Source organism: Punica granatum, chromosome 3, assembly GCF_007655135.1.
Source record: "Punica granatum isolate Tunisia-2019 chromosome 3, ASM765513v2, whole genome shotgun sequence".
In the NCBI taxonomy this organism is placed as follows: Eukaryota; Viridiplantae; Streptophyta; class Magnoliopsida; order Myrtales; family Lythraceae; genus Punica; species Punica granatum.
Window position 1 is genome coordinate 35896125 of NC_045129.1, and position 64077 is coordinate 35960201.

General features: G+C 37.9%; 5 protein-coding genes and 1 pseudogene across 5 annotated transcripts in view; 4 read left to right on the top strand and 2 right to left on the bottom strand.

Moving 5' to 3' along the window:
• The first annotated feature begins 9264 nt into the window (after positions 1-9264).
• LOC116199845 (polygalacturonase At1g48100) lies at positions 9265-13356 on the top strand. The gene is made up of 7 exons (XM_031530397.1): positions 9265-9780; positions 10787-10918; positions 11020-11247; positions 11363-11407; positions 11516-11723; positions 12379-12569; positions 12667-13356. Exons 1-7 carry the CDS (start codon positions 9394-9396, stop codon positions 13057-13059), a joined length of 1584 nt encoding a protein of 527 aa, XP_031386257.1. The 5' UTR covers positions 9265-9393; the 3' UTR covers positions 13060-13356.
• A 599-nt stretch (positions 13357-13955) lies between these two features.
• LOC116199936 (ADP-ribosylation factor 2) lies at positions 13956-16702 on the top strand. The gene is made up of 7 exons (XM_031530525.1): positions 13956-14115; positions 14449-14618; positions 14918-14988; positions 15089-15208; positions 15356-15474; positions 15567-15648; positions 16394-16702. The coding sequence occupies exons 2-7, from the start codon at positions 14471-14473 to the stop codon at positions 16397-16399; spliced, it is 546 nt and encodes a 181-aa protein (XP_031386385.1). The 5' UTR covers positions 13956-14115; positions 14449-14470; the 3' UTR covers positions 16400-16702.
• Positions 16703-27251: 10549 nt separating this feature from the next.
• On the top strand, positions 27252-30014 carry LOC116199890 (galactinol synthase 1-like). The gene is made up of 4 exons (XM_031530471.1): positions 27252-27734; positions 28683-29003; positions 29265-29399; positions 29496-30014. The coding sequence occupies exons 1-4, from the start codon at positions 27393-27395 to the stop codon at positions 29712-29714; spliced, it is 1017 nt and encodes a 338-aa protein (XP_031386331.1). The 5' UTR covers positions 27252-27392; the 3' UTR covers positions 29715-30014.
• An 8285-nt stretch (positions 30015-38299) lies between these two features.
• On the top strand, positions 38300-41732 carry LOC116199869 (pantothenate kinase 1). The gene is made up of 10 exons (XM_031530437.1): positions 38300-38705; positions 39246-39455; positions 39773-39819; positions 40045-40161; positions 40308-40427; positions 40517-40611; positions 40694-40787; positions 40871-41002; positions 41090-41202; positions 41280-41732. The coding sequence occupies exons 1-10, from the start codon at positions 38615-38617 to the stop codon at positions 41494-41496; spliced, it is 1236 nt and encodes a 411-aa protein (XP_031386297.1). The 5' UTR covers positions 38300-38614; the 3' UTR covers positions 41497-41732.
• Positions 41733-41893: 161 nt separating this feature from the next.
• On the bottom strand, positions 41894-44602 carry LOC116199836 (annotated as a pseudogene).
• A 16472-nt stretch (positions 44603-61074) lies between these two features.
• LOC116200589 (glucan endo-1,3-beta-glucosidase, acidic-like) overlaps positions 61075-64077 on the bottom strand; it is a 4808-nt gene continuing 1805 nt past the window's right edge. Inside the window, exon 2 of the mRNA XM_031531424.1 lies at positions 61075-62220. Coding sequence (XP_031387284.1) covers positions 61204-62220 — 1017 coding nt within the window. The 3' untranslated portion in view covers positions 61075-61203. The remainder of the gene's footprint in view (positions 62221-64077) is intronic.

Here is a 64077-nt window from a genome sequence, read left to right on the forward strand (position 1 = left end):
ATAAAATAAATAAATTGTAAGAAAAATGAACATTATAAGAATCAAAACTTTCAGAGTCAATCGTTCATGAGTAATTAAATTTCCATATTAGTGATTTAATATCAATTTGGAAATTTAAGGAAATTAATATTGATTTATGAGGCTGTTATGTTTCTTCTTTTGGTTAAATTGCCGATGGTTACATAGTATTTTTTTTGGCAATAATATCCCATAAATCTACTGCTTAATTCCTTTTTCGTTCATCTCATTTATTGATATAACAATGGTTTAGGAATGTCTTATAAATTAATTACTTTTTAAAATTAAAATTGTGGTCTCTAAAGTTATTTAAAAAATTGAGTTCAATTTCACCCGCCAAAAAAATGCTTTCAATTTCTTAAAGTTACGTATTAATAAGAAAATAGATATGTAATTTTTGATTAAAAAACTTTGATGAAGTGGAATAAACATGTTCAAGTATTAACTATTGTCAAAGGAGGAAAAGAAAATTTTTTGTAAATTTTTTGTAAATTATTTATCTATTTTAATATTTAATAAGATTAAAAAATTTATGTGCATTATAGATAGTATGAATATATGGTAGTTATTCCGAAATTTCAAGTACTTATTATTTAAATTTAAAAATGTCATAGTGTGAAATGCTTTGTTATTACCAATGATTATTTTCTCCATTCGTATATGAAATTATATCTCACCTTGAATTGTCCTTAACTGGTTACTAGAGCACCCGTAGCATGCGAAGCAAGCATATATAGAATCGGATTATAATATTACATGCTTTATTTGGAAATACTAGATACACTATTTGTAATTTTTCACAAATTTATTTCTAATAACTATCCACGTGTTTGACTAATTTTGTAATTTTTTTGGGTAAATGACTAACTTTGTATATTATTTTCATTTTATTATAATTATTTAGCGGTAAAACTTGAAAAGGTGGAAAAATTTGGGCAAAAAATTTGAGAAAACTATAGGACCAAATAATACGGTTATCTTTGTGATTGGAATATGCTGAGGGAGATATGAGTAGTTCATCATTTTACTTGTCATTTTTATGTAGATATATATATATATATATATACATATTTAGCGGTTTATGTAGCAATATATTAGTCAATATTTGATTGAGGATATATAGGAAAATCCACCAAAACAACTGCCAAATGAAATAACAAATTCCCACTTTAGAGAGGAGTATAAATATGGATTTTATCCAACAACATTTGAACCATTTCAATTATAGAAGTTATATAATAATTTAATGAACATTTCCATGATAATCTCATTTTTTTTAAAACATATCAATAAATAAAAAGAATTATATCCAATGCGCGGAAAAATGCTATAAGTTTTGATCCACCCAATGAAATGGGGGTTGAATTGTAAACATCTCTATTAAATAAGGGTAAAATAGTAAATGTATCAATAAATGGATATGTTGCATAGAAAATAAAATTGAATAATATTTCTTATTATTGTAATTATAATTCGTAAATAAATATACTTAATTATAAAGAAATTAAGAATTATTAACTTTACTGAATTAATTTTGATAATCATTATTGGCTTCATGAAAGTTCAATTAAGTTAATCGCTCATTGAAATGATTAGTCATTTTATCCAAAATTATTCAGATTTATAAAAATTAATACATGAAATATGAGTGACAAAAGGACAATTGCGAATACTTAATATAAAACTTTTATAGACTACGATTATTAAAGTTTCTTTCAAAAGTTAGGAATTTTGTATTTTTTGGATTTTATGGTTTTTTTTTATAAATTGAATTGACAATTGAAATCATGTACATGAAATTTTTTACATGGACAATTTGCTTATGAGCTCTTAAACTAATTTTTATCTTGCATGGTATGAAATTTATTATATTAAAGTTTAAATAGTATAAAACAATTTTTTTCTATATATTATTATAAACTATAAATCGATATTAATAATTTTTAATATTTAAAATTTCATAATAAATTTTCTTTATAAAACATGTGTTATGCACGGGTTCAATAGCCTAGTTATAAGTTAAAACATAGCGTGCAAGTGGTAGATTGGCCCTCTTGATAATTAAGACCTACACAAGAAATCTTTTATGGCATTTAATCATATGGGGTATTGACTACATGGAGCATACATTTTCGAGTTATTCCAGCAAACAACGTACTGACATTTGCTCATCATGCATGACAGTCGTCCTAATAATTATATAATTCAACTAAAATACCTAAGCAAGATGCTATTATTTTAATTAGTTGCTGTTGGTTGATCCAAAATAAAAGAAAGTATATATTTGTAAAGTTTTTCGTTTGATGGTTTTATGTCAATGAGCCCTTCTCTTTTTTTTCTTGGGATGAAATTGGCTCTTCTTATCCCTCCATGAAGATTTACGCACAAAAAAGAAAGCCATGAAGAGAGGAAGTGTTCCTAGTGATGGAACTAAGATGTCGTCAATTTAATTCTCACGAATAGGATTTATGTATATTTCTTTAGTTGATTTTTTTTTATATTAGATTCATGAGTCTCCTTTACGATAAAAAAAAAACCATGAAGATTTTGTCATAGTAATCAACCTACAAACACTTGTGAGTTGTGACAACATATTTATGTCGAGAAATCATATAGCTTAATTACTTAAATAAGAAAGGCAAACGAACATAAATTTCTTGAATTGGAAAGTGAAAGCCGGCTGCTGGCGATTTGTTATTGGCTGATAGTAAGTGCCTAAAATCCATGCAATCGATCCTTCAAACGACATAGTAATTTAATTTTTGACACTTTCTTATTGTTCCTAATGGGACTTCGAATGTTCAATTATTATTATGTTTCTTTTTTTTTTCCTCTCTCTTTCATATTAATTGTGCAAGTTTATTTACTGCCATGTTATATAAGAAGTTAAAATTTTGGTTGGAAGCATGCATGTGTAATTATAAAACGCACATTGACTACCAATTATGACAATGTGCAAGACAAGGCATCTGAGCATTGGAAAAACAGAACCGTCTAATAATTGAATGCTGAACACTGCCAAAGAAGAGAATAGTCGGTACGTAAATGCACGCCCATGGAAGCCTGGAGAATCGTAGAATATTGACGCCGGGCTATAATGAAATAGAATCGAACGACATTATTTTAACCACATGCGGGAAACCTATTAATTATGGGCCAATTGAGATCATGAATATATAATTCACACACAAGCATATTGGCTTTTCGAGATTGGCTGAAAATTGGGAGAAAATTACGAACCCTAATCTAATCAGAGGGGAATGGTATAGGGAGTTCACGAGGATAACACCAAAAAAGAGTTCACGAGAAAAGAAATCACTAAACGACGGCTCAGAAGGTCGTACTCATTGTTCCTTCTAAGCATGCATATGTATGTGTATGTATATATATATATGTGTGTCCCCATAAACATATATTTAGATATTTAATGCTCATTTTTATATGTTTAAATATATAGTTGCCACAAATTATTTAAGCAACCCCAATTTTTCAATTATTAAACTATATTGGGTTCTGAAAGATAACACTAAATAATAATGTGCTTGGCTTGGGGTGTCCTCAGGTTTAGGAGCAATATAATTATAAGCATCGACTCTCCAAATTATTTCCTGAGATAAATTCCATTCTAAATGATTGAGTAATTAACTTTTTGGGTGACGATGCCGGTGATATCATCACTAGTCATCTACCTAAATTTTTTTGTATTTTCTCCTCGTAACCAAAAAAAAAACTTCTTATTTTTCAATAACAAGACAAATCTTTGTATTTTTCAATAAGATTATGAGATTTCGAAGATTATTTCTCATTCATGCACCAGTTTGCTCTATTCATGAAATATTTTCATTAGGTTAATTTCGACCCATCACATTAGAGGTAAAGTTTGCCAACCGATAATGCAATTTTGCTGCACCATGCCTTGGAGTTTGCAACCTAAAATGTTAATATTTATCATCTATCGCTAACTCTAATAATTCACATTAAATTGAAATGCAAAGTTATTATAGATTTATGCAAGATCTGATTTGTTTGTTTTTTTTATTAAAAAGAGAGTCCCATAAAAATGTTAATATAGCTAATAAAATCAATGAGTATCTAATCTGGAATATCTTAATTATCAAGAGAAAATGTGCACTACACCTTTTTAATTATAAATCATCAATTTCCTCTATATAAAAAGTGCATCTTCCTGCTTTCTTATTTTGCCATTTTATTGAAAGTTGAGATCAACCAAAGTAGATTGGTTCAAGCAATTAGGCGTTTATTCTGTTTAAGAAGAATCTCGGGTTTAAGTCCTTATGAATGTAGAAAATTCACGCTGGGAGAGTTTTACCCCTTAATAGGTCATCTTGGCTCAATTGGATTAGTCGATGCCCAATTGGATTTCTGAATACCAGGATTTACACTTAAAAAAAAAGCCGATCTCAAAATTAAAAGCAATAAATAAAACAAAAGGTAACAAGGTGTTATTCCATATCTTATCTTTGTTCTTGTGGAAGATTTTATAAGAGAATGATGGCCACTGTATTATTATTATTGTTGTTGTTGTTTATATATTATACGTACACATATGAATTCGAGAAAAAACATGTACATTTGGGTTAAGTATGTTGTCAAAATGAATTAGTATATAAGAGAATGAAACGTATCTATTCTACTTTGAAACAATTTCTATCGTACAACATGCAATATGATATTCGAATGTCATAGTATTTCCAAAACCAACATTTGCATGTACAAAGTAACAGATCTTACAGGTTGAAATTTTGTGATAATAACAATACTATACAACTACTAATATATTATTATGTGGATCTAATGACAGTCAAAATCGTCTTCAATTAATTACAGCTTTTAAGGCATTAAAATTATTCTCTGTACATAATAGAATTCCTACAGCCGTATCTCCATCACTTTCTTGGAATTCTGAGGTCTCGTTCATGGGTACAGTTGTCAATATAAAATAAAATAAAATTGGACTAACTTTTTAGCCCTTTGATTGATGACGAGTTCATCGGTTAGATCTTTGGTCTTCCTCTGATTTCTCTCTATTTGATCTTAAACTTTTTTATTTTCTGGAATTTATTGAAATGAAAATTGTTTGTTCTTTCCCCTTTTGGTTTTTTAGGCTACCAATTAGAATCAAACAATATTTCTGCCGAGATTATGATTTTAACCTTTAATCGGTCTTTATTAAATTGACCAACGTAAGATGATTCAAGTGATTCAACACTTGTTCCCTTAATCAAGATCTCGAGTTCGACTATTGTGAATGGAGAAAATCTATATTAGGAGAGATGTACCTTTTAATGGACCGACTTAGTTCGAATTAAATTAGTCAAGATCAAATGCTCGAACTTTCACAATATATATATATATATATATATATATATGCGATGCTTGAGTTCGCGGTTTGTGTAGGGAGACAGCAACAAATGACGAATACTCGTACTTTCACAATAATAACTTATACGCCCCCGTCGTCTGTCAGTACGTAGAAAACAACTTATAACAAATGCCCATTTTTTTAAAATCTTCCTGGAATTTCTATATATATATATATATATATATTGTTTTTATTAGTTAGACCCACATATATAGTAATATATAGAACAACGATAACAATAAGCTGTAATTTGTCCTCTTGGGATCATATATACTTAAATTTTGATAAATTACAAGTTAATAAACTTTGGGTTAAAATAGGAACAAAGTACGCATATGATGTTCTTGCATGTCAGGAAAAGTTTTTAAATGTCATATCTGATGAACTGTGTAAAATTGTTTGGTTCTGAACTGGGATATATATATATATAACATGTGACCTTGAAAAAAGCAATTCTCTGATCATCAGTCATGGGGCCTTTGAAAATCGACTAAGCTTTTTGGTTATTAGTTGAGTACTTTGCACCGCTTGTCCCCTTCGTTTAAAGTGATACATCGACATCCACTAGCCCAAAATCGCAAAACCATGGGCGCTGCTAATTCTTCCGGCGGGGACTTCCTCACATTTTCGATCCCACGCAAGTCGCATTCGCACGAGCAAGACAACTCAAGTAAATCGTATAAGTTATGATCCCCGTCTCATGTTCGCAATAGTCCCTATGCCACATCAGTCATTTGATCAATTATTCATATGGATCTCTCTATATGCCACATAGTTCTTTTATTGCTCGCAACCTAAATGCAAAAATTTCAAGTCGTGATATACTTTTAAAGTTCTCTTATACGGTTATATATAATGTCCCTAAATTTTCAATTATTCAAAAGTTGCTAAAAAAATTAAATAATAATGCCCAAAAATCCCAAATGCAGCAATTCTTTCGACCAACTCGACAAATCCTTTCAATGAGTAAATCACATATAAAACATCTCAATAATAGCATCCAATCTCCAAAAATATCCAGTGAAAAATTCCTCACACTAATACAAGAATAGCTAAACAAAAATTTTCAAATTGCAACACATCCACTAAACAGTATGTACAAAATTCTAATGGCTACGAGGTATAAAAGTCTCGCTAGGAGTCCTCCAAGTTGATCCTCGCCGTCATAAATGATTTTCGACCAAGTGCGTCAGCCACAATATTTGCCTTCCCCGAATGATAGTTGACATATCATCATAATCTTTAATTATCAATTTCTCTGCCTCAAGTTTATCTCCTTTTGAGTAAACAAGTAGTGCAAACTCTTATGGTCGGAATATGCCAAGGTAAAAGGTATATCTTCAAGGGACGATGAATGAAGTCTGCAAAATAAACATGATCTTATGTACCGTGAGATTAAAGTGTCGCAACCGTCGAACATTTAGAAGTGTTAGGACCAGAAAATCAGCCTTATTTACCGGATCGGGTCCACCTCAATATTCTCTATTTTGGTAATATCTTTCCATTCAAAAAATCCATATATAAATATATCATATGTTATCTAACAACATTCTATTGATATCTCCGTGGGATATTATATCATCTCTAATGATATATTTGGTATATAAATCTATATGTTATTGGTAATCAAATATATTGTGTAGATTTTAATATCCTAATACCGATATCTCGAGACTTCTATAAATGACCTTTCAGTTATGTCTAATGTCTAAATTCAATTATCTTTACTTCTTGCACACACTCTTATTTAAACATCAGAGAAGGAAATTAAGATTTCCTCTCAATTCGCCCTGTTTGCAGGTTGTTTCATGCAATGTTCGTTGATTCTCCTTGTTTGCTAGTTGTTCGTGCATTGTTTGTGGAAGATCGAGGCTCAAGACTTGCATGTGATCAAGACCTGATTTTTTACGATCCAACAAGAAGGTTAATTTTATTTGATACGTTGTGGTTTATATGTTTATTTTTTACATGTACGCTCCTGCTAACACATTATATAGGTACGTAAAAACAAAAGTAAACATGACACTGCAGGTATGCTGAAACCTAAATTCTGTATCGGATGACAGTTTATGAAACGGCTATTGTGTTCGATACTACTGTTGCGAGGTTTGGATCAGCTCAATATTACTTCATATTCAGGGATGAATTTAGAAATTTAGTAGAGGGAGAAGGGGGAAACTCAAGAGAAGGTAAAGGAACTCTAAAATTATAGAATCGAGGAAAATAGAGTATAGTAATTTCGTAACAAATGATAAATTCGATCGAATATATTATAAATTTTATAGTTTTTTTTTTCCGAATCAAAGGCGGCGTCCCCACACCCCTCCCAAATCCCATTCTGTTCATAGTCCGCCTCTCATGCAGGTTGATCACTCTGTCTTAAAGGAGGACGAGGAATGGGGGAACTTGTGGTGGTCAAGGGGGGAGTCAGGGAAATGCGTGTAATTAATATATGCTGCTGTTGTCAATAGAATTTCCAGAATTCATTCAGCCATGATTGCTGGGGTTAGGGTTGGATTGGAGGGAAGAGACAAAAGCAAGCAACCCCAAATGCCAAGCAAAGCAAAAGAAATTAAAAAATTCAATATAAATTGATTCAAGTGATTTGCCTTCGTTTTTCTTAAATAAAGTTTTAAATTTGAGTTTGTGAATTGAGAAAATTTACATTGAGATGGCTTTTTTCCTTTGGTAGATCGACTCAGCTCAAATTAGATTAGCTGAAGTTTATTGAGCTTTCGAATATGTGAGTACACACGGAAAATAAAATAAAAATTGAAAATTCCATCTCTCTATCTCTCTAATGCTGCCCGTGAACGTTGCATGTGACCATAAAAGAGCTGTTATAATCACTGCCCCCTTAGACCCACTCACATGTCCCTCTTTGGCCCTCTTTCTATTTTATCTCTTTATTTATTTATTTCACGCATTACCATTATCATTGTTAGTACTGCTTCCCCCCTCGTTTTATCTCAATCTCTTGGTTCTTGATTAATTATGTGATGGAAATACATGCAAGGGATTGGTTAGTTAATTAATTAAGGACTTGTAGACGAACTAGACATGGATTTTTTTTGATGAATTAATTAGACATGGATTAATTTGCGTGCGAGATTGTCCGCAAGTTCGGGTCGTACAATGATTAAATCATTGCTAGGATTCGATCTGAAAAATGCGTACGTATCTATGTACTCTCGAAGTGAAATGCAAATGCAATGCATGCAAGTTGAAAGATGGTAACAGAATTTAATCATATCATGATGCTCCACACTTAATAATAATATACAAAAATAAACATATGCCCATAAAGTGGAGATGATCAATTGGGCATGGAATTTGTTTCGATTAATTAATGAGCCGTCATTTGAGTTGTGAAATGTCGATTTTTGGCGAGAAAGGATTGGATGGGTCACATGCAAAGATACACGAGGACAAGTGTTCACAGGACAGACTTAACCCAATTCTTCAGCAAAATAATCCAACCAAATTAAAAGGTGCAATGCAGTCGTTTAACTACACTTCATGTGGACGGAATATAAATGCAGCGTAGGGATTTAAAATTCATTTAAATCATTTTTTTGCGAAAGATGCCGGAAGGAGAATTACCTAATGTCAGTTAATAGGCTCTGATCACACGTAGTGGTCTCAAAAATAAAATTTATAAACCCAACCAAAATTCACAAAAAGGAAGACCATGCAATCAATGATTAAGAAAAATAAAAATAAAGGCAAGCGGGGAATGAAGCATAAATGCCTTATAGCATTATTATTACCAAAAAGCAACTAGAATATGTATATATATATATCACACGACACATTCACTTATATCACCCACAATGCCATAATATATTCATGAGCTGTCAAGTGCTTCTCTTCAATTTCCACGTCATTCCTCCATATATAAAAAGACCTTAACCCGCCTGTGCTTTGTACATCTATATCAAACCTCTTCCTCTCCCTCTCTCTCTCCCTGCGACATAAACACTCAGACGACAATGGAGAAACTTATAAGGCTTAGAAGCCTCACATTGGCGCTCCTCGTCGCGTTCCTCTTGTGGTCATCGAGTCTGGAGACGTGCATTGCGAGACGAGGGAGGCACTGGAGGCACAGGAGGCCGGTTTCAGCCTCATTGATGAAGAAGAAAGCAAAAGGTCATGTAAGCCATCACGGAAGCACTAGTCATAGCCATCATAGCAGTTCGAAGCAGCCCAAGGCTCCGAGCTCCCACAAGGCTCCGTTGGCACCCCCGACCCCTACGCCGGGCAAGAACACACCGACTAAGTCTCCACCGGAGAAGGGATATGGTGGTGGGAAATCTGCGGCGACCTTCAATGTGATGGATTTCGGGGCTGGGGGTGGTGGCACGACCGATGATACGAAGGTACAAGTCCTTATAAAGTCTCGACCCACATTGTTAATTAAGTTTTAGTGGCATTCATCGAAATGAGTTTCATAAAGCAGGCTGTGGCACTTATAAATGTATACCAAACATGATTTAACATCTGATATTCATCTACCATTGTTAGAAAGAACATTCTTCAAACGCATTTGATTTCTCGTGTCAAATCGAATACATTCGAACATGTTATAATCATGAACTTTATAAGGATTGAAATGCCATCTAACTAAATCCGATTTTCGAAGACGAAAACTTTCGAAAAGGTCACAAATTTCGACATTGCAAGTTGAAATTTTTTTCACAACATGATCCAAAATGTTAGTTGCCAGATAATCCATATATGCATTATTAAATTCTCCATCATATAAAAAGAGAAAATGGATATAATTATATCACGGATCTTTCACTTAAAATTAAGAGAAGAGATTTCAAATTTAATCTTTATTATAAAAATCTTATACCCTTTATTTTTCTATCTAATCATTTATTAGATAGACAAACTTTTCTTAAAATCAAATAAGAATTGTAAAATGTAATGATACGCGACTCCATCCATTTGAGACTTCATATATCTATTTATTTAGTTTTTCGATATTTCCCTTTACTAGATGTATAAACTTATACTCGGAAATATAAGCGGTCCATCACAAATGCCCGACTCTATTATAATACTGCCACATAATAAAAATAAGAGTTTATTTTTTTTTTCTCTGCTAGAAAGAAATTCTAATTCCAATTCCAAGTAAATAAAAGTTAACCCACAAACAAACAACGTACGAAAATTCGGATACAACAATGGACAACATAACTACCGAGGATGGGGTCCACCAGAGTACGGGTCCCTTTGCTACGACGTGGGCCCTGATACCGAACAATTATTGCAGCACAGTTCTGAACAGACAAACTAACACCAACCGCATAACCAAAGATCGTATCTACAGTTTTAGTTGTTACTAAGGAGGAAGTTTTATCTTTGGTTGCATTGCAGGCATTCGAGGCTGCGTGGGCCGCGGCATGCAAGGTCGAAGCTTCGACGGTGCTAGTACCCGAAGGGCATGAATTCCTCGTGGGCCCCATCTCATTCTCGGGTCCGTATTGTCAGGCAGACATCACATTTCAGGTGATCAGTCGTCCCGTTAGCGTGTACCTTAACTAATGAGTGCGGCCGAATCATTTCTGATGAGTTTTTTTTTTTTTTTTTCCTTTTCCCCTTTTCTTCAGCTTGATGGTACGATATATGCGCCAACCGAATCAAATGTATGGGGTAGGGGACTGCTGTGGTGGATTGAGTTCACAAAGCTGAAGGGGATCACGATCCAGGGTAAAGGAACCATCGATGGTCGGGGCTCAGTTTGGTGGGAGAGCGCACCCTATGATGAACCCATAGATGATGAGACAAATCTCATCATCCCATTAAATGCCACGGTCGAGGAAACCCCGCCAATGCCGGTAACTTATATACCTCCTTGAACTTTCAATATAATTCACTGGACAACCGATGTTCGCCTTTCCTATTGTATGTAATACCGAAACTAATTTTCGACCCGGGAAATCTCTATGGTAGGTGAGGAGTGAACTGAGTGCCAAAATGCCAAGCATCAAGCCCACGGTGAGGACCACTTGCACATGCAACATATATATATATATATATTTTTTTTAATGTTCAGATGATTTCACAGTTTACTAAACATGAACTTTTCACTGTTGGGAATTACAGGCCCTGAGGTTTTATGGGAGTTTTAATGTGACAGTCACGGGCATCACAATTCAAAACAGTCCCCAGTGCCACCTCAAATTCGACAATTGCATGGGTGTCTTGGTCCACGACATGGCCGTCTCGTCCCCCGGTGACAGCCCCAACACCGACGGCATCCACCTCCAGAACTCCAAGGACGTGCTCATCTATGGCACCGACCTTGCTTGCGGTAAATCCCCACCCCTCTATTCTTGGATATTATACGGATTACAGATCAGATGAATCACAAACAGCCAATCGATCCCGTAGTGCCGGTCCATGCTCACTAGAAGGGCAGAAAGGAACTACTCAAGTGGCTAAAACAGAAGTCACAATCTTATCCAACCATCTCCCCATGTCCTTCCCTTCGCTTCATTGAATTCTGCCCATTAGTCGACTGACACGTGGCGAACATTGATACCCCGCTATTTATTCGACATGTGTCATCCGTAACTCGCCCGTGACTACCATAAGTAAGCCATTGAAAAGAAAAAGAGCTGAGGCTTGGGGGCCCACAGCAGACAGACAAACTGTCAACTCTTCCGTTGTTGCATCACCAAAGCTCAAAGCTTTTGTCTGCATCAGCACAACCGGACCAACTGCCTTCCCAACCTCGTTCCTGTTATCGGTATTCTGTTTAAGGTGAAAGGCTTTTGTGCGCCACATGCAAATCCCTGGTGACTAGATGCCAAATTGAAATCGATGGCATGGAATTGAATCCTGAAAAGTGAAAATCGTGACCAGGGCCAAGTCAATGTCCGAACAAGAATGAGTAACATCTCGTGGTTTCACTTAAGAAAATGCAGTAAAGATCTGATGAACTTACCTAACGTTTCATGGTGCAGGAGATGACTGCATCTCAATACAGACCGGGTGCTCGAATGTGTATGTACATAACGTGAACTGTGGACCTGGGCATGGGATCAGCATCGGGAGTCTGGGCAAGGACAACACGAAAGCCTGCGTCTCGAACATCACAGTCCGCAATGTCAATATGCACAACACGATGAATGGTGTCAGGATAAAGACGTGGCAGGTAAAATTACCGCAGCTAAAAACACTACCTTGTTTATTTCGACGATAGTGTTCGATTTGAAGTTCTCTGACATTTGTGAACTCCGCCTTGAATGCAGGGCGGGTCAGGCTCTGTCCAGGGAGTGATGTTCTCGAACATTCAGGTCTCCGAAGTGCAGCTCCCAATCATCATCGATCAGTTTTACTGCGACAAGAGCACATGCCACAACCAATCATCGGCCGTGGCATTATCAGGAATCACCTACGAAAGGATCAGAGGGACGTACACTGTGAAGCCAGTGCATTTTGCTTGCAGCGACAACCTGCCCTGCATAGACGTGACTCTAACTGCCATAGAACTAAAGCCGTTGCAAGAGCGGTACCACCTCTACAATCCCTTCTGCTGGCAAGCCTTCGGGTTGCTGAGCACTCCTACTGTCCCACCGATCGATTGCTTGCAGATCGGAAAGCCATCCAAGAACCGAGTTCAGTCTGATCACGACTCCTGCTGAGCTAAAACCAACACCAGGGTATTTCAATGGTTTATTCATTTGCGTGGTCGGCGTGATTTCCCGACCCCTGCCATACCATTAGTTAGTTAGACACAGAATGTATATTATCCGGGAGGTTGTATTTTACAAATTTTACTTCTTTAGGGTGATTATTTCGATGACCCTTTGGTGTGGGAGATACTGGTGTTGCTATTAGCTAGAGCTCTCGATACTAAAGTATTGGACAGTCATGTGCTTGTCTATACATAATGTTTGATCCTTAGATATATCTAATAAATGCTCTTCGTCAGCTTGAAATTTTGCTCAAATCAAGTAGCCGAGAACTATCACCTATATGAAGAACGGACAAATCTTGCATCTGGAATCATCTCAAAAGTGCGAGCAGGGGAATTTTTTTCTTCTTCAGATCCTGAGAAAACAGTCTTTTCCTCACTAATCCCTCGTGTTTTGTACCACTGCTGCGTTACCTGAATTAACACGGGGAACCGGCAGTGGAGGCTCGAGGTGGATCCCGAGAAAACCCACCGAGTTTCTTAGCTCAGTGGCTTCATCTCGAGGCCACACAGTTTCTCGAATGGGTCCGGGCCCGTACAGCCAAGCTTGCCCATCCATGGGCAGGGATTATCTTCAGTCCAACTCAACTCGTACTGGCCCCATCAATCACAGTGACCGTCTGACTGAATTCACTGCCTCATGGTATCAATAAGTCATAAGTATATGATTGTTCGGTTCCGACGACGAAGACAAAAGCAACATTTGCAAGTGAAATGACAGTCCCGCAAGGGTCGGTATCAGACTTTCAGTTATCTCAGGGAGGGAAAGATGCACATTTGGATGCCGGGTGGGCCGATGCCAATGGGCCTGGTCCCATGCAATTGGGTCTTCACTGGGCCGAGCCCGCCCAGTGGCATGGAACCATTCGCATATGAACGCGTTGAAGCAAAGCATTCTTCCTCTCTCCCTCTCCCCTCTGGTTTTCTCTCCCCTCTCGCTGTCTGCCCAATTTAGCGTCGCCCCTCCCTGAGACAGTAGATCCCACTGCGAAATTCGTCAAAGGTGAGATTTTGCCTCGAAATTATGGTTATTTCGTAGGTTTCTGCCCATTTGTTGAGTAGATTTGCCCGAATTTCAGCTCCTTGGTCGGTTTTGGAAGGTCGTTCCGTTCTGTATTGAGCTTGTGGTTCAACTTCATGTCGTATCTTGTTTGAAATGGGGACTGTAGCTGCTGGTCATGGCTGATTCTGTCTAGATCGCTGTTTCGTAATGCTTTTGATCCGGTTATTTCGCATTTTCACTGATCCCGTATCGTGATGATGTTTTCATTGGTCAATTCATCCTTGTTATTTTATGTCTCTAACATGATTTGATTGAATGCCTTTTGTTGAGAAGGGATCTACGAGCAGACGAGGAGATGGGGTTGACGTTCACGAAGCTCTTCAGCCGGCTGTTTGCCAAGAAGGAGATGCGGATCTTGATGGTGGGTCTTGACGCTGCTGGTAAGACCACCATCTTGTACAAGCTCAAGCTTGGAGAAATCGTCACTACCATCCCGACTATCGGTACGGCCTCTCTGGATGAAAGCTTTTTTAAGTCGTGCTATGAATGTCGTGCGATGTCAAATTATCCAGTTCTTGTTGTCATACATATAATTGCCTCTAGGCTTATAGTTACTGATCTGCATAATTAAGATGAAATTTTTCATTCCTTGAATTGTTTAGAGGTGATATATCAAGGAATGCAAATTATATGAACTTTGTGCCAGGAGATTAAGGATTTTCCATCAGTTTTCAGCTAATTGCCTATTTTATGGCATTTGGTCATGTTGTTCACATTATTGATTTGTCCATTTAATACACAGGTTTTAATGTGGAAACCGTGGAGTACAAAAATATCAGCTTTACTGTGTGGGATGTCGGTGGTCAAGACAAGGTCCGATATTTGATCTTTTCCCCTTCTCTCTTCTGCCAATCTTTTTGTGCTTTCCCCCCCAATTCTTTTCCTCTGTTATTGTGTGTATTACCATTCGTAGATCCGTCCATTGTGGAGGCACTACTTCCAGAATACCCAAGGTCTGATATTTGTGGTCGACAGCAATGACAGAGACCGAGTTGTGGAGGCAAGGGATGAACTACACCGCATGTTGAATGAGGTGATCTATTTATCTCACTATTTCTGTAAAATCTTCAAACTTTCTTATGGGTGTCTCACCTCCTTTTGGCTTTCTGTTTAGAAGTTTTCATTCTGATCCCTATGTGGAGGGAGTAGGTCTTGATGTGGTTCTCACTGATGTTCATAGGATGAGCTTCGAGATGCTGTTCTGCTTGTATTTGCTAACAAGCAGGATCTTCCCAATGCAATGAATGCTGCCGAGATTACTGACAAACTCGGTCTCCACTCATTGAGGCAGCGGCATTGGTAAACTTCTTCTTCCCCAAAATAATGTTTTTGACTGATCTGGTATTTTGCTCTGGTGTGTTAATTTTGGTATTACTTTTGTGAATTCCCAGGTACATACAGAGCACCTGTGCCACCTCGGGAGAGGGACTTTACGAGGGTCTGGATTGGCTCTCCAATAACATAGCAAACAAGGTAAACGCTGAGATCTGCATTCTTCATGTTTACTTATATATATATATTTGAAATGAATGCAGACAAGTGTATCTATCAATAGGATGTATGCAGTAATAAGCACTCAATTGTCCATGTTGAAATTATTGTATATAGTGGCTTGAACAGCATCGAACTCAATCCAGGGCTCCTGTTGCATGGGTCTGTATGTTTGTAAAACTGAGTTCGTTTGAGGTCCTTGGAACTGATTGGTAGATATGAGAGTAGAACAATACACATGGTCTGTCTCGTTGGTGTAAATCGTTTTCCAAGTAAAAGTCTTCAAATTTCTTTTGTTTCTTCCAATGAAAATCTCATGATTGAAAATGATTTTGGTGAATTGATCAAGGGAAAAAAGCCCTCATGATTTCCTGAGACTGAATTATGGTTTTCAATTTGTGAGTCCTTTTTCTGGCTGGAGATTATCACTCTTGACCCTTCTGGATTATTCCACAGTGAGCAGCCACCACTGGAGGCTAGGGACAGTGACCTCATTTGAATTGAGTGACCGTGGCTTGTGGCGGTGACAGCCATTGCCACAAATTGTAGGTTAATGTGCAAAAATTTGGTCTTGGTACGAGGAAATGATCTCCTCCAAGAAGCGAATTCACTAACAAGCTTTCCAGAAAATTAATTACGTGGAAACAATTGAGCCTCATTGAGAAGCATCAAACAATGAATAATGAACACCTGCCTTCGGGTTGTGATTTTGTTCTTTTAACTGCAGGCTTGAGCAAAGATTACTGAAGGGTTACCGTTGCGGATTGCCAATTCTGGATGCAGGGGTGAATGTTATCTAGCTATCTTTGGTTTGCTTTGTTTTTGAGACAAGTTGACTGGGGCTATGTTTTTGTTCTTTTGTCACTTTTTCTTTTGGTAATGATAAATTTGGGTAACATTTCTATGGCTGCAGTTTGTAATACAAAGAAAAGAAGGATCATAACTTCCTATTATTCTCCCAAAGAAGACACCCTTATAGCTTTCATGCTTTAGCTTCCCTCCTGATTGAAAAAGAATGGAATGAATTGGAATATTATGTCGAGTGTTTTATGGGTCGGTCTTCCATGGTTTTTTTTCTAAATGGTTTGCCGTTATTGACCCGAGTGCAGTCGGTAAATAAACTGACACTAATTGCTCAGTGATTGAGGGATGCTCATGATATGGAATAGAACTTTGATGTGCAACCACTTGGTCATTGTATGGTGAGCACACGGCGGCTTTTCCTTTCTTGGTTGGTTTCGTGAAGGAGGAGGGAATGAACTTTCAAGCGCATATGAAAGATCCAGTCTCTCGTTTGTCTTTTAGGTCCTGAAAGTGAAGTGCGCGTCAGGGAATATGCCAAGTTGAGCTCAGATTCCCGGGTTTGTACTGCTCAGTGACACGTTAGTGATGCGCAACGAAAGGTCGGGGACGCGCAATGCAAGAGGCCGAAAATTTTTAGTCTCTACCTGTCGATATTCGAGAATGATAAGCTCGGGAGATGGTGGGATAATCTGCAATAACTCGACCGAGTCTTTTAGCATAATGCCAGAAAATGGCGAGCAAACCGTAAGTCAAGGCAACACTTCATAAAGAGTTCACCACCAATCAAGGATGAGAGGCTAAGCAACACTTCATAAAGAGTTCACCACCAATTAAGGTTTCGTGCACAAATCTTGAATTTTTTCCCCCCCTCCTCTTGCACACCCGTAATTGTTTCATTAACCCCCGACCACAACTGAGATTCAAACGGGACCCATCTCCTCGGAGGCATGGACGGACCCAGGATTTGCAACGGGAAAATGTACTCATAGGGAGAATCAAATACCCGACTTGATCATATGGACAATTGTGAAAAAATCAGGACATTTCATGAAGATCTCATTAGATTCACATAGATCTGAGGAATTTTGGACGTTCGATTTCGTATGCGACTTCTGTCCAAAAAAAAAAAAATACATATACACTACTCTGCATGCCTCCTCTCGGTTCAGCCCTAGTACCGCGCCAAAGGGTCACCATCCCATCTCCATGGGAACTATAAGGAGCTTTATGGAGCGGTGATACGATACGTTGAGATAATGTGGTGTGGTTGGTCAGTTGAAGGCCATTGGTATGGGAGAGCCCAATCTATTGCAGATTTGAGACCCATTGTCACGACTTGTGTGTTGTGGTCCGTCTAGTTCGGCCCTTTACATCGTATATCGGGGATGATGTGTTCGCGCTTGTTTTATATAATATTCCCGGTACTGCCAATATTCTACCATGGAAGGTTCAGGTCCCTCGGGCGAAAGTTGGCAGCCCTCTCATAAAAGGAGCTTCTCAACATTAACATTGGTCCCCCCTTGAAACATGTCCAAAAAAATATCCGCACCCACAAACAAACTTATTCTATGCTCTTTCTTTTTTTCTTTTTCTTTTATTTTTTTTATTCTTCTGCTCTTGGCCTAATTCGATTGATGGAGAGATCATGTAAAGCTACAACACATGGAATTGGATTGGGACAAAGCCATATATGACATCTCAGTTGCTAACTCCAATAGGTTCCCCTAGGACAAATGTGGAGCCTAGACGTTCCTTGCTCCGGATTTCTTGCGGTTCTATTCTTCAGATTCCGTATGTATTGCCATCCAATTCAGCTACCATCTAAAATTCCACTAGGCCTATATGCGATTGAGCTCATCTCTAATCTAAAAACTCAAATTTATAAGTTGTGGTACCCAATCACTTGTAAACTCGTTGATTTCTATTTAATTTTTTCATATGGGACAATGTCTCAATGTCTGCCCTCACATGACAATGTATGGCTTTGATGGTTCACATACACGTGCTATGTGGATTTGAACACCTGCCCTCAAGAACTTATTACGAGTCGAGACTAGACTTCCGTGCTCGGGACTTAACCACGAGGTGGACTTCTTGCATCTCGAGCGAGAGGAGGGGCACAATAATTGATAATGTGATCACACTTAGGCCGGACTAAGATGAGGCACAATTTGACTGCCTCGAAACTAAACTTGGCGTGGTGTGAGCGCATAGAGGCTTGTGAAAGTATACCCGCTTTGATACCATGTAAAATACCATTGACCCTATAAGCGATTGAGCTTATTTACAACTAAAAAACTCAACATGAACTCATGATAGTATTCCTATTTGAAACTCGCGAGGTTTTGGCTTGATTTTTACATTAACTTTCACCTTCATCCCGCCCCATATCTTGCTGGGCATAATCTATGTTTATAGTACCCATCGAATTAAAATTTTATTTCGCATTACATCTAGTACAAAACATACCGTAAGATCGAGTATCCTGTACAAATGTAAATTCTTGCACAAAAGTTTTACTTCTAATTTGATTCTTTATCCTAGCTTCAATTGTTCGGTGTATGTATAGATATATATTTGGTGAGACCAACTATTTAATGAACATTCATCTCCCTGACCGGTTGCAAATTTGAATATTCGTCATAAAACGTTCTCATGTGAAGGAGGAGGCACGACTCCTTATAAATTAGAGTAAACAAACAATTTGGTCCTTGATGTTTGGACCGGCCATCAATTTCGTCCCCAGTGTTTCGTGGCCATCATTTTTACCCCGACATTTGTACTCCGTCCATCATTTTGTTCCAACCATTTTCCTGCTATTACAGAATACTTAACACCGTCCATTAAATCGCTGAAAATAAAGAAATTATGTCACTGAAAATAAAGAAAAAAAAGGGGAAAATTGACTTAAAATGACATCACTTCATACATCGTTCAAATCCCAGCCCAACATTAGTAGAAGCCCACTACCAATAGAAACCCACCGCCGCTCTCAACTCTCACGCATCAAGGCTCCGGTGGGGAGCAAGTGAAGAAGGTGAAAAGTGCACGAACAAGAAGGGGAAAAGCGGGAAGTTGTTTGTGGTTTGGTCGCCGAAATTTAGAGATTTCGACAAGGCTCCATGAGTTCTTAGGGTTGCAACTAAAATCAAATTGCAAATCCCAATTGCTTCTCTCTCATTTATTCTTTCTTCAATCCCCATATACCTTAGTTTGATTCCAATTTGCCGACCACCAACCCCAAGTCCTTAATGGAATTGCAGTTTCTCGAGCTCAATTTAGTTTTTGGCACTCAGTTTGAACTTCCTTCTACCCATTGAAGCAGAGCTTCAGAAGAACGGTGACTCTCTGCAAGGCCATTGATGGGGCATTGAGGGTGACAAAGAGAGACCTTTCCTTCTATCTGGTTACAAGCTTTGTGTTTGCTATAGGGGGAAGGGAGTAGCCAAGCAGCAGGGTTGCAAATGTTGCTATTCTCAAGGCAAACGATGATGTCGAACTGTAGAAGAAGAGGACTCCATTAGAATGGTGTGGTGGTGCATTTGTTTGTTGTAGTAGAAAGCGAATAAGTTGTTGATTTTGTACTTTGTCGTTGTATATACCCATCTCATGTAATCAAGAAGCAATTATAAATATTATAATACCTCCTCTTTGATCTACTTGGAATTTTTCGATTGATTGACTCTTCTCTTTTAACTTTTTCCTCTGTACGAGAACTTGCAAAATTCACACTAGAACTAAATGAATGAGTTGCTGATTTTTTTTTTAAGTTCTGCTATTGCCGTTGCAATGAGCTTTATATTGTTGCTGTTGTGGTTTTGTTATTGCTGCATATTCCTCTCCTTGTCCATAGAAAGTTATATTGAACAAAGTCTTGTCACTTATCGAAAAAAAGGCCAAGCCTAATCTTATGCATTGTTTCAATTGTCAAACTAAAAGAACTCATAAAGAAAAGAGTATATAACAGTTTACAACCCAAAAGTTACAGCCAAATCTTATGCATATTTACTCAAAATGTAGCATATTCAGTCAACTTGAAATAATCTTACATATTCACCCAAAAATATCATACTCGGATGACCATGGATAGTTTTACATAAATCAATCAAAAAGAGCATATTCAAATCATTTTTCCATAATATAAGTTACATACTGAAGGTTTGCTTATTCTAACTTATAAGCAACAACCAAAACTGAGAATGTATATCAAGTTCTACATATCAGAAGACTCCAGAGATTCTTCACTTGTGTTTGATCTGCTTAATTTGATGACCGAAGGTTATGAAGTTCATGCAATGCATTTGCACAAGAATAAACAGTCATCGCATCACACAACAGCAAACAAAAGAATTTTCCTTTTGGTTAAAAGCAAACAAAGAAAGAACTGAACAAAACTTAGGTGTTCTCATATACTAGAAGTTTACCATTTCTGATAAAACATCTAGCTAAGTAGTCCTACCTAATTGTATTTGTTCTCTTCTTATGCCCACATAAAGGCCCTAAACAGGAGCAGCTTAACGTAATTCCAAATATTTAGCCTCGTATCCAAAATCTAAACTAGCCACTGCTCCGGGTGCTAGTATCAATCAATGATAAAAAAAAAGGGGGCTACCGAACTGACCTTTACAGATTTTCGCCTAATAATTCCTCTTCCTTACCTCGTTAAGAAATTGGAACAGGGTTGCTCGATTCAATCATGGCAGAAGCAGGAATCAAACATAGCGGCACTCTTCCTTGTCTTTAGAATAAAAAATGGCAGATTGGTACAAGGATTATTTAGGGATTTGGGTGTCGAAGAGTAAAGAAGGGTAAAAGGAGGGAATGTTGATTTGGGAATTGATTTCAATAAAGTAGGGTTTTAGTCAGTGGTGTCTTAGGTGAGTCATCGTTTTGTGTCTTTCTTTAAAAAAAAATAATTTCAGTTTTTTGATGGAAGACGTCATAACTGCAGTAACGGGGGTTGGATGAAAGTGATGGACGGAATGCAAACATTCGAGATGTGTTTGATGGCCAGCAAACACGGAGGACGAAATTGATGGCCAGTCCAAACATCAAGGACCAAATTGTTAGTTTACTCTATAAATTATAATGCTTGCCAAAAGGTCCGGACAATTTTTCCAATGGACCTAATTTGTCCTAGAATACATAATAAGTCAATCATATCCAAAACACAACAAAACTCCTCTCATGTATACATACACCACAGGATAAGTGAAAACCAATCAAAGGATCCTCCCTTCTTGTTGCCTCAAATGTCAATGGTAGGATTTTGTGAAATCTCATCACATGATGACATGATGTCCTTTGAAGTACAGTAAATTGTCGGATGAAACACCCACAAAGGAGGGAAAGAAAAATTCCGTGTTAAACAATTTACACATGTGAAAAATAATAGAAAAATTACATTAGAGGTCCTAAAAGTTTATTATTTTTGTCGATTGAATTTTATAAAAATCATTTTGACTCAATTGATTCTAAAAGGCCTAGTCCATTAAAAACTCTTCGTTGAAATCGTGACTGAATTGTAAGTTGTGATGATGTTGATCATAGCAGCTGTGAATTACTGAGGTGTCATATCTCATGTGTTATTTTCTTCTAATGTGGCATACCGAAAATAAGAAAAATGAAAAAAAAAAGAAAAAGATGGAGAACCTAACGAGTTACTCCACTTGGAAGCAGGCTAGAGGTCTCCCTCGCAGGCACTAGCTCCCTTGGTGAGGTTGCCGGAGGCCTCAATGGCCACCTAGAGTATAGCGCTAGCCCCCATACCATTCTCTCCCCCCTTCTTTGTACTCTTTATTTTATTTTATTTTTAATTTCTTGGATTTTGGACGTGGTAAGGCCTCTTAAGCGGTCACCACCCTATCCGAGGTTGCCTACCACCACTAAAGGTGACGACGGCATTGAATTCTGTGGTTCTCGATTTCAGAGGGGAGTTTGGGCTTTGCTCATGGCCATCACCTTCTCATCTGAGGTCGCCAACACACTTAGCGGTGAGCGCTGGTGAATCGTAAAGGCACTAACGACCTCATCTTGGGATGGGGGTTGCCGGCGAGGCCCACCCTCAGCAACCACTCAACCTGACAATGGTTTTCTGTTTTTTGTTTTTCTTAATCTTTCTAGAAAACTCTTCTTAATTTTTTTATAAATTCCACGTATATATTTTTACGACATATGGAAAATATTTGACGATGTTAATGTCCAATCGCCCATCAATGCTCGGTCATAGTTTGTACTGAAAGTGTATATGAAAAATTTTATTATTTTTCTTATCGCTGGTAGAAAGTGTATATGTAATTAGACATTATAGAATAATGTAATCAAAATAAAACATATATAAAAATTGATGGGAAAAAGCAAATTTTTAGGACCTCGAAAAATAATAATATTTTTAGGAAAAAATTATGCCCATGTTATAATATGATAGTCCATGTGTGAGAGATGTTATTAATTAATCATTATTAGGTTTTTTCTCTTTCCCTATTTTCCTGGAATCGTCATGTTAGGCGCAGTAGGACTCTCAGCCAAAATGAATTAATGGTAGACCCATCATTTGACTCGTTGTCAGACCCTACATGGTGCGTCAGGCGTAGTTTTATATATGCGCACGTTTTTATAATGATTAATTTTTATATTACATGATGTGAAATAAGATGACGTCTTCGAATAAGTCTAAATCGCATGCGTAGTACTATTCCGTTATGCAACTATTAGAGTAGTGTGCTAAAGTAATATACATAGTTCTTATCATGAATTTTACTCATAATTATACTTTGGATTATAATAAACCATCTATGCTTTGAAGTTTATGAGAAAATAAACATTGAAGGATAACACAAGAGGATCGCACTTGCATCTACTAGCATCCCGATATGATGTGTGTGAGATCATGTGCCTAACGAACATATCACTTCATGTCATTATATCCTAGTAACTAATTATTAGTGCAAGCTATATATAGATTTCCAATTGATTGTTTGAGACATTTGTTACCACGCCTATTAAGCCAAAATTTAGCAACAGATATTAATCTCAAAAGATACATTCGTCAAGGTGATTTATATATCTTCCCTTTTGATTATAAGAAAGCTTATGACTCAAATAATTAAACAAAAGAGGGAGAATAAAAAGAAGTGGGCGGACTAGTAAAAATCGAATGAATAATCGTTTTGTCTTAAGACAAGTACGAATAACATTGTATTTGTTTTAGAGGTGGTTTTAATTGTTGGCAAAATTTAACATGACTTCGATCATGGTGACACAGTTAATACATCAATTTAAGTGTTTAGTATTTTTACTATTTGTGATTAATTATACTAAATACTAAACATTTGAATTAAAATACTAAATAATTATATTAATCATAAATACTAAAAGTACTAAACGCTTGAACTAAAAGTACTAGCTAATATCTATTACCGTGACTTCGAGTCATGCTAAAAAGAATTTTATTTGTTTCGTTGTTTTTCGTTTTCTTCCTCTTTATTATATTGACGAGCTATACAAATGATATCAAAGGAATATTTATCGCTTATTTGAGGAAAAGCAAGCTTGTCGGATAATTATCATGCGATCTAGAAAGGAAGAAGATATATGACGCATTGGTGGGAATTACTTTGCAAGCAAGAAAAAAAAATGGTGGGGAGAAAGTGGGAACTCATGACCTTTATTTTTCTATTATATATGTTAGTTTATAATTAATTTCCTGGGATAATGTTGTGTTTGTGTCACTTCATGTTTTTCTATCCTTTTGCGATCATCTTGGGATGCAACAACATCAGTTGATCTGACAGGAATATATATACGTATATAGGACGTAATTAAGCAATAACTGATGTTTAATCCTCTTCTTATATTAAGATACAGTTAATTATGTCACTATGTCATGACAAGCATATCTCTGTCGGTATTCGCCCTAAAGAGAGTTCACAGTTTGATATTGTTATAAGTTTATTGTGTTTTGGCTGGCCGTGGTCCACATTCTATATATAAAGGCAACTTAAGTGTTCAATAATAGAACTAATTATCATTCATATTCCACCTGAAACATGTGTGTCTCGGTATTGCACAAAAAAGGCAAGGGTACATCAGGCGATGGCGAGGGACTCGCGCTCGACAATATATATAAAACTAAACTAGGTCCCTCCTCACAGTATAATATGTAGTTAATTTCCAACATGTCCGTTGAAATATATTTCAATACCCGCCCTCACAGTATGACGTGTGTATTTCTGATAAGATCATATAGGCTGTATACATAATTACAAACTCAATAAACATGGATATAATCATTATTTTTATGCGTATGCAGGCTTACATTTGATTATAAAACATACGACATATATTCATTAATTCAGTCTAACAATCTTTCTAACTCTTGCGCCGGCATCAACGTAACATAATGCGGGAATATCTCTTAAATAGACACGCCAAATATGCGTATTTAATTTTTAGGGTTTCTGAATTCTGCATGCATGAGAAGTCCCTCAAAAAGCAACTTTATTTATTTATTTTTCTTTCGCTTTCATTGGAGGTTCACGGATTTAATATAACGAAATAAAAATTTTAATAGTTAATTAAAGAATATGAATAGTTCCACTATGAGAATTAAATATGCAATATCTTGTTTGACAGATGAAAGCGTGTACTATTATGCTAAATTCTTATTCTCAAAGAAAAAAGAAACTTTAATTAATGGATTAGAAATTGACTAAAATGAAAGGGATATTTACTAACAAAAAGAACTTAGCATAATTGACTCTGCGCCTCAATATAGTTCCATCTAGAAGTCCCCGTTAAAGTCTCAACTTAAAAGAGATTTGAGTTTACCTACCGAAAAAAAAGAAGAGAGATTTGAGTTTAATGCAGTTGCCATATTCACTCTAACTCAAAATTAAGAAATTCACGTACAATTAATTTTCGCTAATAGGACTCCCGGGCCTGTTTACCTTAGAAGAAGAATTAATGAGGCTGATTTCAAAGCCAGAGAACAAAAATTAAGAAATACAAGAGTGAGCAGAAGGAGAGGCAAAAATATCGCTCGATATAAGTCGCTGTAATGTCATACAGCTGATAATGTAGAAATGCATGCCCCACGGAATATGCAGACCAGTCAATTCGCACTCATATTCTCCTCCCTGCACAAGGACATCGACGACTTGCCAATTTCTCGCTAGTAAAACCTCCGATCCCATCTACTAAATAAAAGAGCAGTAGGAGATAGAGGAGTGCTGTCTCAGCTGCCACACAGTAATCATATGCCTATTGGGTTTCCATTTTTCCCATCCTCTATCAAATATGTCTACGAACCTCTTTTATAAGTAAAAAAAAAAAAACTTACGAAGGTTAAGGGAATGAATTATGTTAAATTATCCTTATGGATATTGAAGGTGGTGAAAGTAAGGAGCATTGAAAATGCAATATTTATTTAACAGATATGTTACTGTTCATGCACTTTTTTACGGTCTCATTACGAAGAAACGAATATATACGTAATAACCGGACTGAGAACAGAATCTTACTCTTAGCTATTTAAGAGGAGCCCTTCAAATTGAAGACTCTCTTCTTTTCCTCCTCAATCAACTCCTCTCTATAGATATTATGCCTCTTTCTTTTTTGCTTTTCCATAGATGGCTCCCATCAATATATATATATATATATATATTTCTATTTTCTCTCACAATAATAGTAATATATATTCCTCGAGGGGGTCCTTTAGAACACCTTTTGTCCGAGCAACTTTGAAGCTTTCAACTTCATGGAAATTTCATGACGATGTCTCTTCTGATCATCTTTCTCTCTTTGTGGGAGAGGAGAGATCAGAGAGAATTTCTCATTCACTTTGTACATATTCTCTCTTTTTCTTTACCAGTAAAAATACAAAAATATTCCATTACCTCCGATAAAACCAAACTTATATTCGATCACCGTTATTTGGAAAAGAAAAATCGTTTAAATTTGTTGCAACATTTGCTATATATATTTGCTCATTTTCAACTGGTTGCAGTTAGATCATCAAGTACTGAAAGGATCAGATACGGGCTGAACCTCGAATATTAACGAAAACCAAATTAAACAGTACAAGAATGATGTGCGGAAACTCTAATACAGTTTACCTGGAGAATCATCCTAAGCATACCCCATGTCACGGAAATGATCTCAAATTGTCGTAGTAAGATCGTCAATAACACTTAAGCAGCCGGAAGAGAGACTTACTATTTGCACAAAGAAAATTTGCAAAATCAATCCATGGTTTTTATTGGGCTACGTAGTGCTCTTTCAGTTCTCCATGTCCACGTACGCCAACTATCAATACGCAGACTTCATGAGATTCTTTCTTTGTGCATTTACAAATTTATAATTTCAATTTCATTTTTCCACAAAGGAAAATGACTGCCACTTGATGCTTTGCCTTTATTCATTTTTTTTTTGTTTTTTAATACATTACTTTCTCTTTAGAAATAAATAAATAAAACAATCCTTTCGTGAGTGATATCAATATATCTCCATCGATCATGACCCTGGGCCCATCCAATCTCTGCCATCCATCACGATGATAAGGCTCAACATATATGGGAAATTGAACAAATGAACTTCGTTCATTCATTTCCCTCCCAGAAAATTGGCTCTAAAATTCTAAAAAATAAAAAAGCCAACTATTTTGGAAAAAAAAATAAAAATCAAAAGGACACCCTTCTGCATTTGAGTTTCATTTCGGGTCCATTTACCATTAATTTACCCCTCATGTCGGCTCTATATAAACCGGTTCAAGTGCCACAACACAAGCCAGGAACAAAGGGGCAGTAGGGGTGGCAAAGACTTCTTTCTTTTGCTAGTTTTACTTGCCCAACACTCCTCAAAAAAAACCACCAACCTTCACCCTCAGGCCTCTCTTTTCGGGACAACCTCATACTGTGCTCACAATGGCCCCGGAAATCCCTGCTGCCGCCGGTGCCTTCTCAGCTACTACAAAGGTCTCCTCGCTCACTGCAGGCTACTCGAAGAGGGCCTACGTAACTTTCTTGGCAGGCAATGGGGATTACGTGAAAGGGGTGGTCGGGTTGGCCAAGGGGCTGAGGAAGACCAAGAGCCCTTACCCTCTTGTGGTGGCAGTGTTGCCCGACGTGCCTGAGGATCACCGTGAGATACTCAGGGCTCAGGGTTGCATCGTCCGTGAGATCGAGCCCATCTACCCGCCCAAGAACCAGATTCAGTTTGCAATGGCTTACTACGTGATCAACTACTCCAAGCTTCGTATATGGAATGTAAGTAATATAATTGAACGCATTTTATTTTATTTATGGGTGAATAACGCATTTTACTTATAAATATGGTGTTTACGCAGCATGCATGGAGATCTTTTATCATTATATTATCGTACACACACACACACACACACACACATATATATATATATATATCCATAGATATAATATGTATAGTTTTTTTGTCACAATGAAAATATCTTGGTGGGATAGGCGCAAATTAATGATTTAATTCAGTAAGATGGGTCACTTTGTCTATAAATTGATGTCTTGGTATATTTCTGCATATACATCGAGATTCATATGTATAACGGGCCTAAATCTTGAAAATCAATACATGATTCTAGACTAAGACATAAGGGGAATAGAGAATAATATATTAATAAAATATTCTTGTCATCTTAAGTCCAGTTTTATGTGGTCCAATACGTATACTTAAATTTTTATTCTGATCAACCTAGTCCATTGAATTATATATATATATATATATATATATATTCAGTGAGATTTCTATATTCGTTGTATTTTTAAATGACTTATATTACATATAATTAATAACCTTTTTTTTCCCACTTTTAGGGTATGGTTGTTGGTTAAATAGTACATAGCTTTCACTTTATGAAATGCTAAATAATCATGAATGAACTCATAAAAATAAAATAATCATGCATGAACTCATCAAATAAATAATAATAATAATAAAATTAAATAATCATGCATGTGGACCCAGGTTTCCGAGTTTATACCCATAATACAGCTATATATATATATACACACAAACATATACATAGTACAAATTTTTTTAGAATTGAACCCATATCAATAATCCAAGTAATCTTCTAAACCAATGAAATGCATGCATGCATTGTTCCGAAGCATAGATCGACAATATGTCAGAGTCAGACTGAATATATTGATCATAATATGGGACTGTTCGTGAATGTGCAGTTCGAGGAGTACAGCAAGATGGTGTACCTGGATGCGGACATTCAAGTGTACGACAACATCGACCATCTGTTCGACACGCCCAATGGCTACTTCTATGCCGTGATGGACTGCTTCTGCGAGAAGACTTGGAGCCACTCCAAGCAGTACTCCATCGGGTACTGCCAGCAGTGCCCTGACAAGGTGACATGGCCCACCGAGATTGGCTCCCCTCCTCCGCTCTACTTCAATGCTGGCATGTTCGTGTTCGAGCCTAGTCCTCTCACCTACGACAGGCTCCTCGAGACCCTGAAGATCACTCCCCCGACGCCCTTCGCCGAGCAAGTGAGTAATCTTCACTTTAAAGATTTATTCCTAAAAGTTCTAGCAAGTTCATGGTAGATGACTTCTCCTGTATTGTAACTTCCGGAGAGGGTTTCTAAAAGCAACAGAACCGATTTAAACACGTCTTATATAACTTGTACTCAGAAAGTGTTTATCATGTGAGTCAATCGTAAATTGTATCTGTTGATCTGATGGATTGGATTTTAAATCCTTTCACAATCTCTGAGTCAGCTCCTAATTAGTCTCGTTTTGGCATGAAAGGACTTCCTGAACATGTTCTTCGAGAAAGTTTACAAACCAATTCCTTTGGCGTACAACCTGGTCCTTGCTATGCTATGGCGCCACCCAGAGAACGTCGAGCTTGATGACGCTAAAGTCGTCCACTACTGTGCTGCTGTAAGTTAAATTCCAACCTATGGTAATCACAATTAATTACGGTCATGCCTCGTTTGGAGTTAGTATCTCGCTGGAATTTCCTCAATTTGTTGTCAGGGATCAAAGCCATGGAGGTATACCGGCAAGGAAGCTAACATGGACAGAGAGGACATCAAGATGCTAGTTAGGAAGTGGTGGGACATCTACAACGACGAGTCTCTTGACCTGAAACCCGAAATTTCCATTCAAGAAGAGGAGACATTGTCGAGGTCATCAATCATGGGTTCAATGCCGGAGCCAGCCGTATCATACATTCCTGCTCCCTCGGCTGCCTGATCGAGATCAAGGATTAGCAATAAGGCCCCCCAGGGAGCTAGTGTCGTCTAATTTTAAGGTTGGCGCTTTCTTATGTTTTCCACCCCCCTCCGCATATCTAAAAATTTCAACCTAATGGTAGTATCCTGTAGAAGCTACCAGATATCGTGATTTTAGCGTTTACTAGAGGAGACCAGACAATGTATGATCAATGCGCATTTGATGTATATGGCACTTCTATGTGAATGATCTCTATACGAAAGGCCTGAAGAGATGGTCTTTGGTGCTTGATGAAATATATGTGTTCGGGTTTCTTCCTAACTTGTGTCCTCTGGTGCATTGCACGACAAACTCTCGATATCATTTGCCATCATATTCGTAACAAGCTCAAGAAGAACCAATATGATAGGACAAATCAAGGCGGCCAATACGATAGATACACTTGAAGGATTATATATCCTCTCATTTGTTGCAGTCTTATCGATACTTATCCAAGCGCATAATGAAGTACAGTGATTTGCATTGTGCAAATAGCGGGAGAATTATGCCCGTTATGGGCATAAAAAAACCCGAACAATTACTCGTATAAAAGCTGGGTAAAGAACAAAGGCCCAAACTACCTCTATTATTACTTCAAAGAAAAGGAAGCCCAAACAGAAATTGGCAAAGACAAATCTTTTAACGCATCTATTATATATCTATATATTTATGGGTGACGCTACGATGATGGGTATAAAAAAAATAACCATTACGGTTATTTTAATTCTGACCATCATATCCTCTTATTTAAGATCATGACCGTATACGTGTCTTAAATTCTTTTGATTTAAGATTCACCATTCATAATTTTACAGTCTGTATTTTCGGCCACATATTTTCTCGTTCGACGTTCAATCTCATCTGTGAATAAACCATATCCGGTTCGCTATTAAATAGAATCGAATTGCACTTGTTCAATCAAATACAAAATAATTTTATTACTTAAAAAACACAATACAACGTTGTCTTCCATTCATCTTCTATAATAAAACAAAAAGCTATTGAAGGCAACATACAATCTCGAATCCATCTACAAATACCGTCCTCTATTTTTCCCAGATGATGGTGAGTACCATATTTTTCACATCCAAAGAGAATGAATGTCACTTGTCAGAATATACTCGGAAAAAATCGCAAAAGAAGAGCCCTTGCAGACATTCACAAGTAAAATGGTGAATTGTCAACCATCAGGCCAAATCGAGGAGACAATATATATATGTGTGTGTGTGTGTGTGTGTGTGGCCGCGCGCGATTATAGGGGCCTTCAGCAGAGGCAACCTTCTAGGCACATGAAACTCAAGTTTAACATTGCTTATAACTAATTTTATACTGATAACATTTCGACGAAATCCGTTATTGTTTGTTTTTTTAAGTGATCAAATTATTTTTTATCTAGTTGAACCGGCGCAATTTATTTCGATTCATTAGCGAAATGGATCAGGTTCGTTCATGGACAAGATTGAGTGTTGACAATGAGATGCATGGCTGAAAATATAAATTGTCAAACTTTGAGGGGTGAATCTTAAACCAAAATAATTTAAGACATGTGTACGGTCAGGATATGAAGTAAGAAGATTTGACGGTCATGATTGAAATAACCGTGGTGATTGTTTTTTAATGCCAACCGTTGCAACATTTCTAATATTTATATATAAAGCAAGAACATGGTAGACCCGATCAAATGATCTCAAAATGTTCAGTTACTGAATGAAATTTTCTCGATTTTTTAATTTTTAAAGTATAAAGATATAAATTTGTAGGACCAATATTTATTTTCTCGATATTTGAGATTTCTTTAAATATAATTTTTAATTTTTTAAACATATGAATATCGATATTTGTATCGATTGTTATTTTTTTTCCAAATTTTTAGCATTTTTAAAAAATAATTTTTTTTATTTTTAATTTAATTTTTAAAAAATATAAATAAAGACTTTTGCGATTGATCATTATTTTCTCGATTATTCATTTTTTTTAGAAAAATGAATTTTAAAATTTTTATGACATATAGATATAGATGTAAGAGACCAGTCATTATTATTTTAATTTTTTAAATATTTTTAAATATAAAAAATATTTCATGTAGATGACCTCAAAACGCTCGAATTGCTGAATGGATTTTCTTTTATAAAACTTTTAGAGAGATGGACGTTGTCTTGGGGCATTGTTCGAATGTGTGGATTTTTTAGTATCCTGCTTCGGAGTTCAACAACTACCCCAAACATATTTTAGCCTATCATGTCCTTTTTTTATTAAAGAAAATTTTTAATATTTTAAAATATATGGATACAGACTTATGGAATTAGACATTATTTTCTCTATTTTTATGAGCTTCTTTAAAAATAAGTTTTAAATTTTTAATTAATAATTTTATGAAATATATAAATATAAATTTGCGGGACTTTGTTATTTCCAGGTTCGCGACCTTTTCTTAGAAAATGAAATTTTAATTTTAATTTGTAAAATTTTTAGAAACATATAAATATAGATTTATGGAGCGAGTCATTACTTTCTTTATTTTCTGAGTTTTTAAAAAAATGATTTTTTTGGAAAAATTACACAAAAAATCTAAGTTTTGTAAAACGTCTCAATTTTATCCTAAATTTTGTTTGTAACAAAACAAACCATAAGTTTTCTAAATTGTCTTAAAAATGACATTCGTTATAAATTCTGTCAATTTTGCATACGTGGACTGTTAATTTCAGACATAAATTAATAAATAAATAAGATAGGTTAAATAAAAAAAATCAAATTTTCAAAAAAGTTTCAATTTCATTATAAATTTGGTATGTAATGAAAAAAAATCATATGGTTTATCAAATGATTTGTAAACTTTGTGGGTCCCGTGAAGTCCACGTAGGCAAATAGACGGCAAACTTAACAGAATGGTAACGAGAGGTCAAATTTGAGACAATTCTCAAAACATGTGATTTTTTTGTTACAAAACAAAATTTATGACAAAACTGAGACGTTTTACAAAATTTAGTTTTTTTTGTGTAATTTGCCCATTTTTTTAATGCTTCAAAACATATATAGATTTATGGAAATTTAATTGTTTCTCGATTTTTTTAAAAATAAAAATATTTTATGAAAATCAATGTAAGTGCATTGGAAAAATACTAGTTTGTAGTATTTTTATATGCTTTCGATCTTATTATGAGAGATTTACTTTACGGGGAAACTATAATTAATTGGCTTATAACTAGAGATATATAATGCGTAAACTCATTTATGTTTCGGTCACTAGAGCGGGAGGAATTCTTTCTACGGCATTGTAGTCATCACCATCATCATGGTCGTTGTCTGCATTGTCTCATCAACGACCTCGCCCTCATCCGAGTCTGGAGTGTCGAACTCCTCGTCTCGCTCAGCATCCACTTTCGTCGGGGAACGAAAGTCATCCTCTTGAAAAAGAAGAGAAAACAACGATATGGTTCGAAAAGGATACATTGGAAAGATTTAACGCAACTCGTGTGTATATATATATATATATATATATATGTATATATATATTAATTTGGCCTACTCTCATTAAATTCTTCTGTTTGTGCAGCGAGGGCTTTTCACGTAAACCCAACTCTTCGAATCTCCTCATTAAAATTTATTTATACTTTTTTTTTCAATTTTTTTTCACAATTCCATGATGGTTATAATTTATTGGATTTTTCCAAAAAACAATATTTAAAGATATTAATTAGTGAAACAATTCTCAACATATTTTCTTTATTTCTGATCTTTTGCATTATAAATTTCATAAATTCAACAATATAAACTAAAAATAAGGAAATGCAAAATCCCTGCGCAATGCATGGGTTACATAACTAGTATATAATTATTTTAGACTCTTGCGATGAGAGCTCTCCATTCGTTCAACAAGAGATTTCCATGATTTTTTTCTCGGCTCATGATCGAACGTCTATTCACATCCCCTATATTAATGCATTATGTAATTACCAAGATGAATTTATTACATAATTAGATAATACACCAAAAATGAGATGAAGAAACTATTGCATGTTTTATCCTAGCAAGGTTCGTAAATTTAATTTTGAATATTAATTAAAACTTTAAAAGCAAATATCTGCGTAGTGGGCGGACCACATGACTAGATTAAAAGGGTGATTTGATGTTATACAGATGTATGCGAATGATTTCTTTCATGGAGTAGATAATTTTGTTAAAGCTTTGTTAAGGATGAGAAAGGAAAAATAAAAAAAGAAAAAATTTTGAGCCAAGGCATTGGTGTCAAAAGCAGTGTTATCAGAACTGGACCGGACATCGAACCGATCGAGGTATGAGTTCATGGGTTTATGGGTTCAACCGGGAGTTCGATGGGTCGAACCGCTTGTTTAATTATAAAATAAATATTTATTTATTATTCTAAGAAAATAATATAAAATACAAGAAAATAGTTGGAGAAGAAGAAGATCCATCTCTTAACAGCCCAACCCAGCAATATCACAGAGATCAAAAGCAGGAAAAGAGGCTTCTCCAATATCAGTCTCCTAGTCTCTCGATTAATATTCCGTCAAGCAGCTTCCAACCATCTCTAACAACGTACTCTGAATCTATCTATTAACATGTAAAAGAGGATCCATTGACATCATCCTAGCATTAACCAGACAATGTCCCGATAAAACATCATTGTCCAGAAATTAGTCACTAACCTCCTCTAAACAGATGCCAATCCATTCAATAATTCTTACTACAAAGCGAATGGTAACGACAAATATAAACTGATACCGCAGCATCTTTGTATCGGAATTGTTCTTGCCCTTCATCATAAGCCGATTCGCGACCTCAATTAGACCATCATACTCGGGCTTCTCCGGTTGGACCGGTCGAACCGCCCGGTCCGGTCCGATTCTGATAACACTGGTCAAAAGTCTTATAAGCTCGATGACCAATAATGCATTGGTCAAAGATGCTTTGCCTCAACCTCTACGAAATAAATATATTAACAGTCAAATTAAGCTTGCTCTTACTAATTCGAGCTAACCGGCACACCAATCCATGTCAACAAATTAATGCTACAAGTCAAATTGATTCGTATACTGTCATTATTATTGTGGAGAGCATTATATAACTTGTGAACACACTCATCAAGTCAAATTTGGTGAATTACCTGACGCATACGTATCTGGTCATCGGGTCTAAATTCCACACACATCGGTTTTATTGGGTTATGAAAGTTTGTAAAACAAAAAAGAAATTCAAGAACAGGGGGATAACAGTATTAACATGATAACTGGTGACGATTTGATATCCGTCCAGGAATATTTTTTATTACTAAAGAAAGCCTACATCTAGTAAATGAAAACAAATATAAAAGATAAGAGGGCACAAAAAATCTCACTGACGAGAATCAAATATATAATTTTTTATTTCACAAGCAAAATTATTGTATGTCACTGCTGTACTCTTTTTATGGTATTTATCTTTGATTTTATCTCTAGAATTCTATGTTAAAATTAACTTCACATATAATAATATATGGCACAGCAAAAAAACTGGCCTCTAGTCATTGATTGATGACATTGATGATTTTCACGTGTCACAAGAGACCTGAAAAACAAACGAAACCGAGAGTGTCTTCTTACTCTTAACCTCTCCATATGTGACATTTAGATAGAAACAATAGATGGAGATGATGATCCCTCATAATAATATTTCTTAATATATACTTCAATCAAAAGGATATTAATTGTAATCCACAAAATATGGGATATCTTAAAATATATTGTAACATGATGACCACCTAATAAAGATATTATTTCCTTATTTTATAAAATATTCTTACGTGTTCTAGACTCAAGAAGAATTTATGTTAAACGGATGAGTCAAATCGCCACACAAAATAAAATCATACATATTGACAACGCAGGTTGCAAAAAAGAAAGCCCTTTTTTTATTCTGCTTCAGGATGCCATGATATTCATTGATCATTTCAAAACTCGGTCCAATATATATATATCGTCTCATGATGGAAATCAATTTACATCATATCAAATTACATGTGAGGCCCGAAATAATAACATGACTGCGACAATAAAACTTAAATATCGAACACATATGGATGCTTTGAAATTACTAGTTTAGGATAATTACTCACCTTGACAAATTTCCATACCTCAAATAATAGTAGAACGATCAAGATCAATTCTATTCACCATAACTTCACTCTGATGACTAATTAATTTCTCGTAATCGCCCGCTCCCTCTGTGTTGGCCAAGCCAGAGAATGCCCAAAGGCACAAAGACAATTTCGAAGTCCAAGCAATTAAATGGCAACGCGGTGAAGGGGAAAAAAGGGAAAAAAAGAGAGAGGGGTGGGGGTAAGAATGTCCATAATTGCAGATATAATCAAATAAGAATAATTATTTCAATTAAGGAATAATCCATTCCAGATAAAACATAATAATTCCTCTATATATTTATTGTCGCAATAAAAAAAAAAAGGCTAAGGCTATTTTCACCCCCATAATGCCTAATCCACCCCCTTTGTCATCCACGGTTCAAGAATACCCTTAATAGCATATTAATTACTCTAATTAAATATGAATTAGCTCCTTAAATCACTCTTATATTTTTCTTCTCTTCCTTTCTTAATTATTGGATTGTATTTCCCATATGAAAAACTTGCTCAACTCTTCTATATATCCACTTACCAATAATATTAGTTAAAATAAGTTTTACATTTTCGTATTACGAATAATAAGGAAATGATTTAATTTCAGGAAGTCCTAAATATCTTTTTAACATAATTTCTTATATTAATTGGTTAAAAAGTTTTATGCGCAAAAAATAAAAACACAACCAAATATATATATATATATATATTATTTTATTGGCGTCGAGACCTTAAATGAGTAATGGAACACTGGACAAATGGGATTTGATTTTCTGGGGCAAGATTATAATTTTTTTCTCATTTATTGCATGGAGTTAAGAAATATTTTTTCATAATAATTTTGAGGAATTGGATATGTAGAGTAGATTGAAAAATTCACAAATGGAAATAAATGGTGTGTTTGATTTAGAAAGGAAGATATGAGAATTGAGTGAGTAATTTAAGGGTTTTACCCATATCAATTAGAGTGTAATTAATATATTATCGGGGGCATTTTGGTAAGATGAACCACAATTGAAGTGGATTAGCCAAAGATGGGATGGAAGTAGCCCTAACCTAAAAAAAAAAATCAGGGATATTACATAATAATTGAGGGGATTTTGGACCGAAATGTGAAGGCAAGAAGGGGAATCTCCACGGACAGGACAATATATACGGTCAATTCTAAACAGATTGCGCAAGCCAGATCGTGGAATTTTGGCATTGGGGAGTAAGTAATTATTATTTGTTTTTTTCCACAATATTATCTGCCGACTAAACCTTCCCTCTTTCGTTCGGGAAAATCCTATTCATTCCCCCTAAGTATGCAAGAATTACGGTCATGTGAATTTATGAAAGGATAATAAAAGAGATTTGAGTAAAAAAATAATGATCTGTGAATATTTAGGAGGTAAAGATCAGAGAGACCCCAATATATAATCATTATTATTATATGTAATAAAATCAACTATTTCTTATAATAGATAGTATTAATGGATACAATAATTATACTTAATTTTTTTAAAAAAAATGATCCGATAAACAAATATGAAAATAAATAGTAGAATAATTTATGCTCGAAAACAATTAAAAAATAAAATTAAACATTTAAGAATAAGGATTTTGAATTGTACTATTTCAAAAAAGAAAAGAAAAGAGGTGCAAGTGGAATTTGTATATCTGGACGCATGTTTGGTGAAAAAAAAAATTGAACAACATATCTCTTACATATCTTCATATTATATTGTCAATTTTTTTGCCACAATATTGTATCTCTAACACAACGCAGTAATAGGAAATTAGAATCAAATAAAAAGTAAAAGTTTAATAAATAAAAATAAGTATATAATATATTACCATTACAGTTTAAAATCTTAGTTATTATCATTTATTTTAAAAAATAGTTAATAATTAATTAACAATTTGTCCCTCAAGATCGATATTATATCAAATCTGATCCCAAGAAAGTTTTTACGTTAATTTTGACTTTCATCTATTAAATATACATCATATTGCCCATTCCGTCAGTCTGCAGTTAAAAAACTTGACGAAAACTTTTGACGAAATGGGCAATATGATGTACATTTAATAAATCAATGTTAAAATTGATATAAAAAAAAGATATTTCCATTCACTATTGGACTACAGGCAGATTGAATGGGTCATTTGATATACACTTAATCTGTCAAGGTTCAATTTGATATAATTTTTCTTTTAAGATCTGATTTGATGTAACATTAATCTTTCGATGGCAAATTATTTTAGTTTACTCTTATTACAATGGAAACCAAATCCAAGCTGAGTACCTAACGATTATTCTCATTGGTACAGTTCAACTAGACAGGCCCCACATCACCAAGGTAGACGGCGAGTGAGAGGCACGCGCTGCCCCACCGTCTCGTCCCATTAAAAGTGTTTCCCGGTGGGGCAAGTCAACAAACCATATGCTCTCCTCTCTGCAAAGAAAGAACATAAAAAAGTCAAACGTCAAATGTTCGGAGGGAGCTACGATTTTATCCTCTTGGAAATTCACGCGCTTCCAGATTTGCATGTTTCTCATGCTCTCTCTCTCTTTCTGTGAGGCGATTGAGATAAAAGAAAAGAAAAAGGGGTCTCCTTTCTCTTGTCTGCTTGGCCATTCTCAGAGCTATATATGCTTGCGAGCTTAGTGATGGGTGGCGGGTAGGTGGAAGAAGAGAGGAAAGTTGCGAGCTTTGATCCCCAAACAAGGAATCGGAGGAGCTTTCACCAAAGAGCCCACCAATTTCTTGAAATGGATCTCAAAGCAGAGAGCAGCAATAATCAGGGCTCGTTGCAGAACCAATCTCACGGTCAGATATCTCATTTGGCTATCGATATTGGAGGTACGTAATTCATATATGTATGTTCCTCTATCGATATTGGAACCAATTTCGGTGAATTGGTCCGCCGATTGTGAAATTTTTATGTTCCGGACGTGCGGACCCTGTTTGGGAATGTTCGATTCGTTTGGTGCTCTGTTTTTTTTTTTGTTTTGTTTTTCCTTCCTATGGGTGGTTTTACTTTGATAGTCACGTCTCTGCTTGGAATCTTGTTTTTGTTTGCATTACGTGATGCAAGTTCAGATTTTGTACGTGAATTTCGTAATACTTATGTTTCCTTAGCTTTATGGAACATTCAATTGGACTTCTTTCTGGGGGTATTTTGATGAACTTTTGTGGGATGAGACCGGAGGAGTAACTGAGGTGAGATTGAAGGATTGTTTTTTTTTTTTTTTTTTTATCATTAAATTGAAGGATTGTTGATTGGGCTAGAATCTTAGTTCTTAGATTGGTCGTTCTCAATGTGGCGCGTGGAGATATTGTTACTTAAACTGTGTTCAACCGCCACAGTTTCGTAAAATGTAGTTTTGTTTCTGCTGACAGGTTCTCTGATCAAATTGGTATACTTTTCGAGAAGCAGCGATGGGTCCCGTGATGATGACACTAACACACCCTCGAAGGATAGAATCAGTATTTCGAACGGAGATAGCAACGTCCCTCTTTTTGAAGGAAGGCTCCGATTTGCAAAGTTTGAAACCAGCAAGATTGATGATTGCATAGAGTTTATTCGGTCTAAGCAACTGCACCTCAATGGTATGTTTGTCTTCTGCGATACAGATCATTTCTTGCTTCCATTGTTTTTTCCAGTAGTTCTTCAGCTCTTGGGCCCCATTAGCTTTTCTACTTTTACATTCTACCCATGATCTTATTGGCTCAGATTTCCAGGCTCCATCCGTATTCGTCGATTTTGTTTTGTGGCTCTGCAGGGCTATAAATTTTCAGTTGTCTAGAACTTTAAAGGATTGAAGATTTTAGCCAACCGAGAAAATGTTTAAGCTGTTGTTGTTTCTCCCCCCATATGTCACTCGATCTGCATTGCATGGTTCCTTATCATGAAAAATTTGATGCAGGGTGCTGGCATCACGATTCTACATTAAGGGAGAAGACTATTATCAAGGTACAAAAATAATGAAGTAACTGCTGCAATGCTTGGATTATCATAAATGAAGATTCATTTAAGATATGTGTGATTACTGATTGCTGAATTATCATAAATGGAGATTTATTCAACAAATGTAATTACCGATTACTTACCGTGTTACTAGAGAGCATCTAATTCCTTAGTATCCAACTCTATAAAACTTCTGTATTATAAAAAATTAACAAATAACTGCTTGCAAAGGCCACAGGAGGTGGGGCTTTCAAATTTGCTGATCTCTTCAAAGAGAAGCTCGGTGTTTCACTTGACAAGGAAGAGGAAATGGAATGTCTGGTAAATGGAGCCAATTTCCTGCTCAAGGTGAGATTTTTGGAAACATCTGTCTGGATTTCCGTTTGTTTGGTAATTTATCAGTGTTTCAGGATTCATAACTTGGTTTAAAATAATTTCAGAGAGTGAAAGTGTTCTTTGATATATGACACTTTTTTTCCTTCATTTATGAGTAGACAGTCCAGCAAGAAGCTTTTACATACACAGATGGTCGGAAAGAATTTGTGCAGATCGATCATAACGATTTGTTCCCTTATCTCCTTGTAAATATTGGATCAGGTGTTAGCATGATCAAGGTAAATTAAATCACCTCAGTTGCCTTAACCTCTAGTTTAAGATTCATTTGTCATAATCGCTTGAGATCTTAGTTTTGTTTCCTTCATAGGTTGACGGAGACAGGAAGTTTGAGAGAGTTAGCGGTACTAGTGTTGGAGGTGGAACATTTTGGGGCATGGGAAGACTTCTAACGAAATGCAAGAGGTTGTTCTTTTCACCATCATGTTGGAGCCAAAATATACATGGCTACTTAATCTGATTGGAGGGATTGTATTTTCTGTTACAGTTTTGACGAGCTACTTGAATTAAGTCATCAGGGGAACAACAGAGTCGTAGATATGCTTGTTGGGGACATTTATGGAGGATTGGACTATTCAAAGGTAGGCTTTAGAAATGATTAGCTTTTCAATCGTACAGTGCGTAAGTGCTGATCATCATTGTCACTTTCATTTGCTGATAATAGATTGGGCTTGCTTCAACCGCCATTGCTTCGAGCTTTGGTAAAGCCATTTCTGAAGACAAAGAGCTCGAAGAGTACAAGCCCGAAGATGTCACCCGCTCACTATTGAGAATGATCTCAAATAATATCGGACAGGTTCCAGTCGATGTGATCATGCTGTGTGATTCGTCATTTAGAATTTTTTGGTTTTCTTATATTGGATCTGGTTTTTCACTTTCTCAGATCTCTTACTTGAATGCACTGCGATATGGTCTCAAGCGGATTTTTTTTGGAGGATTTTTCATCCGAGGTCACACCTACACAATGGATACTATATCTGTTGCCGTAAATTTCTGGTAAGCTGAAAGAACCAGACTGCTGATACGCAGGAATCAGTATGAGCTGCAATATTTAAACCACACGATTTTCGCAGGTCAAAAGGAGAGGCTCGAGCCATGTTTTTAAGCCATGAAGGTTTTCTTGGAGCATTGGGCGCATTCACAGGATATGAGAAGCACGATCTTGAGGCAGATCAATCAGTTCAGAGATGCTCTGCTAAGCCGTCCTGTATAGACGGTAAACTTTGTGGGACACTATCGAGTCATTTGAATGAAGATGAGAACATGGAGTGCAGAATCTGCACTTCATAGCATTTGAAATTTTTTTTTTTGTAACTTATCTGTAACATAGGATACTCCCAACATCTGTAGGAAAAATTCGGGGCGTTAAAATAGACATAAACTGGGAGTCGTAAGTTAATATCGAGGAACATATCATTTTCTGGTGATTGTTTCTCTAAAGTCTCTGGTTTGATTCTGCAGGCTTCCTGCAAAATGTACCCTTCTTGTTTACGTTATAAAATTAGCTCCTAGTTATATGTTCTGAATGTTGACTTCGAAATTTAAGATGTCCAGATAGCATTCTGCTTCCCAGTTTAAGCAAATGAACGAGTCAGTCGAGTCTAGTCCTAAGATTACCAAGTATCAGGAGCTGTAAGTCATCATTTGAGGCGTCCTTGAAGACAGTAAAGCTAAGTACACGAGCATCTTCAATAATTGGAATACGGTAATGAAACGCAGTTCGAACTTCGATCTGTTATGTCAATGTTGCGAGTTATCGTTTACAGTGTTACACATCATAGTTCACTGAGTGGTAATACTGAAGCCCAACCACTTATTGGTTACATCACAAACACTAGGTTGTTCACAGAGTGGTAATACTGAAGCCTAACCGTAAGCTTCGAGACCCTTACATTAGTACCATAGCGGACTCTTATTAGTATTTTGGCATCCGGAGAACACCATTATGCTTTACGACAAACCTCTCCATCGCAAGTCCATCCCTCTTTCCCTGGCTCCCCTTTATCATCATTCTTCAATCCTTCATCGATCTTTAAACAGCATTTCGGGTGCAAATCAAAGTCACATATCTTACAGTGATAAGAGAATCCTTTCCCCATGTTTTTACACCCATCACAGATGTATTCACCTCGAAGGCTCTTGGTCAAGTCGTGCAGGGGGTGAAGCTCATGCTTTATTTTCTCGGGCCAACCTTTCGCCATTTTCTCTAGGCGCTCCTTTAATTTCTGCAGATGCTCCTCAGTGAAGGGATAAGCCTCTGCTCCATGAGCAGCTATCAAGTGCCGAGCTTCTGTGTTGAGTGTTCGCCCACTTGGGCCGAGGGCAATAACAGCAGGAATGCCTCTGACTTTGAACTTCCGGACCAGGAAGGTCTTCCTCGGATCACCTAAAGGGAGGGCCAACCACGGCATTTCCGAGAAGTATTTATCAAATGAAGACTGATCCCTGTCGCTGGAGATGAAGATGACTTCAAAGGCTTTGTCCATTGCCTTGATCTCGTGGTAGGCACTTATGAGCTTTGGAAGGAACGCTCGACATGGTGGGCACCAGTGAGCTGAGAAGTAGAGCAAGATGTTCTTCCCAACGAGTTCTGAGACCGGAATCTGAACACAGAAGATCCAAGTAAATCATCAAAGAAGTTCAAGCTTGATTATGTGACTAATTCATTTCGTTTTTGTGAGAATACAGATTAAGGTAATATTTGCTAGATTGCATTCTAAATTCGTGTTTTCCAAGCAAATCAAGAGAAGAGAGAAGGAATATCATCTCATTGTTCGAGCAAGGAAACAGAAATTTATTGTTTGGAGATAGCTTGACGTGAAACCATGACCTGACGGAAATCCCCTTTTTTTCTTATATTTACCTTGGAGCCGCTTTTATCAATCACAAAGTCTTGTTCCTCCAAGACAAGGACCGACTCGAGAGTCTGAGCCTCGAGCTTCGCCTTCTCGATCTCTGCCAGTTCAGCCACTTTCTCCGGCGAGAATGGGAAAGCCTTGAGCCCCGTGCTCTTCAATTAGTTCGGCTGCGTTTTCATGTAAGGTCTTCCCATCGGTTCCAATTATTGGGAGATTGGGAATGGATCTGAGCCCAAAGTATCGAATGAGCTTCTGACAGGTCCCGTCCTTAAATGGCAGAGCTAGAAAGGGCTTGGATTCAAATCCCTGTCTGAAGTCCTCTTCCTTATCATCTAGAGATACCGAGACAACCTCAAAGTTATTTTCTCCTTTCTCCTTGAGTTTCCTGCAAACCTCCACCAGTTTCTGTGTAAACTCTACACACGGTTTGTGAGAATGAACCGAGAAGTATAACCCTACAAGTTTTCCTTCGAGGTTGGAGACGGGAACCTGCAAAAAGGAAACACTGTTTCATTAAATAAACTGACCTAACATAAGCTCGGAGATTTTTGAGAAACAAGTGTAAGTTACCTTGTCTCCGTTGGTCGAGATCAAATAATCACGGGACTTAGAGACAAGAAGAGAACTCAAGGACTGATTTTTCTTAGCTGCCTCCTCCTCCTCTTTCAGGAAGTTAATCATTTAGGGGGTAAAAGGGTAAGCATCAGCACCATAATCCCGTATAAATCTCACCCCTTGGTCACTTAGAACCTTTCCTGACCCGTCGAGGATCACGAGGCTAGGAAAGGATCGAACTTGGAACAGATCTTGAAGGCCTTTGATGGCCGCAGAATCAGAAAAAGGGACTGCAAGCCATGGCATTTTGGAAAAGTAGCCATTGAACGATTCCTCATCCCGGTCGGAGGATATGAAAACCACTTCAAAGTCGCACTTGGGCAGGAGATCCTCGTATACTTCGATTAGGCTCGGAGTGAATTGGCGGCAGGGCCCGCACCAGGAACCGGAGAAATACAGACCCAGACACTTCCCGGTTAGATTGCCAATCTTAACCTGAACAGTGCAATGGGCTTGTTAAATTTATAAGCGGTCCATGGCTTGTACTTGCTTAGACGGAATTAATCACGATTCGAATAGCCATCAGCCACATAGAATAGTCAATTCATATGATGATTTTACTCCGTTACGTTTCCACATCTTTGTACCGAACAAATCATGTCATAGGAGATTATTATGAATTCTATACAAGGCAAAGACAGAAATTTGCAAAGAAAAAAATTGAACCTTTGTGATCGTTCGAGAACCGGATGAATGAGTTCACTATCATACCTGATCGCCATTGTTACGGACGAGGAAGTCCTGATCTTCCGATGAGAGGAGGGTCAACACATCATGAGAAGCAGCATAACTGGCCATATTCCTTCCTTGCTCTTCACCTCTTTTCGGGTTCTCCAGTGTGGTAAGTCTTGTGGATGGGACAAAGACAAGAGTAAGGAAGATGACAGAGACTTTAGGGAGGAAGAAAGAAGGAGACGACAGCTGAAAGTCAAGTCAATGCCAGTTGCCAACGCCGCCCAAAATGCCAAGAAACAAACATGAGGTCTCGGGAGCCCAAACCATACCCACTTGGAAAAAGTTACGTATATGCGGAGATTTCAAGTTTGGTCCTTGAAGTTTGCTTCTTGCATCAACTGCACTCCTCTTCTCTATGATATCTCGGTTTGAACGCGGCCACTCAAGATCGTGTTTTGTTGCTCCATGAGTTTCCACTCATCTCAATTCGTTCCCTTTAACAAATGGCTAATACACACCGCTTTGTTGAGGCTACTTGAGGAAAAAAATACATAGTTGAGCAGCCATGTATCGCTTGACATTTCAGTTAGTTTTCTCTATCTTGAAACATTGGCTATTTCTCTTTTGGCCTATCGTCACTAGGTTTCTCGCTTTCTAGTTTAACAGAGTTTAAATTGACAATATTCGTAAAGCTGTGTCATGATTTATAAGGCTTAAATGTACACTAATAACAACACTCCATTGTTATTTACCAAAGTAAAGCAGTCATTAATTGTACGGCTTGAGTTAGGCTAGGATAACTACGTTTCCAGTTTTGAGTCTTTTCCATGTATTTGGGTCTGTGGCTTTGTCACTAAACCGGATGGCGATAGCATATAGGCAAATTTGAGACAGATTCCCAAAGTGTGAGAAGCGCAGTTCAGACAACTAAAGGGGGCAAATTGGAACAAGGGTCAAACTTTAGGGGCCAAAGAAGAACCATTTCCGTACGTATTTGGAGCTGAGTAAACTATAATTATGCAAATCCCCGCTTTTTAGGTTCAGGCGACTAACAACAGTATGCCTTTAAGATTCCAAATTATATGCTTTCTTTGTACTCTCTAATTTCTTGGCCTTGCCCGTCAACTTTTCGAAAAAAAAAAAATGATAAGGATGTTGAGTTATAGAGTCTGAAGTACTGTGAATCCGGATCAAGATCGGCTTGGCAATGTAATAATTTGTAAACGGTAATTTATATCTCTTGTAACCCTAACTCAAATAGTGGAATACCTGGCTTAGCGGTGCTCCCAGACGTAGTCAGAATTTCTGACGAACTGGGTAATCAATTTCGCGTGTTTTTTATGCTTTTCGTTCATATTGTCTTCTACTATCGTATATTTTTCGCAACAAAGGAAAGACCTAGATGCCTAGGTTAGGGAAAGTGGAAGAAAAATAAAGGACAAGTCCAATAGGCGAGAATAATGTTAAAAATTTCTTGATTTCAGATGATGACACGTCAATTTCTACATCCCCTTTCTATAGGATGGATGCTCCCATGTATTGGTTGATTGATTTGATGAACTTTATTTTATCTGTGGGCCCACATTACCCATTAATGAGAAAACTATCTGCTGGACAAGTTTAAAAGTTTGAGGCCGTTTGGATTTAGAGTTAAAGTTACTTTGATTTTGATTTTGATTTTGATTGTGGAAAAAGACAAATGGGATGTGATTATAAATTTGACTTGGGAAACGTGTGTTTTTGTTGTGTAGTATGTTGAGTTAAAGTTAAAGTTAAAGTTAAAATCAAATTTTTCTCCATCCAAACAGGTAATGTTTGCTTGTTGCATTTGTCCTGTGTCTTAAATTCCTAAAAACTATCGGGAAAAGGGGATATTCCAGTGCTGATCACTTGTTTGAAAAGCTATGAGAATTCTACCTATCCAAAACTTGGATCAACTTAAGAAAAGCTTCATTGTTACTAGCCGTAGAAGATTATCAATAGTTACTGCACATTTCAGTGCAATCAAACTAATGGAATTTCCAACGTGAGCATCCCCCCCGGGCACTCGGCATGTATAGGCAGATGGGAGCTATAGGACTGACCAAAGTCTTGAGCTAAGAGGATTAACAAAATGAAGAGACTTCTAGAGAAGGTATAATAGTTATTGTCATCAGGTTGTTCTTTGGTCTCTATGCTGTTTGATGTTGTTCAGGTGGACCAAATACAACGTTAGTGTACGGAACAAAATGGTCGAATAGCTCGTGCTTGCATAGAAAGAATCGAGATCGAATAGGTCGTGTTTACAGCTCCACGAAATGGGATAAAAAAACATATGACGAGGTAGACAAATGATCATGCTTATCGCGGCCCAATTTGCATCAGAAAATGCTTCGAGTGGCTGAACATTGCTGTTTGATATGGCGATCAATAGGCGTTTGTCTTCTTTGGAGCAGCCAAAGAAACTATGTTAATAGATTCCTTGCCTCTCTAAATAGAAAAGACATGGAGATCACGAACACATAAGACAGCAACCCATATTCCTTTTCATCGCATTCTAGAAATATAGTATACTTTCTTGCCGAATACTTTATAGAAATAGCCAAAAAGAATATTACTATCGACAGCTTAGATCAAATCAAGGGAAGCTACAGGACTAACTACAAAATTCTGCTAAGCAAATTTCAGCAAAATCGATCGGAATTTCCAAAGTCGGTTTTTCCCCTCAACATATATATGAGCAACCAAGAGCTACAGGTCTGGGCATATGAGGAGTGATCACAGAATGAAAATACTTCTTGATCAGAAAATAGTGGTTATCCATTGGATCAGAATACGATGTTTATTGTGGTCATCGAGTGATGCTCAATAGTTCCCTGAAGATACTGCACATCTTGCTATGGCTTTGGGCGACATGTGGAATATGCTTTGGCATCTGCAAGCCTTGTCGTGCTATTGATCATAAGCTCTGGATAGGCACATGGTGCGACGGAACGGTTTGAGTTTTCCGTTGCATGCTGCATGCCCGTAGATGACGTCTTGCATCTCTTCATATTCTATTGAATGGAGGCGAGATATTGTCTATGGGCATGCACCATGCAACGGAAAACTCAAACCGCTCCGTTGTGCCATGACATGTGTGCCTATCTAGTGTTTATGATCAATAGTACGGCAACTATCCTCCAAGGAGAGCATAGGAGCCCCAGTTCAACTCCAAGATTATACAGTAAGATATACCAGAGATATGCATTTTAAAAGGAAAGTACTGTTGATGTAGCCGATCGGGGCCTCAAGTGGGCATTTGCTTTGTAAAGACAGTCTCCCGAGAATGAAATGTGGGCAATTGCATTGTTTGTGCTTGTAAAATTAGCATCTAGTCGTTTATATATTTAGTGTATCTTTACTTTCAATTGGAATTGCATGTTAATTGGCGTTGGCCTTGGCATTGGCAGGAGGCATGCCTACCGAAAATTTGCGATTGCCCTCATTCTACTCCATTGCTGACCAAGGAGAGACGACGTTCAGAGAAGCAGGGGTAGTATGCTCGGAATCTTGAAGTTTGAGCGGGGCAGAGGAGAGTGACGTTTGGCCTTGGCCTTGGCGGGAGGCATGCCTACCGGAGATTTGTCATTGCCCCCGTTCTTCTCCATTGCTGACTAGGGAGAGATGACGGGCAGAGGAGTGGGGGTAGTATGCTCGGAATCTTGAAGTTTGAGCAGGCTGCCCTCATTCTCCTCCATTGCTGACCAGCGAGAGACGACGGGCAAAAAAGCGGGGGTAGTATGCTCAAAATCTTACTCTGTTACCAAACGCACTGTTGAAGTTTCAGCGGGTAGAGGAGGGTGACATTTGTCCTTTGCCTAGGCGAGACTATATATATATATATGTTTTTATTTTTTTTTTGGGTGTTTTGGATGGGATGGTCTAAAATCCAATATTCGGGAGTGAAATAATTACATTGCGCTAGATGAGTAAAAATTCAATTATTGTTGCATACTTCGATGGATTTACACCGCATTACTCGAGTTCTTTATGTTCGTATTTACTCAAGTTATAAACTGGCCGGGTGGAATTGATATGAGTGACCTGAAGAGAACTTCGAGCAACCCTGTCCGGACCCTCCATTCCTCTCACCATCGCCAACTTTTCATTCCGTTAGCATCAAACCAAATGCCCACCTTGAAAAGAAAACCCAACCTGATTATTCCTATCTCTAATTTTCCCTGGGGTAGTCCGAGTCCAAGCACTGATAATGTCAACAGGAAGCAGGAAACTCGATCATGTTCATTTAACAGAGTCGCAAAATTTAATTATTGTTGCATACTTCGATGTTCTTTATGTTTGTATTCACTCGAGTTATGTACCGGCCAGGTGGAACTGATATGAATGACCTGAAGAGAACTTTAAGCAACCCTGGCCCGACCCTCCATTCCTCTTATCATCGCGAACTTTTCATTCCGTTAGCATCAACCAAATGCCCACCTTGAAAAGAAAACCCAACCTGTTTGGTCATACTTCAAAATCTTCCCCCGGATAGCCAATTCCATGTACTGATAATGTCAATGGGAAACAGGCAACTCGATCATGTTCATTTAACAGAGTAGCAAAATTAGAAATTATTTATCAAAAGAATTGAAGGCCGCTCTCAGAGGGAATGGATATATTGATAAGCAGCAACGAGCAAAGCAAGATCTTCACTGATTATTTGCCACTTAGTGATCAATATGAGAAATCACATCTATATTACAGATTCTCCACTCGATGGCATTATAACCTGAAACAAAACCGTGGACTTTGCACTTAACACCTCCTCTCATAAAGGCCTGTCATGATCATGATAATTACAGTTCAAACTTCCCCGCTTTATCGATCAGAAAAATTCAGCAGGAAGGGCCTGGGTTCAAATCCAGTTGACTACCTCACAATTCCGATTCCGATTTCGAATTTAAGCCCATCGAGCAAGAGCAAATAAATCATCAAACTCCCTTGAGGTGCAAGCTAGCAGCTAATAAAGCTATGAGCAAATACGATATCTCAGCTAGGATTTGAAGCAGCTTCCATTTTCTGTTGTAGTGCAGAATTCCCCAAAATAGCGGCAGCATTCTTAAATTTGCAACACGTCTTGTCCACGAAAATGATCAAATAGAGGGACTCCAAACCATGCCATTTTGGAGAAATCGCTGGGAGATAAACTAATTCTGGTTGGAGGATATGAAAACCATTGAGTCTTGCTGGGACAGTAGATCCTCATACACTTCGGTTTGCTTTGGAGTGAATTGGCCGCAGAGTCCGCATACGGAGAATTACAGCCCCATGGACTTCCCTGCATTAGATTGCTGATCTTGTTCTCAAACATTTAATGGCCTCAATAAGTTTATAAGCTGTGTATGATGAAAAAGTACAAAGAGGAATTGGGATTGAATATCCATCGGCCAAATACAATACTCAACTCATATGATGATTTCACTCGGTTTTGTTTCCACTTCACACCGAACTAATTCAAGTTGTTCATTGGCAATTAAATCCAGCAACCATCCATCACCCACCAGAGACTTATAAAAAATTTCTACACAGGTCAGTCTAAGAAGGAAAGGAATTTCCTGGTAAAGCCAGAGCTTTGCAGGGTACAGGAAATAATGACCACTAGTCCTGCAAAGTTCAGCAAAATTTAGACTATGGGGATTCCCAAAGTCTGCTTCCCCTTCCATATATTTGTGAGCAACCAGAGCTATGTTACTGGCCACAAGTCCAGAGACATGGGGAACAGCAGAATGAAAAGACTTCTTGAGAAGATAGTGGTTATTACAGTGGGGCTGCTTCATTTCTTCTGCAGCATTAGATGGGTTCCAATTGATCAAGATACGAATGTTATATGTAATGCTCAACAGTATTCTGAGTATGATGAATATTATCCTTGGTCTCTGGCCTACGTGCATGATAGTTTGACTGCAGGTACGTCTGTATCGAATAATTACGACTGCTATGTAGAATCTCCGGAGAAGCGAGCTATTGTATACTGGCATGCGACATGCTATAGAAAACTCCCAGCAGTAGCTTGTGGTCGCTGCCTTTACACTCCTTACTATAAAATGGACAATGCCTGTCCTCCGAGGGTCTTAGGAGCTCAAGCTCAAAACGTAGATTGTAAAGTAAGGTATGAGGTTTATCCTTTCCAAGAATAATACTCTTGATATAGCCGATCAGAAGCTCAAGCGACCATTTGCTGTGTAAAAATAAAATCCAGAATGAGATGGGACCCCGACCTTAGATTACTCCCATGTCTATCAAATCCCACGTAACAAATATCATTACTTGATATATGTAGTGTATCTGTACTAAAATTATTATCTACAAGTCTATCAAATCCCATGTAACAAATATCATTACTTGATATATGTAGTGTATCTGTACTAAAATTATTATCTATTATCAAGGGGTAGCAATCCAATATACACTCATGTTCGCAGGGGTTGGTTTCGAGAAACATATTATTTTCTTGTAATGGTTTCTGTAAGGTCTGGTTTGATTCTGCAGGCTTCCTCCATAATGTACCCTTATATTTCATGTAATAAAATTTGATTTCATTTCTTCTCTGCTCTGAATTTTAATTTGAAGTTTATTTTTTGGAGCTAACTGGCACAAAACCATCTGTGGTGAAAATCCAGAGTTCCGTTTATCTTCCTCCTTGACGAGGACTGACTTTAGAGTCCGAGTGGCCTTGAGCTTTCCCGAAGTCTCTGTCTCCCTCAATATACTTATAATAAGCAACCGAGAGCCATAGAAGTGGGACAGGAGGGAACCAATCTATTGAAGTAGAGATGAGTCAGTAACTCGAAACCAACAAAATCTTAGAAATGAATCAATCCATTCTCAGCTCAAAGAGCACGATGCAGTGAGAAGCTCGCAAGATATTGTCTGAATGATTGTAGGAGACCAATGAGTTCTTTTTCCTGTTTATGTTGCATTTCCATATTAAAAGTCTTCCAAGTAATATTTGAAGTATTTTGTGGGTTTTGTCATAGAGATATACTTAAGCCTCCTCCAAATTTAAGTGATGATGCCTTTCAAAAACAAACTCCAGCATACAGTCAAGCCAATTATTATTCATAACAATCCCAACGTGCATCCCAAATTTCCCAGGGGGAGTCATCTGAAAAATGCGTACATGAGCAATTGTTGAAGCTGAGTTAGTGTAAATGACTGAAATAATGAGGACTTCCCAATAAGTGCTGAGGCCAGAACCAAAAGGACTGATATTCCGAGCAAATCATCCAACAAGTGGCTGCTTTGTCATGTAAGGTTTTCCCGTCAGTTCCAACTGTGGGTAGATTAGGAATGGTCTGAGCCCTATGATGTATCGTCAAATGAGCTTTTGACAAGTCCTGTCCTTCAAAGGCAGAGAGAGAGAGGGCATGGCTTCGAATCCCTGTCTGAAGTCCCTCTTCCTCGTCATCTTGAGATACCAGGAGAATCTCAAAGTTTTTGTCTCCTCTCTCCTCAAGTTTCCTGCAAAAAAACTCCACCAATTTCTGCATATCCTATGCACGGTATGTGAGGAAGAGCCAAGAAATGCAACTCAACAGGTTTTCCTTCTAAGTCCAAGGCAGGAACCTGCAGAAATAACCACAGTATATTTAAAGAAACAGGCCTAACTGAAGCTTGAAATCTTAAAAAGCAAATGAAAGTTACCTTGTGCCATTGCTCGAAATCAAACAATCAAAAGGATTCCGTTTCTTAGCTGCGTCCTCCTCTTTCAGGAAGTTCAATTTTTCGGGCGTTCAAGGGTAAGCATCAGCTCCGTAAAACCTTTCTTGTCCTGACAAGGATCACACAGCCTGGAACAAATCGAACTTGGAATAGATCTCTAAGGCTTTTGGTGACTGCAGAATCAAATAAAGGGACTGCAAGCCACCGCATATTGGAGAAGTGGCCGCAAAAGAAAACTCATCCTGGTTGGTGATATGAAAACTACTTTAATCTCGCGCTTGGACTATTAGATCCTCATATCTTTCTTGATTTCTTGTCAAATAGAAATGAAGTGGAGAATATCAGAGGGTTGCGTCATGGTTTACCAGGTTAAAATATGCAATACAAATACTCAGTTATTATACAACCAGCAAAGTTATTTCTTTTGTATGACATGGCTTAGGCTGTGTGCATGTTTCCAGTTTTAGTTCTCTATGTATAAATTGTGTGGTTTCATCACCTATCCGGACAACGATAGCACATGTAAATGACCGACAGATTCCTAATCTTTGAGAAGCAAAGTTGGCATAACTCCTAGGTGCAAATTGGTACCGAGATCAAACTTTAGTGGTCAAGTTCATCAAGCTAAATATGAGGAAGCTTCTGCAGAAAGGCCAATGGACTTAACTAATAGGACATATCAATAGTTTCTAGAAATATATTATACTTCTTTGCCGAACACTTAATAGAAAAAAGCCAAGTGCAAACTGTCGGAAACTTAGATAAAATCAAGGAAAAAAGCTCAATACTCTAGAAGCAGAGAATAGTGATCATTAGTCCTGCAAATTTCAGCAGAATTAGACTATCGGAATCTTCAAAGACTGTGTGCCCATCGATATATTCATAAGCAGCTGAGAGCTCTGTAACAAACCAAAAGTTCCGGAGATATGAGGAGTGACAGAATGAAAAGACTTCTTAAAAAAGAAGTGGTCATCACAGCAGGACATGCTGTCCCTTTATTTGCTTTCTGGAGCTTAGATGTAATTCATTAGATCAGGACATGCTGGTTTTGTGTAATCCTCAACAGTACTCTGAGGATAATGAAAAATATGCTAAGTCTATGGACTATGTGGAGCAGTCTTTGATCTTTCAGACACCATTCAATTATTACAACTATTACATAGAATCTAAGGGGATGCAAGATATCGTCTATGGGCATGCAACATGCAATAAAGAACTTACACTGGGAGCTTGCAGCGACTGTCTCTCTGCTGTATACAATCGATTGCACCATGCCTGTCCTCCAAGAAGCTTAGGAGCTCAAGCTAAATTCCAACAATGCACAATAAGGCATGAGATTTATTCATTTACAGAATGATACTCTCGATGTAGCCAATCAGAGCCTCAAGGGAGCATTTGCTGTGTAAAAATAAAATTCAGAAAATGAGATGGGGCCCGGACCTCAGATTACATTTGAAATTTTTACATTAAGACATGTCAAAGTCGTGTCTATCAAATGATATCATCTATTATCGAGGGTTAGTACAGTGTAAAGTAAAGAAATTGGCTTTCAGTTCTTTTTTCTGATCTAAGCTTCATTTAAAAATTATATGTTTACAGGAATAAAACCGTGTGCCGATTAAAATCCCAAGTTCTTTTTACCTCGTAGTCACCTTTATCAATCACAAAGTATTGTTCCTCTAAGATGAGGATCAACTGGAGAGTCTGAGCCTCAAGCTTTGCCTTCTTGATCTCTGCCAGTTCAGCAACTTCCTCCAGCAAGAATGAAGAGCCTCGAGCCCGTGCTTCTGATAGGTCCTATCCTTGAGAGACAGAGCTATAATGGGCATGGCTTCGAATCCTTGTTTGAAGTCCTCTTATTCAGTTTCTGAGTAAACCCGACAAGGTTCCTGAGAACGAACTTAGAAGTTTAACCCAATGAGTCCTTCGAGGTTCGAACTGAGAAGTTTAACCGACATAAGTTTATCATTTAACAACTGAACAAGCTGAAGCTCAAAACTTAGGAAGCAAATGAAAGTTACCTCGTCTCCATTGCACAAAAATCAAATAATCACAGGAGTGAGAGTCTCAGAGACTAGGAGAGAACTCGAAGAATATGGCCATCAGTCACTCATCAGAGAATATCAAGAATTCTACATTGGTCAGTCCGACAGGGAATTACATGGCAAGCTGAGCGATAATAAATCATGAAATGCCTGATCTCTGCAGTGCTTCTTACAAATAAGAAAATCCCGATCTTTTGGAGAAAGGAGAGTCAACACATCATCAGAAGCAGCAGCACCAGTCATTTTTCTTCCTCGTTCTACACTTTTGTTTCTGGGTAGTGAAGGCTCTCAGCTGATCCTGGAGTGCTTTTCGGGTTGTCCGCTGATCTGTCTGTTGATGAAATGAAGATGGAGTTACATATGGGTATTTCCGAAGTCACATCGTGATTTACATGGATTAAATATATAAGACTCAAATGCAACAAAGTTGTTAATCCTGTATGGCATATTGAGGCCGGAGTAGATATGCATCCAGTTTGAGTGTTTTCCATATAATAGGTCTGTGGTTTCTTCACTGAACTGGATGACTATGGCTTGAGCAAATCACATACAGACTGAACAGAGTCTGAAGGGCCAAAATGAGACCGGCCATATTTCAGGGGCCAGTAATCATACAAAAATAGTAAAATAAAATTAAAAAAGAAAATCTGAAGGGTCAAAATGAGACAGGAGCTATTTCAGGGGCCAAACTGATCATTAAGCTAATTTCGAGGAAATTTCTGCACAAACCAATTGGTTGAAGAAGAACCCTCTTTGTGCCTAGCTAGTTGGATTAATAGATATTGGGAGCACATTCCACAGATATAGATAACTAGCAATATATTCTTGGATATCCGTCCATTGTTTGATTCAATCCGATGAATTTTTTGTTTATGAGCCAACAATTGTTACAAGGGAGGCTTGTGATAGGCCTTGTGAGGAATAGATGATAAGAAAGTAAAGGAATATATAAGAAGTTGTACTGATGAGAATTGAATTTGGAAACTCTTAATTTTAGGCTTAAGTCTGTGGACGAGTGTCATTGTACTTAAAATTTTTTTCTTTTTCTTTTTTTTTTGGATACGGCTTGCATAAAGCTTCGTCAGGGAGTTGATGTATGCATTCTAAAATACGGACAGCATATATGTGCGTGCGAAATGACAGAAGCATATATAAGATTTAGATAACTCTTGATTCCCGAGGGTGCAATTGGGACAGCAATCAAACTTTAGGGGTCAAATTCGTCAACTAATTTCGAGCAAAATTCAGTCGGCTGAACTCAAGAACAGCCATTTCCGGGCCTAGTTGGAGCTAAAGAAACTACATTAAGAAATTCCCTGCCGAACACTTGACAGAAATGCCAACGGTAAGCTCTCGAAAAGAGTTCAGCAAATTTCAGACTAATCAGTCGGAATTTCTGATGTCACTGTTCCCCTCAGTATACTTACAAGCAACAGAGAGCTGTAGGACTAAACACAAGCCCGGAGATATGAGGAGTGACGGAATGGAAAGACTCCTCGGGAAAATAGTGATTATCACAGCAGAGCTACTCTTTTGTTTTTGCAGCGTTAGATGTTTTCCTGGCGGGCCAGACGCGACATTGCTGTCATCGTTGTGTAATTCTGAGCAATATCCTGACAATACTCGATATACTTGGCCTTTAATATACGTGCAGCAGAATTTGATCGCTCAGACACCAGCAACTGATCATTACGACCGCTTTGTAGAATCTCTGGGAATGGATGTTATCGTCTACGGGCATGCGACATGCAATGAAAAACTCACACCAGAATCTTGCAAGCAGTGCCTGACTGTTGCCTGTGAGTACGTGGACTAGGAGCGTCCTCCGAGGAGCGAAGGAGCCCAAATTCAACTTCAAGATTGCAGTATAAGGTATGAGCCTTATCCAATTGTGTAATAATAGTCCACATGTGACCGATAGGAGAGAATATCCCGGGCATTTCCTCTGTCAAAATAAAATCCGGAAAATGAGATGCAGACCGTACCTTGGGTTACAGGTGAGATGTCGGGTAAGACATCTAGTGGATCTATCAAAACCTATGTAACATCATTTCTGGATCAGTGACGTCTATCTGCATTTTTTATTTTCTTTTATCTCAATCGAAATTACATTTCCAAAAAATAAAAATAAAAGCTGGAAAAAAAATTGACCAGAATTGACTACTGCATTAGACAACCGATTTTCCGGCATTGATGGAGAGAAGTACTGGTGAGTGGTTTCATCAAAACATCAACAACTTACAGGTAATAGCCAACACTGTGCTGATACAAGTCATCAGGCGCCAAACAACAGTGCGGACGCACGCACAACACAACGTCTCCGGGAAAAACCTCGGTATTATAGTTTGGAGTCTTTCCGATTAGCAAGACGATAGTTAACGAAGAATTATTAGAGAACTAGTCAATTATGTAAGGCCTGAAGCATCCTACTGAAATAGAGACGAGACTATTGAAAGCTCGTGTTACTAGAAGCAGAGCAGATTGATCAGTCGGACTAGAATCCTCCGTAGGCCACTTTCCTTAAAAAAAGGTTGTGGAATAATTCGTCTCAATGTAATGTTTTGAATGGCAAATTTTCCAGTCCAGATAGGAGTGCTCTGCGTGCTTAGGGGAAAAGATTCTCCTGTAGATCTCCAACGAGATTCAGCACTCCAGGTCCCCTGGTTCGAGGATGATTCTTCCCTGAACCCTATCTAAGGGTACTTCGTGGTCCATGCTAGTCCGATCCATAAAATACAGTGATTATATGATCCTACACTGTTGGAAATGTTACCATTCATCGCATGGACCTTTTATGAGGGACGCATCCGTACCGTCCTTTTGTTGAAAAGTATGATTCCTGAAATCCTAGACCAGGGCAACAGAAGAATAGTTCCTGGCTTAGTGCCTTTCATCTCGAGGCACTTCACTTCGCCCATCTCCCTCTCCTTCCTCTCGTCAGCATTCCTTGAACAGGGTTAGCTCGACCAAAAATCAAATTGTAGAGTCGCCAGCATGCATGGCCCTTGTCTGATGATGACGTCATACCTGCAAATTATAGGAAGCAAATAAAAGTTACCTAGTATCGTTTACTTGAAATCAAATAATCACCGGAGTCGGAGAATGAGAACCTTGGATTCCTCCTTAGCTGCCTCTCCTCCTCTTTAAGGAAATTCGACTTTTCAGGTACGAAAGTGTAAGCATCGCCACCCTCCCATGTACATCCGACTTTTTGACTGCTTAAAACCTGTCCCTGTCCAATCGAGGATCACAAGGATGGGAAAGGATTGAACTTGGAACGGATAGTTAAGGCCTGTGATGGCTGCAGAATCTTGGAGAAGTAGCCATTGGGTGATTCCTCATCCACGATAGAGGATATGAAAATCACATCAATCACATTTATACAGAAAAGATCCTCATACGCTTCAGTTAGGCTTGGCGTGTACTGGCAGCAGGCCCGCCCCAGGACCCTGCATATAAACACCTGCATAAACTTTCCCAGAAGATTTGCTGATTTTGACCTTAACAATTTGTTGGGCATAGTAAGCATATAAGCTGTGTTTGATGAAAAAGTGCGAAGACCATATTTGCTCATGAGTCGGGACAGAATGCCCTGTAAAATGGTCAATTTGTATGCTGATGGTCACTCTGTTACATTTCCATAGCCTGCACTGAACAAAGTTCATTTTGTTGATTAGCGATCAAATCCAGTAATCATCCATCTCTCATCAGAGAATATCAAGAATTCTACACAGGGTAGTCTTGCAAGGAATTGCAGGGCAAAGCCGAGCCATAATAAATCACAACCAATACCTGATTTCAGCAGCGATTCTTATGGACGAGAAAGTCCCAATCTTCCGAAGAGAGGAGAGAGTCAACACAGCATGAGAAGCAGCAACACCGGCCATTTTTCTTCCTCGTTCTGCACTTTGTTTCCGGGACTAAAATAGTGATGGCTCTTAGTTGATTCTGGAGAGCCTTTCGCGGCCCTCGCTGATCAATCCCCTTGATGAGATGAAGACGGAAGCTGACGGAGTTACAGGGTTCAAATATATGATGGGCATTCACGGAGTCGTATCGTGAGTTACAGGGTTTAAATGTATATAATGGGCAGACTCATATGCAACAAAGTTATTAATCCAGTATGGCATACCGAGGTCAGAATGGATACGTTTCCAGTTCGAGCATTTTCTGGGTCAATGGTTTCTACACTGAATTGGACGACTATTGCTTGTGCAAACTAGAGATGGATTTTATCACCTCCCGTACACTATGTTTGGATGCGGTTCATTAAAGGAAGGGAGAGGAATTCAACTGAAGGGAAGTGAAAGTAGGAAAGGGGACTAGGAGTGTAAACGAGCCGAGACATTCACGACCGGTTTGAGCTCGGCTTGATGAAAGCTCGAATTTGGCCCGCTCTTATAAAGCTCAAGCTCGCCAGTTAAACAAGCCGAGCCGAGCTCAATGGTATTTGGCTCGTTCGTGAGCCTAAATGAGCTTTTCATTCATTTACGTATATATTCTTATGAGTTATATATATATATATATGTATATGTATATATAGTATGAGTTATTATAGTGGTCCAATTCAAGTCCATGTCCAATCCAAGTCCATGCCAGCTTGAGTTCACGAGCCTATACGAGCTCGAGCTCATGAGCCTATACGAGCTCGAGCTCATGAGCCTTAAACGAGTAGAGCTTTGCTGGAATGGCGAGCCTATACGAGTCAAGCCGAGCCCAAGCTCGAAGAGTTAGGCTCGCACGAGCTCGAGCTCGAGCCCAAGATTGCGAACTAATAAATGGGCCGAGCTCGGGCATAATATATTTGGGCTCGGCTCGGCTCATTTATAACCCTAGAGGGGAGGGGAGTGAAAGTTCTAACCCTGTTTGGATAACACATAGTAGGGGAAATGGAAGAGAAAAAGGGAAAATTTTAAGTTGGTAAGGGAAATGGAGGGTATCCTTCTATATAAGCATATGAGCAAAAAAAAGACGGATAATTTGGTCTTTTTATATTAATTCAAATTTTTTAATTTTTTTTCACCTCCATTCAACCCCAAATCGAGGTTGAAAGAAAATGAGCTCAGGGGGGAAGGGGGCAAAAGTTTCACCTTCATTCCCTTTACCCTCCTTTAAAATGTCCAAACCAAATAAAGGAAAAAATTCTCCCCCTTCTCTTCCCTTTTCCCCTCAAACCAAACAAACTCTTAATCTCACATTGGTTGTGCAAGGAGAAGATATGGGATCTATATGCAATTATAACAATTAGTAGCACTTTTGTGTGTAGAGTTTACTTATGGTATTAGAGTTGATCTTGGGATCATGGGTAGGTTGTGTTTGGAGGTTGCCCACGAGCTGGAATCCGTGAGATTTGTTTGGACCCTAGCCCAAAAGCCCAGTGAGCCATACATCATTATACAAAGGGGAGGTCTGAAATTTATATGTACAACCCAATAAATCCATTAGCAGCTAATAATTTTAAGTGACGAAGCGGCTAGTGTTGGATATTCCTAAGATACAACAAGCATATTTGAGATAATTAATACATGAAGGGAGTAAGAAAGTTTAGTGTGTACTCGCACTTATCAATTTGGAGCACAAGTTCTGCTCTCTTCTCGTGCCCCTTATTTTTCTTTTCTCTATTACTTATTAACCTTTAGGCTTCTCTTATGACTGATAAATAAATAAATAAATATATATATATATATATATATTAGAATTATCAAAAGAAGAAAAAATTAAAGGAAAAATGAGACTGGAGCCATATTCCAGGGGCCAACTGATCATTAAGCTAATTTCACGGAAGTTCCTGCGCAAATCAATTGGCTGAAGAAGAACCCTTTTGTGCCCAGGTGGACCAATAGATATTCGGAGCACATTCCATAGATATATAGAAGACTAGCAATAGTATGCCATGGAAATTCCGATTAATATATTCTTGGATATTCGTCTATTGATCGATTCAATTTAATGAATTTTTTGTCTATGAGCCACAATTGTTACAACTTACAAGGGAGGCTTGTGATAAATCCTGTCAGGAATAGATGATAAAAAATATAGGAGTATAAGAAATTGGGAAAATGATACAGTAAATCACGAACTTTATATTTTTTCTTTTTTACATTTTATCACAAACTAATTTTTTTTCCCAAAAAATACATACAACTCCTCAATCGTTATACCATCGAACGTCCATCCATGATTCCATTACAATTGGTGACATGGCAAACTGATGGAGCTGAGTTGGCTCACGGTCAATGACGTTTCCTTCTGTCTGAGGCAGTGAGGTGTCTCGATGGGCCCCATATCTCTATATTCCTCCAATCTGGGGCAAAACAGTTACTATCACAACCGTGCTATTGTTTGGTCTCTGTGTCGTCGGGTGCTGTCAAATTATACCAGATACCATAGATATGTCTGAATGATGAAAACTAACAGTGGTTAATAGGCTCCGTGCAACAATGTCTGCTCACTGAGACGCCATTCAGGGGTTACCACTATTATGCAGCTTCCACATCGGTGCAAGATGCCGTGTATGGGCATGCGGCGTGCAACGGAAGACTCATAAAGATGGAATGCTTTGAGTGCCTAACTAGAGCTTATAATCAGTAATACAAAGGCTGTCCTCCAAGGAATATAGGAGCTCAGGTTCAACTTCGAGATCGTAGAGTGAGGTATGAGATTTATCCATTTAAGGAATAATACTCTAGATGTAGCTAATATGAGCAGCGAACAGCCATTTTCTGTAAAAATAAAATCTGCGAGTGAGACCCTGGATTTAATTACACGTGAGTTGTAGAACACAAAGCTTGTCGAATCTATCAAATCCTATGTAATATCATTACTGGATTAATGTAGTACTGCATTCTAGTTATTTTCTGTTATCTCATTTGGAATTATGCAGTGTTTAAGTTTTGGAATCTGTCCAATTAGCAAGACAATGATTCGAGATGGATTATCAGCAAATTGTTAAATTAAGTACAACACCAAGTCCTAGCCGGGGTCAGGAACCGATCCAGAGGCGATCTGGTTCTTTAACTAGACACATTAAAACCTTGCATAAGAGTCGTGGCAGGAAGTCCCAAAAGATGCAGAGATTCTGCTCAAGCAAAGAAGCGTGCCACGTTTCCTTCTAATATTTACCAAAAGATCAAGTCATAGGCCTTTGCGCCATCAGCCCGGAAGATACCGAAGTGCCTCTCATACTCTGGTCCATCCTTCTCATCCTCATCAAACAGACCGAACAAGAAAACCTTGAGCCCTGTCCCTGGCCTCTTAGGAGTCCCGACATTGTCCACCACCCGTCTCACTAAGTTGCCATTATAGACCAAGGCATTATATGTGCCCGCCGCATCTCCACCACCTGTTGGCCAACCAGTCTCCGCTACTACCATCTCCAGCCCCGGAAACCCTTCCTTCTCCATCGCGAATGAGAACGCATCAATGCTCGCATCAAACAGGTTCGTGTAGGTCAAATCTCCATCCCGGAGTGCACTTCCTCCTCTGAACAAAGCGTAGTCCAAGGAGATGAACTTTGCATTGTTTGTGTAGCTAATGTAGGGATACACGTTCACCATGAAAGGCGAGCCCGTGTCATGAAGGAACTGCAGGAGAGGCTTAACATAGGATAGTAGATCCGGGTCGAATCTCGCTGAGGACGGAGGGTAAGTGTCCAAGAGAACTGAAGCCGCCAGAGGAGACGACAGCTTAATGTTTCCCGAGAGTCCTAGGACTCCTAGAGCTTGGAAGAGATTTAAAATAGCCGGCACAACATACGGAGTGTAGTATGGGTCCTTTAGGAAGACCTCGTTCCCGACAGCAATATATTGGACCTGCTCTGGAGGGACATGTTGGAAGATGTTGGACTGGAGCCACCTGAGGGAGGTCCCAGTGTTCCCGGAAGCAAGATCATGGAGATCTTCGTTGCGGACTCCGATAGTTAAGTTTATCCCAGAACCAGAGAAAGAGGCCAAAGTTGTGGGCTCGGTGTTGAACAGGCGGACATTCGGTATCTTATTGTCTTTGAGAATTTTCACGGCTATGGAAGGTGGTGGAAGGTTGTTTGCAACTTGTCCATAGCAGATCCCGATCTGTGCAGCCACTGCAAGAACAGAGGAAAATAAGCATCGGAACTGTTTTGTGCTAGCCGTTTCTTGCTAGGATCAATATATTGGAGAAGTGTACATGATTAGGAATTGCTGAAAAGTTCGTGTTCTTATGATATTATCTCATTGAGTTGGTTGAATCATTGCCGGGCATATGCAGCAGTACAAAGGAGAACATTGAATAAATGTTCATGAATCCGATCAGGCAATCACTGCAAGTTTCAAACCGTACACTTGCACGGAACTCATGTTCTGTATTTTTAGTAACTAGCACAGTGAAAAATGAAGTAATATGCAATGCGAATATGAGAATTAGTTAGAGCTGGTGCAACGATTTCAAAGTGCGTTGAGAGGAACCTGTGAAGGGCGACAGAAGGGCGAGGGCAAGGAAGAGAAGTTGCATAGTCGTTTGCGATTTGTACTGCAGGATAGAAATGGCAAATAGCACTCCTGCTACATTCAATTTATGGAGTTGGCAGGAGATTTCTTTTTGTCGAATCAATAGGTGTAAGTCGGATGAATCTTTTCTTTTTCGAGTTCTTGGTACATGGTTGGTCAGAACCTGCTCTCAGTTATGTAAAGTGTTTCATCTTCCTGGGACGGTGTCCCATTAGATTTTATCCAAAAAAGTGGATCCGGTAGCATTTGACCACAATATTTCAACGACTTCTCGAGTTTAATGAGTATACATACCCAAAGGATGGTGTTCAGTTTAACCAAATTCAAATTGCTTCATCATCCATGCGATCAACCAACAAGTCACCTATAACCTTGTTCAGATCATTACGGCCTAACAGATTTTTCATTTTTAATCAGGATAAATTGCATCACATAGCATGACTTTTTTCGCCATTTTCATATCCTAATACACTTTTTAAACTTTGTATGCCGTAGCACAAATCCAAATTTCACTGTCAAATCTAACGGGTTGTTTAACACCCATTAAAAATGGAGACGGAAAGCTGAACAGGACACGGGGGTGTGATTACCCCGCGGGCCACCGGTCCATCCCTCACCTAGACGAGGCCGCCGAAGATCTCTCAGGCCTCCAGTGACCTCAGTTGAGGGGGCACGACAGACGGATGGGAGCCCTCTCACCGATCTGCTACCCCAGGCCCCACCGGCCTCCCCCAATCCAGACGAGGTCACTGGAAAATAGAGATAGAGAGAGGGGAGGAGCAAATTAAGGGGCTTCTCTCCGGCCGTCATCCCTCCTCAAACGAGATAACTGGAGGCTCGAGAAGTCTCCAACGACCTCGTCTAAGTGGTGGGCCGTCCGGTGGCCAATGGGGAACTACCATCCCCTCCTCCCTTTGCCCCTCATGTTGGGGTTTTATTAATTAAATTATTTATTTATTTATATGTATATTTCACAAGTTATCTACGTGTGGAAGGAAAGCCTTCCTTGAGGCAAGCTCGACTTTCCGTATCCATTTTAGTGCACTTCGAATGGCGTGTTAGATTTGATAGTGAAATTCCATTTTATGTTATAAAAGTTTAGAAAACATAATAGAAGGTGAAAATGCAAAAAAAAAAAAAAAGACCGTAATTGTACGGCTACTGTGCTTCTCTTTGGGACAAACATGTAGAAACTGAGGAGCAATTTTTGAACGTCAAGGAAAAAGTTCATCTCCTCTTGATATTCATTTGATATATTAAAACTCCTTAGCTTGATACTAGACATTGGATTACCCGATGCCTAATACTAAAAACAAGTATAAAAGTTCATATACTTGGATGATATCGAGCAAAAATCTACACTGCTCGACGAAACATAAATATATCGAAACAGTCATTGATTCGTTGGCGTCTTTTCTTACTATATATATTGATGTATATGTAAAAGCAAAAGCTAACCAAGAGTTCGAAGTTCTCAAAGAAAGCCCAGGGGACGGACGGAACGAGCTG

Excerpts from the sequence above, each read along its gene's own strand:
- LOC116199869 (XM_031530437.1), top strand. The coding sequence starts at position 38,615 with ATGGATCTCAAAGCAGAGAGCAGCAATAATCAGGGCTCGTTGCAGAAC. Across the intron at positions 38,706-39,245 it reads TTTGGCTATCGATATTGGAG|GTTCTCTGATCAAATTGGTA; the intron begins GTACGTAATTCA and ends TTCTGCTGACAG. Across the intron at positions 41,003-41,089 it reads TCTCAAATAATATCGGACAG|ATCTCTTACTTGAATGCACT; the intron begins GTTCCAGTCGAT and ends TCACTTTCTCAG.
- LOC116199890 (XM_031530471.1), top strand. The coding sequence starts at position 27,393 with ATGGCCCCGGAAATCCCTGCTGCCGCCGGTGCCTTCTCAGCTACTACA. Across the intron at positions 29,004-29,264 it reads CGACGCCCTTCGCCGAGCAA|GACTTCCTGAACATGTTCTT; the intron begins GTGAGTAATCTT and ends TTGGCATGAAAG. Across the intron at positions 29,400-29,495 it reads TCGTCCACTACTGTGCTGCT|GGATCAAAGCCATGGAGGTA; the intron begins GTAAGTTAAATT and ends ATTTGTTGTCAG.
- LOC116199845 (XM_031530397.1), top strand. The coding sequence starts at position 9,394 with ATGGAGAAACTTATAAGGCTTAGAAGCCTCACATTGGCGCTCCTCGTC. Across the intron at positions 10,919-11,019 it reads AGGCAGACATCACATTTCAG|CTTGATGGTACGATATATGC; the intron begins GTGATCAGTCGT and ends CCTTTTCTTCAG. Across the intron at positions 11,724-12,378 it reads TGGCACCGACCTTGCTTGCG|GAGATGACTGCATCTCAATA; the intron begins GTAAATCCCCAC and ends TTCATGGTGCAG.
- LOC116199936 (XM_031530525.1), top strand. The coding sequence starts at position 14,471 with ATGGGGTTGACGTTCACGAAGCTCTTCAGCCGGCTGTTTGCCAAGAAG. Across the intron at positions 14,619-14,917 it reads CACTACCATCCCGACTATCG|GTTTTAATGTGGAAACCGTG; the intron begins GTACGGCCTCTC and ends TTTAATACACAG. Across the intron at positions 15,209-15,355 it reads TACACCGCATGTTGAATGAG|GATGAGCTTCGAGATGCTGT; the intron begins GTGATCTATTTA and ends TGATGTTCATAG.